The sequence below is a fragment of the Spermophilus citellus genome, assembly GCF_964194105.1.
Source record: "Spermophilus citellus genome assembly, chromosome: 13".
Classification (NCBI taxonomy): domain Eukaryota; kingdom Metazoa; phylum Chordata; class Mammalia; order Rodentia; family Sciuridae; genus Spermophilus; species Spermophilus citellus.
Genome location: NC_138193.1, coordinates 52,466,834 through 52,538,922, shown reverse-complemented (window position 1 = coordinate 52,538,922; position 72,089 = coordinate 52,466,834). Strand labels below are relative to the sequence as shown.

At 39.8% G+C, this 72,089-nt stretch overlaps 2 protein-coding genes across 7 annotated transcripts; both read left to right on the top strand.

The window, feature by feature from the left end:
• Positions 1-7,337: 7,337 nt before the first annotated feature.
• Positions 7,338-29,440, top strand: ACTG2 (actin gamma 2, smooth muscle). The gene is made up of 9 exons (XM_081264980.1): positions 7,338-7,468; positions 15,530-15,691; positions 16,860-16,988; positions 22,247-22,357; positions 22,623-22,707; positions 24,792-24,953; positions 25,739-25,930; positions 27,332-27,513; positions 29,223-29,440. The coding sequence occupies exons 2-9, from the start codon at positions 15,566-15,568 to the stop codon at positions 29,364-29,366; spliced, it is 1,131 nt and encodes a 376-aa protein (XP_081121106.1). The 5' UTR covers positions 7,338-7,468; positions 15,530-15,565; the 3' UTR covers positions 29,367-29,440.
• Positions 29,441-36,156: 6,716 nt separating this feature from the next.
• DGUOK (deoxyguanosine kinase) lies at positions 36,157-71,851 on the top strand. 6 transcript variants are annotated; one of them, XM_081265403.1, is made up of 7 exons: positions 36,157-36,354; positions 46,654-46,766; positions 59,361-59,548; positions 63,162-63,309; positions 70,071-70,186; positions 70,891-70,990; positions 71,606-71,851. In XM_081265403.1, the coding sequence occupies exons 1-7, from the start codon at positions 36,213-36,215 to the stop codon at positions 71,630-71,632; spliced, it is 834 nt and encodes a 277-aa protein (XP_081121529.1). In that variant the 5' UTR covers positions 36,157-36,212; the 3' UTR covers positions 71,633-71,851. The 6 variants fall into 6 exon arrangements, with proteins under 6 accessions (XP_081121529.1, XP_081121534.1, XP_081121530.1 ...); XM_081265408.1 differs by lacking the exon at positions 46,654-46,766 and having other exon boundaries at positions 59,366-59,548; XM_081265404.1 differs by lacking the exon at positions 46,654-46,766 and having other exon boundaries at positions 36,157-36,400; positions 59,366-59,548.
• The last annotated feature ends 238 nt before the right edge of the window (positions 71,852-72,089 follow it).

Here is a 72,089-nt window from a genome sequence, read left to right as displayed (position 1 = left end):
GGGACTGTTTAAAACATGAGGTAGCAATAGTTTATAAATGGTGTTGACTAGTTACTGAGTGATGTTGGGTAGTACCCGTGGGGGACTAGAGGAGCCAAGGGAATTTGAATCTTATCTCATAGTTTACATTAGAATAAAGTTGGGTTAAAGATTTTCATATAATAAAATAAAAAATGAACATGACACAACAAAACACTGTGAGCATTTGCAGGACTATGAGTTAGGGAATGCTTTCCCCAAAACAGCCCCAAAATAGAAACCACAAAGGATAAGACAGTACATCAGGAGTTACAGCATTGTTTACCTAGGGAGGCTGATTGTCTGGAGAGTTTCACGGAAGCCTGATATGGTTATGATAGTGGTTATCAGGGGTTGGAGGGGCAGGAAGGAGGAGAGAAAAGGGGAAGCTGTGTGTCAAAGGACTCACCCTAGCAGATACATAGGGTCAACAAGTAGGAGATCTAACTACATCATGAGGACCATGGCTAATGCAACTGTATTAGGACTTGTAGATTCGCTGATCTGGTCCATCACAAAAAGTAACTATGTGAAATGATGGTACTTCAAAATCCACTGCACTGTAGTAACCATTTTACTATCTACAAGTACCACAAAATATCAAGTTGTAAACCTCAAATATATGCCCTGAAATTTATTTTTAACAATTAGACTCACTGAGCACTGAAAATGGGAATATTTTACTGCATGTATGTTTTCCCTTAAGTGAAAAAGAGGTAAACTAAGAGTTTCTTCAAAATTATTCTAAAATAATTCAGGAAGAATTAACAAAAGTAGGAATATTTGCAATATTAGTGCATACAAAAGACTAATTAATATCTTTAACTGAATAGTCATTATAAATCAATTAGAAGGGATTAAGCAACCTAATAAAACTCAAAACACTCAAACAGGAGATTCCAAAAAAAAGAAGATATACAAATTAACAGCAAATGAGAAAACATGTGTAACTCACTAATAACCAAATAAAGGCAAATTAAAACCTGGAGCAGCATTATTTTTTACCTATCAGGTTGCAAAGATTAAAAGCTTTGATGCTTTCTAGCTAGGTTGTAGAAAATGGAAATGAGCACTCTCATACATGAAGGTCTGGCTTAGTAAAATAATTTACAATTAAAATGTGTATTCTATTTAACAAGAGACTTTCTTTTTCCCCAAAATGTTGCTGGGGATTGAACCCAGGACCTCATGCATGTTAAGTAAATGCTCTACCACTGAGCTATCTCCCCAACCCTGAGACTTCCTTTTTAAAAATAAATAAATAAATAAAATAAAGGTATTGTGTCCAACTACAAACATATATATATATATATATACTTTTAAAGCGCATCATCACACTGTTGTTTATAGTAGTGACAAATTGGAAACCACTTAGCCAATTGGTAAAAGACTGACTCAAAAAATATATGAAACTAATGAAACAGATGGGGGTGAAAATCTTTATTTATGGACACAGAAAAGAGAGATTATGAGACATTCTGTTATGTGATAAAAGTAGGATCTGTTTATTTCTTCATTTAACTGGTATTTACTGAGTGCCTACATATGTCACACTCTCCTTAGTCACAGGGATACAGCCGTGAGTGAGAAAGCAAAGAAATCACTGTCTTCCTGGAGCTCGCATCCTAGTGGCAAGTGAAAGATAATAAAAGCAAAATAAATGATGTGGCATATTAAGCAGTGTTTAGGGTATGGTATCATTTTTCTCAATGTGTGTATGTATTGAAAATGTCAAGGAAGATTTCAGTTCATAGTGGTTATCTGGATGGTGGGGATTTTTCTTTTGTACTTCACACTTTGGTATTGCTGAAATGTTCTGACTATTTACTCATTTTGAATCATAAGAAATAATCCATTTTTACCTTGACAAAGATAAAATGATAAAAAATTATTTTAAAGGGGATTGAAATAAATATTAGCTATTTTCTTCCCTTAAAGATATTGGAAGATTAAGTGGAAGAAACCTTTTCATGTTAAAAAGAAAAATTAGAGCAACAGAAATTCTTGCTTCTCACTGGTGGGAATGTCAAATGGGACATCCACTTTGGAAGACAAATTTGGATGTTTCTTACAAAACTAGCCATATTCTTACCAATAGATCCAGAAATTGCACTTCTTAGTGTTGAGAACTAGAAACCAGAAACCTGCACGGGGATATTTACTGCAGCTTTAATCATAATTATCAAACCTTGGAAGCACCAAGATGTACTCCGGTGGGTGAACTGACAAACCACAGTACATCCAGTCAATGGAATATTATTCAGCATTAAAAAAAAATGAGCTATCAAAGGCAACATAATGCCTATTACTAAAAAAGAAAAATTAACCTGAAAAGGCTACATAATGTGTGATACAACTATTTGACAATCTGGAAAAGGCAGTTCTATGGTTGCTGGGGGTTGGGGATCAGGGGTCAAGAAGGAAAAAATAGGTGAGGATTTTTAGGGCAGTGAAACTACCCTAAAAATTATTATACCATAAGGATGGATGCATATCATTACTCATTTGTCAAAAACAATAGAATGTACACCACCAAGAGCAAACCCTAATGTAAACTAAGGACTCTGGGCGATAATGGGCCAGTGTAAATTCATTGAATGTTAACAAATGTACACTCTAATGTGGGATGTTGATGGGGGACAGGATACCTGTGTTGATTAGGACTATATGGAAAATCTTTGTAGTTTCTTCTCACTGTTTCTGTGAACATGTAGCTACTCTAAAAAAAAAAAAAAACAGTCCTTTTAATTTGCCTGTGAATGTGGGCAAATTGGAACACTTGTTCTCTGTTAGGGGAATATAAAATGGTGTGATGGCTATTTTTAAAAACAAACAGTACAGCAGTTCTTCAAAAACATTAAAAATAGAATGACCATATGATCCAGCAACTCTGTATCTGGGTATAAAGTCAAAGGTAGGGTGAAAGTAAGGTTCAAAGGCTATTTGGATGCACACCTTCAGAACAGCATTATTCACAATACCCAAGAAGGAAGGAACCCCAGTGTCCTCCAATAGATGGATGCATAAAAAGAATGTGGTATATACTGTGAAAGTTGTTAGATTCAAAATGGAGTCACCTTTGTCAACTAGAGCCAGGGAAGGACATTGAGGGGGTGGGTGAGAGCTCTCACACATGATTTGCCTGATAACAGGAAATATTACAAGGACAGCTATCTATTCAAGAACACTTGCCTAACATGCTGTCTCACAAGCCAACAAAACAGCCTCCTATGACTTTTTAAGATTATAAGTTTTACTTAGTGACAACCTGCACCAATGAACTTTCAAAACAATTTACATAGTTTTTCTCTTTCCCAATAACCTTCCTCTGTTCTCTGATCATACCTGAGGCTATCCAGGACAGTGTGTGTCTCTCAAATTGAAATTTCATTTTCATGTTTGATTCCCAAATAAAAGTTTCCTTATTGTAGATTACCCCACCCCTGTTTTTTGAATGTTGATCATACATACAATGACATATGATTCAACCTTAAAAAGGAAAGAAATTCTGATTTAAGCTAGCGCATGGGTAAAGCTTGTGGACATTTTGATACATGAAATAATCCAGTTGCAAAAAAAAAAAATGCTGTATGATTCCATAGATAGGAGGTACTCAGAGTTGTCAGATTTATAGAGGCCAAAAATATAATGGTGATGCCAGGGACTGGTGGGAAGGGAGCAGTATTGTTCAAAAGATCTAGAGTTCAGTTTTGGAAAATGACAATGTTCCGGTGATTGATTCAACAACAATATGAAAATACTTAACACAATGGAACTGTGCATGTAAAAATGGTTAAGATGATAAAATTTTGTTTTCTTATGTGTATTTTACCACAATTAAAGTTTTTTTTATTTAAAAAAAATTGAAAGAAGTACTTAGCCTTCTTAAGGATGTTACGAAGGACAAACTACAACAAGGAAAGACATTTGATTAAACTTCAGTGAGACAAATTTCAGTGGACAATATCAAAAGGCAAATGTCAGCCAGGCACAGTGGTGCACTCCTGTAATCCCAGCAACTTGGGAGGCTGAGGCAGGAGGATAGCAAGTTTAAGGCCTGGGCAGTTAGCAAGGCCCTGTCTCAAAATAAAAATTTTAAAAAGGCCTGAGGGTGGAGCTCAGTGCATAGAAAGCCTCTGCCACCTGGTTTGCCCTCCCCCCTCCTTTCTCTTATCCAATTCCTGGCATACCCCAGCTTCCCTAAGCACTTCCTGAGAGCTCCAGTTTCTTCAGCTCATCCCCCTTTCTGGTCTCTGGGCTGTTTAAACCCTGGGTCAACAGACTTCCCTGTTTTTGTTTTTGTTTTTGTTTTTTTCCTCTTTAATGTGTTGTCTTCTTTTTTATTTTATTTTATTTTTTATTTTTTTAATTAATTTTTTAAAATTGACATATGCTTTTTATTGTTTATTAGCAGATTGTGCCAACATAGGTATGAATATCCACAAAAACAGGTGTCCCTATCTAAACCCTGACCAGGGTGCTGAATGATTTGAAGGAAACCGAGCCAATCCTGACACTGTTTAAACCCTTTAGATCCCTGATCAAGTCAAAGGAGACCCGTGTCTTGTCCCTGCCTTGTGCTCATCCTTGCCTAGGAAGGAAGACTCAGGAGAAGGGGGAGTTTATGGCCCTAGCACTTAGTGTCAAGCCGCCTGCCTCCAGCAGTCAGAAGCCAAGGCACCCTGTCCCTGCTTAGACAGCTCACATCTCACTCAGCCTCTGCTATGCAACAGGCTCCAGGAAGCCCTCTTCCTCCAGGATTCATTCCCTGGGGAAAGCTTCCACAGGGCCTGGAATTTAGACTTAGGCCATTAAGCACTGAGACCAGTGATCAAAAATGAGTTAAGTGGGGCTGGGGTTGTGGCTCAGTGGTAGAGTGCTCACCTAACATGTGTGAGGCACTCGGTTTGATTCTCAGCACCATATAAAAATAAATAAATAAAATAAAGTTATTGTGTCCATTTACAACTAAAAGAAAAATATTTTTTTAAAAAAATGAGTGAAGGGGCTGGGGATGTGGCTCAAGCGGTAGTGTGCTCTCCTGGCATGCGTGCGGCCCGGGTTCGATCCTCAGCACCACATACCAACAAAGATGTTGTGTCCGCAGAGAACTAAAAAATAAATATTAAAAATTCTCTCTCTCTCTCTCTCTCTCTCTCTCTCTCTCTCTCTCTCTCTCTCCTCTCTCTCTCCTCTCTCACTCTCTCTTTAAAAAAAAATGAGTGAAGTATTCCTAATGATGACCAGTGTCCCTAATGATGACTAAAGGCCATCAGGTAAAGCCTCCCCTAATCCTCCTCTGGTCTTTTAGCAGAGGACACTCCTTTTCCACATCACCCTTGCCTGAGTTCTCAGCTAATGGGAAAGCTAGACCTGCACTAGGCCACTACCTAGAACTCCCTGCCCAGGGCCTCCAGTGTGTGCCTCTATCGAAGGGTAGTTTTCCTGGACACCTGTGTTTGGGGATGAGGCTTGTAAAACACAGATGACTGAGCTTCCCACAACTTCTGATTTAATAGGTCTGGGTAAACCCTGAGGAACGGCAGTTTAGACAAATGCCAATGTCATGCTAGTGCTACATGTTGGTGGCTCCACAATTAGGTAACAACTGGGTTTAAAAATGGAGCAGGGTCAGGAAAGCCAATCAAGAAGCTATGGCCTGGGGCTGGGGTAGTAGCTCAGTGGTGGAGCACTTGCCTAGCATGTGTGAGGCACTGGGTACGATTCTCGGCATCACATATAAATAAAATAAAGGTACATTTACAACTAAAAAAAAAAAAAAAAAGCTATGGACTGCTGGGTGCGGTGGTGCATACCTATAATCCCAGTGGCTCAGGAGGCTGAGGCATTAGGATCACAAGTTCAAAGCCAGCCTCAACAATTTAGCAAGACTCTAAGCAACTCACTGAGACCCTGTCTCTAAATTAAAAAAGAAGAAAGAAAGAAAGAAAGAAAGAAAGAAAGAAAGAAAGAAAGAAAGAAAGAAAGAAAGAAAAGAAAAGAAAAGAAAAGAAAAGAAAAATGGTGGTGGTGGTACCAGGGATTGAACCCACTGAGCCACATCCCCAGACCTTTTTGATATTTTATTTAGAGACAGGGTCTCACTGAGCTGCTAAGTGCCTCGCTAAATTTCTGAGTCTGGCTTTGAACTCACGATCCTCCTGCCTCAGCCTTCTGAGCCACTGGGATTACAGGCATGCCCCACTGTGCCTGGCTAAATAAATTTAAAAGGGGCTGGGAATGTGGCTCAGTGATAAGCACCCCTGAGTTCAATCCCCCATACGGAAAAAAAAAAAAAGCTATGGCCCACTTCAGGCCAGACAGGTGCAGAGCCTAAAGAAGGGAGAAAAGGAGGACACCATGGAAACACACTTCAGGACCACCAAGAAAAGTACCCAGGTGATTGTGGGGCATGAGGGAGAAAGAGGCTTCTAGATTGAAGGACTGTGAGGAAGAACTCAGAAGGAGGTAACCTGGGGAGACACAGTGGCTTTGTGGATATGGGAAACTCAGTCAGTTTTGGATAGCTGAGCTTGAAGAGTAGAATCACCAGGATGGAGCTTTCCAATAGGCAGTTGGTGCCTTCCTTCTGGATCAGGTGTGAGGTGTTGGGACTATGGCATCATGGAGTCGGAATTGCTACAGAACTGATAGCTGATGTTGAGGGACATGAAACAACTCCCCAGGGAGAGTACACAAGTTTTTTTTTAAAAAAAAGAGGAGGAAGAACCACAGAATTCTGGAAGTTTCTGAAACTTAGGAGTCTTGTTAGGTATGCCTCAACCCTGAAGCAGGTTCCTTGGCCTGCAATTCTCAGTATTTTGGGGACAAGTAGAGGTAATCCAGCAACGAACAGGAGAGAATGAAAGTCCAGGGCAGCAAGCAAGTAGGGCACATGAGATCCCTTCCCCAGTAAAGATGGTATTTCCTTTTAGCTTTCTGGGCTTGCATTAGATAAGGCACAACAGTGCCCATTTTAGGGACACTGAAAGAGTGTCCTAGGCAGACCCCAGGGCAGTGGGTAGCAGGCCTGAGGAGGGAGGTGTGGACAGAAGAGGCCCACTGCCATTCTTGGTATGGTTCTCTCTCCGGGAGCAGAGCGGCATCTGGCCTTGCTCTGGGCAGCTTATAAGGCCTGGTGTGAGTTTTGTTTATGCAAGTGCAGCCTAAAAGGAACAAATCCACCAGCACTGGGGCTGTTGCCACTCGAATCCTTTTGCATACATTTTTCAAATGATAATTCACTCTACCAACCCCTCCTCTCACCCCCCCAAGGCCAATTTATTGAAAAAACCACCTTATATGGTAATATTGCTAACACACCGTCAGCTGGCCTTTTTAGGGACTCTGTTTAAAGAAGATCCGCCTCTGGGGTTTTATATTGCTCTGGTATTTCTGCCAAAGACACAGCAGCCCTCAGTCACTGGGAGAAGGACCTCTCACACCCTCGGTGAGTACCACACAGCTTCTGCAGCCTCTTCCTTTCTGGGGCTGCCTGGCCTCTGGGTGCAGGAGGAGCCTCCAGATTGGCCTGGCTTCCATGACGCTGGCCCAGGTCACAAACGTCAAGGCTCTTGGTGGCAGCGGTGCCTGCAAGCACATTGCTGCCTGCCAGGAAAGGCCATTTCTGGCCAGGGAGCATCCTGGGGCAGGGGCAGCTTGGAACCATGTTCCCTGCTCTTAGGCCAGGAGGCTGCTGGGATGTGGCGCCTGCAATCTCTACTTGCCCGGCTCACTCAGATGTCCTTTGTCATGGGTCAGAATGTCTGGGAGGGTGTTTTAGGAAAGCAGATATTTTACAGAAAAACAGTATCTTCTCAGGGTATTTGATGATCCTGGTGTCCATCAGATGTCTATGTTGGGAATACAAAGTTATTTTCTTTCGTTCTCCAAGTAAGTCTTTCTGTTCTCTGGTTTGTGCTTGCTTGGCTGATGTAGAGAATTTTCTCAATCTCTGAAAGTTGTAGGTTCATTGTAGATGAGGAAAAGTCAAGGGTAAGGTAGGGACAAGTGTCCTGTGTCCTTGGTTTTAGGGCTGGAAGGCACTTTGAAGCCAATTAATTCATTCTCCTCTAATGAGAACACTGAGGTCCAGAGAAGCTAAGCAACTCATCTGAAAGACTCACACACACTCATCTGCAAAATAACCTGTGAAGGCCGTGGTGCCCCAACACACACACACACACACACACACACACACACACACACACACACACACAGAGAATCAAAAGGAAGTGAGATAGAGAGGCCAGTTCCATTTCTGTGGTCTGAATCCACTAACATCTTTTTTAACAGCTGAGGCAGGTTGGTGTCATGGTACAGGGCCTTGGAGGCAGACTGGTAGCCAAAATTAGTGAGTAACCTCAGTTTTCTTACCTATAAAATGGGGTAATGGTAACAATATACGAATTAGCTCTGTAGTAAGGACTAAATGTATAAAGTGCAGCACTCAGACTAACATGGCCAGGGCCTGGTCGTAAGTCTTCAGACTATAAGAATCCCCTAGAAGGCTTATTAAAACAGATCACCCCACAGTTACCCCAGATTCTGATTTAGTAGGATAGGGGTGGGACTGATGATTTGTATGCCCAAGCAGCTCCTAGATGATGCTAAGACTGCTGGTCTGGGACCATACTTTGCATGGGGAGGCTCTGAGCACTCCATACTTTGCATGGGGAGGCTCTGAGCACTCACTTTTACTATCTAAATGTGGGTTTCACTTTCAGACTAGACCTTGAGCTGGAAAGAGGCAGAGCCTCCCATGATGGAGATGGTTAGGTGCTGGAGAATGTGCCATGAGCAGTGCAATTCTATACAAGGCCTGGGAAACTGAGAAAAAGAGGCTGGAGTCCCACAGTCCCATTCAAGGGCATGACCCAATGACCTCCCACTAGACCCCACTTTCTGAAGGTTCTACCATCTCCCAATATGCCACTCTGGGGAACAAATGTTTAGCACATAGGCCTTTGGGGGATATTCAACATCCAAACTATTGGCCAAATTATATTGTTTCATTGTGTTCATGTATGAATATGTAACAACAAATTTCACCACTCTGTACAACTCTAATGCACCAATAAAAAATGTGTGTGTGGCAGGGGAGAAACTAGCAAGCTATTTTTTTAAAAAATCCAAACTATTGCAGTATTTATATATGTTAGGGGAAGGGCAGACAATAATCATTTGAAGCCCTCACCCCAAATATATACCCAACTATGGTGTGAAATTCCACCATCAAGAAACCTTCCTTTGGAGGCCAAAATTGTCCACTAAAATGAAAATGTATTTTGAAACTGGCTTAAATTCAAACCTTAATCTTTTCCAATATGACAAGCTCCATCCTAGGAATTCTTTTTTTTGTTGGAGCATTATTATATTTAGACAATATTGGGGTTCATTTGACAAAATAATACATGCAAGGAATTTGCCAGGAGTAAATTTTGACAGAGAAGAATAAGAGAAATTAATAAGAATTATTATTTTGTGTGCCCTTTACAATGGGGGTTTATATGCTTTTTATGTAGTATTCCAGATAGTGAATATTTTTAGGCTTTGTGAGCCTGAAGTTCTGTCTTAACTACTCTCAACTCTGCCATTGTAACAGAAGCAGTCATAGATAATATGGAAATGAGTGGGCATTTCTGTGTCCCAATAAAACTTTATTTGTAGACATTGAAATTGAATTTTATGTAAAATGGAACAGTACTCTATTAATCTTTTTCCAGCTGTTCAAAAATATGGAAAAAAAAATTCTTAGCTTGTGGGCTGTACAAAAACAGGCCTGAGTTTGCCTACCTTGGTTTACAATTTATACAGCACTTTCATTTGTGTTAGTTCATTGGATTCATCATCTTGTGAGACAGATGTTATCATTTCCAGAGCAGGAAACTGGAGGCCAGGAGGGACACGTGGACGAGGGTGTTGGGAGGGTGTCCCAGGAGGGAGGATAAGGGCAAAGAAAGAAGATGTGAGAGGAGTTCTGTGGTCAAACTTGTTCCTTCAGAGTGGTAGGGAGGGAGGATTTTCACACCTCTGAGTCAGGGTTGACCAGGGAGATGGGTGAGTGAGCAGATTATTTGCACTCATTAAGTTTGGGTTTTTGGCCACCTTTGGGGGAAAATAATAAATTAAAGCTGCATTTCTAACTCCATGCAAGCCTCAATGAAGTCCAGATGTATCGTGTGCTGAAAGAGCCAGAACAATCCGCTCAGCTTCCCTCGAGCACAAAGTGGTTGTGACCCCAGGAAACCACAGTGACTTTGGCTCTGATTCAGCTGACATGCTAGCCACAGATTACCAGAAAGCAGCTGAGGAAGGGTTAGAATTTCCCTGGCAGAGACAGTCCAGGAGTCTGACTCCAGGGTAGAGCCTTTCTTCCCGGGGTGCTGTGGGGCCCCACAGAGGCTCCGCTCTAGGCCACCAGCCCTCACCCTGCTGTCACCACCCTCACTTCTTCTTTGGTTTAGCAGAAACAGATTTAAAGCACCTGAAGTGCTGCAGAATGGTCCTGTTGACAGTTTTAAGTTGCTTTGTGGTTTGTCTCAGCAGCCACACTGCCTGGAAACAAAGTCGGAGGCTCTGATTCTGTCTGTGTATGTGGAACATCAGGAGGGAGACAAAGGGTTAACTGAAAAGCCAGAGGGACTGGAACTATAAATCACACCCGAGAGAAGGACTGAGGGGACTCTGGAGCAAGACAGTCATAGAGCTACAGCTTTACCTCCCTGCCACCCTTTGGTTTTGGACGCTGTCTTCCCTTCAAGGTGGACCACCCGTTGGAATTGGCCAGCTGGTGAAGAGAAAACTGTGTCCAAGTGGTTTCAAATCTAGTACCTGAAGATCCAAGGGGCAGAGCAGATTAGGTCTGGAATGGGTCCACCAAGTGATGGGATTGTCACCTGACATTTATTGAGCACCTACTCTGCACTAACCTGTGAATTAGGTGCTGGGGCTATAAATGTCAACTCAGATATGGTGCTGGCAGAGGAGGAGCTCAGAGGTTCACAGAGAGGAAAGAACACAGACCCTTTTGTTTTACTGCTTTTGCTGCCAACAGCTCTAGAGGAACAGGCAGGCAGAAGCAAAACACCAAACATGGAGAAGTTAGGACAATTTCACCAAAGTGGTGTGGACAACACACCCTCAGGCTTCAGACCTGTCCTGGGGTGATGCCAGGCCTGGGAGGTCCTGGACAAGTTCTTTAACTTCTGTGCAACGTGGTTTCCAAGTCTATGAGATAGGATTTAAAATTGCTTCTTTCAGGGGCATTGTGTGGGTTAAATAGATGATGCTGTATACATGAAGAATACCACATTTCGTAAACTTAAAACACATTTCACCAAACGTGGAAACACTGAGTACACTGTGGTGTTTCACCTAACAAAGCAACTTGCACCTTTTTCATTGCATTAAATATATTGCTATTGTACATAGGTTCCTGTTAATAAACTTACTTACTTATTCAGTAACTTTTCAACATTAAGGTTGTTTCCAATTTTGACTATTTCAAAAAAACTGTGTGCTGGGGTTGTGGCTCAGTGCTTGACTAGCATGTGCAAAGCCCTGGGTTCAGTCCTTAGAACCAAATAAAAATAAATAAATAAAATAAAGGTATTGTGTTCAACTACAACTAAAAAATAAATATTAAAAAAAAAAGCTGTGATAGGAGACATGTGATGGTTCATAAGAAGGGATTTTTAGAAGTGTTTTTTGTCCAACCAAAATTTATGTATGTTTTTAAGGATTTTCATAAGTATTTTAAAATTCCCCTTCAGAAAATCAGGCCAATAGGACCCTCAATAGCAGTGATTAAAAACCCACTTCTCCATACCCTGACCAGTAAAAGTGGGCCTGAAAAATGGACACAGGGTAGGAGAAATATAGCTCCATGGTAGAGTGCTTGCCCAAACTTGTGCAAGGCCCTAGGTTCCTCAGCAATGTAAAATTAGTCAATTAATCCTGGTCATAGCATTGCTGGCACTCCATAAGACACCAGGTCCTGCTCACAGATGATAAACAAGAGCTTTCATAGTTTGGTCATTGAGACTCACATGTAGAACCTCTTACTTACCCCACTGCATTTCATCTTCTTTGATTAACTCATTTTCTCTGCTTTTTTGAATCTTCTTGGATTTTGATTCTTCCATCCAAACTATTTAATATTACTCTCTCCCCTAGTTCTGTTTTATCCAGAAATTCAATCAGCCGGTACTCTCTGTTTTCATTCAACTCATTTATAAAAATGTCACCTGGGGAAAGATTTAGAGTAAAGCTCTGAGGCATGTTGCCACCTCCAGGTTGATATCCACCATTAACTAACACCTTTCAGTGCCAGAAACTCAGCCAGCTGTAAATTGCCTAATGGTCTTATTGCTTAGCCACATGGCTTTATCAATAGGGCTATTCTCTTCTGGGCCCCATAGGGCTAGAAAGATGAGACTGAGCTCCACTGCCATTTCGGGGTTCTGAGGACCAACAGAGACAGAAGCAAAGCAGATTTTAAAAGGCCTCTCCTATTGGGAGTCCTACCTTAAACAGAATTTTCATCTTAAAATTGCTCTAATAAGCTTCTGCTGCATCCCTCCATATCCTTTCTGACCTTGCATTCACAGGTCTGAGACTCTGTCTCCTCTTTGTTTTAGCCATGGTCTTCACCATCCACTTTCAGCATAAGGCCATTTGGTGCACCTCTCTCTTCCTCTCCCTGTCAGAGCCACCTGTGGTCACACATTCTGCAGCCCTCTCTGCTGGGGTCTTTCCCAGTCCACTGCACCCTACCCCTGTGTCTCAGCTAGAGGGCCATCTGCTCACTGCTCCCTGAGGTCCTGTTGCTTCTTGTTAATCACCAAGTGCCAAGAATTTGTTAGATGCTGTGTTTAATCAAAAAAGGAAGGAAGGCGCTGGGGCATGTGGTGCATGCCCGTAATCCCAGCAGCTCAGGAGGCTGAGACAGAAGGATCAAAGCCAGCCTCAGCAAAAGTGAAGCATTAAGCAACTCAGTGAGACCCTGTCTCTAAATAAAATACAAAAATAGGGCTGGGGATATGGCTTGGTGATCTAGTGTCCCTGAGTTTAATCCCTGGCATACACACACAAAAAAAATAAATAAAATTAAATTAAAAAAAAAAGGAAGGAAGGGAGGGAGGATAAAGGAAAGAAGGAAGAGAGGCAGGAAGGAAGAAAGACTGTCTCCAATGTTGGAAAAATTAATTCCTTCATCAATTCACATCGTACTGATTTAGTCCTCATCATGGAGAAGGGAATTCTGTTTTCTCCATCTGTCGAGGCAGCAGATGGCAAGTCCCATCATGAAGTTCCTTCCCTTCCTCTCTCTCCCTGTCCTCTTTGAGGTCCTTCTACCCTTAGGACTGTAGTCTTCACAGATAGCTACTGCGTCTTTTTTCTTTAATATATTATTGATTTTTGTTTATATAAGCTATATGTGAATGCAGTCTCCTTAAAAAGTTAAATCAGTACAGATATAACCCAGCTCCTCCTTTCCCCATCCCCTTCCCCACCCCCAGAGGCAATCACAATGACCTATTAGGTAGCCTTTCAGAATTTTTGCTATATATTTATATCCACAAGTAGGAAATCATGGAAAATACATAATGCTTTTATGCTTTAAAAAGAAATCACATAAGCCAGGCACAGTGGTGCACACCTGTAATCCCAGCAGCTCAGGAGGCTGAGGCAGGAGGATCGCGAGTTCAAAGGCAGCCTGAGCAATTTAGGGAGGCACTAAGCAACTCAGTGAGACCTTGTTTCTAAATAAAATACAAAAATAGAGCTGGGGATGTGGCTCAGTGGCTAAGTGCCCTTGAGTTCAATTCGTGGTTCCGATAGATAGATAGATGATAGATAGATAGATAGATAGATGATAGATAGATAGATAGATAGATAGATGATAGATAGATAGATAGATAGATGATAGATAGATAGATAAGAAAGGAAGAAAAGAAGAAAGAAAGAAAGAAAGAAAGAAAGAAAGAAAGAAAGAAAGAAAGAAAGAAAGAAAGAAAGAAAGAAATCACATAGCCAGATGCAGTGGCACATGCCTGTAATCCCAGCAGCTCCAGAGGCTGAGGCAGGAAAGGATCACAAGTTCAAAGCCAGCCTCAGCAACTTGAGAGACCCTAGCAACTTAGCAAGACCCTGTCTCAAAATAAAATATATGAAAGGGCTGAGGGGACTGGGGATGTGGCTCAAGCGGTAGCGCGCTCGCCTGGCATGCGTGCGGCCCGGGTTCGATCCTCAGCACCACATACCAACAAAGATGTTGTGTCCGCCGAGAACTAAAAAATAAATATTAAAAATTCTCTCTCTCTCTCTCTCTCTCTCTTTTTTTTAAAAAAAAAAAGGGCTGAGGAAGTTTCTCAGTGGTTATGGGCCCCTGGGTTCAATTCCTAATACCAAAAAAAAAAAAAAGGAAAAGAAAGAAATCACATAAATGGTTTCAGCTTCATGTTCTATTTTACAATTTGCTTTTCAGCAAGAATGGTTTTTAAAGTCTACCCATGTTAGTCCATATAGATATGCCTTGTTAACTACAGTACAGAATAGTACAGTACCCCATTATTTGGATATTTGGGTAGTTTCAAATTGTGCATCCTATGTTTCCTAATTAAAAAGTGCCAACACTTATCATAAAAATTTGAATCTTAACACTATGAGTGGAAAATGTTCTTCTGTAATTTGCATGTTTTCTGGTAAGTAGAGAGGCTAATGCATCTTTTGTTGAGTATTTGCATTTCCTTTTCTGTCAATTATCTATCAGTCTTTATTTTTTGTTTTCAGCTATTTACTTTCTTATTGGTTTGTCGTAGTTCTTTGTATATTGTAAATAATAACCCTTTGTTAGGTATTTGCAATTTTTTTCAACTCTTTTCCTAAACTTCAAGTTTTTTAGTGATTCACTCCATGAGATGAAAGCTGATTTGGGCAGGATGACCATAACAAAGTACCACAGACTGAGTACTTGAACAATACAAATTAATTTTTTCATGTTTCTGGAGACTAGATGTCTGAGGTCAAGATCAAGGTGTCGGCAGGGTGGTTTCTCCTGAGGCCTGTCTCCTTGGCTCGTAGATGGCTGTCTTCTCACCCTTACCTTCATGTAGTCCACCTTCTACATGAATCCATGTCCTAATTTTCTCTTCTTATAAGGGTATACTTTCTGTGGGAGTAGTCATATTGAACACCAGCCATATTAGATTAGTGACCTCATTTCCATTTAATGACCTTTTTAAAAACCCTATCTCCAAATACAGTCACATTCTGAGGTACTGGGGTTAGGACTTTAATAGAGGAATTTGAGAAGGGACACAAATCAGTTCATAACAGCAGGGTAGAGGGAAGAAGCCCAACTGGCAGAGAATGGGAGCCAGGTCCACACCTGCCCTTTCTGGAACTGGACCCTGATTGCACGTGATGCAAGATCCCCAAACCAAGAAGATATTTATAATATGATTTGACACGCAGTTGACGGGTTCTCTTCTCCTACAACCCCAAGGTGCTCCAGGCCTCAGTTCACTCAGCTACCCTCACCATGTGTGAAGAAGAGACTACAGCACTTGTGTGTGACAATGGTTCTGGCCTGTGCAAGGCAGGCTTTGCAGGAGATGATGCCCCCCGGGCTGTCTTCCCCTCCATCGTGGGCCGCCCTCGCCACCAGGTTTGTGCTCATTTGGATCCAAAACTTTGAACCACTACGAGCCACATTGTGGAAACTATGCTGTGTGTGTGTGTGTGTGTGTGTGTGTGTACACACATGTGTGCTAGGGTGGGGTGGGAGGCTGTTTGCTGACCAAAGATAGGGTGCAACTCTTTAAATAGAATTATCCCATGCCAAAACCAATATTTATCAGTCATACATATCATGATGTGTTATGTCTGGGCTTAAGTTTTGGGAGTTGCTAGGTTTGGAGGAATGAAGATACATGAGATTAAATAAGGCTCTTGCTTTTTTAAATTTTTTATTTGTTCTTTTTAGTTATACATGACAGTAGAGCGTATCTTGACATATTACACATATATGGAGTACAACTTCCTATTTTTGTGGTTGTACGTGATGTGGAGTTTCACTGGTCATGTATTCACATAAGAACAGAGGAAAGTTAGGTCCAATTCCTACTACTGTCTTTCTTATTCCCATCCCACTCCCTTCCCTTCATTCCCCTTTGTCTGATCCAATGTACTTCTATCCTCCCCCACCCCTGCTTATTGTGAGTTAGCATATCAGAGAGAACATTTTGCCTTTGGTTTTTGGGGATTGGCTTATTAAGCCTCTTGCTTTTAAGAAATTTGCATTTTGTGAAGATGGCACACAACTAACTTGAGATCATGGGTTGTGAAAGAGGCAAAAATATTTCACCAAAGGGAAATAATAGGCAGAGAGGAATCTGGGAAAGGGAAAGCTTCATAGAAAAAGAGATACCAGAGGCTCAGGAGGATTCCAGCTAGTGGAAAGGAGAGCACAAGCAAGATGTGGAGGTGTGGAGCACAAGCATAGGGCACTTAAGGAGAGCAAGTACATGTCGGGGGCGGGTGTGAGGGGGCCGGGGGAGAAGAGGGAGGAAAAGTGTATGGATGGGCATTGTTTTATCTAAAAAAAAAATGACATTGTCTTAGGAGAGAGAAGAAAAACCAGCCCACAGGAAATCACTTACCTCCTCCTCTTGTCACCTCCACACTCACATGTGTCTGCCCACCCTTACCTTCTGTTGTCCTGTATCTGGGGGGCTCTTTTTCTCATTCTCTTCCTTCTCCAGAGTTAGCCTACTGCCTGAATCCCTCTGTAGGAAGCCTTCAGCAGCTTCACTCTCTTTTCTTGTCTCTTGCAGGGTGTGATGGTGGGAATGGGCCAGAAAGACAGCTACGTTGGGGATGAGGCTCAGAGCAAACGAGGGATCCTGACTCTCAAATACCCCATTGAACACGGCATCATCACCAACTGGGATGACATGGAGAAGGTATCTGGACTGCCCCACAATCCCCCTGTGTTTATTTTAACAATGATCCATCATCATGACCCTAGAATCTCACAACCCACTGTGCCCTGACAACTCTTCCTTGAAAATGTTCTCACCTCCTTCTTTCTTTTCTTTCCATCCCCCATGATAACTTCTCCAACCTACGCTGCCAGCCTCTCTTCCTGGACTGTTGCAATGGCTTCCCACTGCTTTCTTTATCTCCGGCCCTCACTCACCCTATTCTCTACCCTGCTGCAAAGCTCCTCTTTCTAGAAACATCAGCTCAGGTCATTCACATCTTCTAGAATTGTCAGTAGCTCCTCATTAACAACAGTAAGTTCCTAACTATCCTGTCATGGCATCTGAGGACCTGGCCATATCTAATTTCCGGTGTCCTCCTTTCACTACCTTCGCTCCAGTCAATATTCACCTTTGTTAAAATGCTAGCGCTGCTGGGTGCAATGGCGTGCACCTGTAATCTCAGTGACTAGGGCTGGGGGCAGGGGCGGTGAGGCAGGAGGATCATAGGTTCAAGGCCAGCCTTAGCAACTTAGTGAGACCCTGTCTCAAATTTGAAAATAGAAAGGGCTGGGGATGTGGCTCAATTCCTGGTACCTAAAATAAAATGCTGGTGCTACCTCCAGAGATGCAAATAATCCTCTCTCCCTTTTTATTTTCTCTGTTTTGATTTCAGATAGGTGAATTGATGTTATATTATTATCATGATTCTTTAATGAAAATCTTAAGTAGGACTCTGGGGGTTTCAAGAAGTTCTTTTGTGTAAGAAAATGTAAAGAGAGAGCATTTTAAAAATGCTAACATTTGTGACAAACAAACTCATGTGTGCAAAATGCTTACAGAGCCTTTCTAATATTCTCTCTTTGGGGGAGGGGTAACTACAGATTTAACCCAGGGGCAATTTACCACTGAGTCACATCCCCAGCCCTTTTTATTATTCTTTGAAAATATTTTTTAGTTGTCAATTGACCTTTATTTTATTGATTTATATGCAGTGCTGAGGATTGAACCCAGTGCCTCACATACACTAGGCAAGTGCTCTACCATTAAGCCACAACTCCAGCCCCTTTTTTATTTTTTATTCTAAGACAGTCTCATTAAGTTGCTTAGGACCTCATTAAGTAACTGAGGCTGACCTTTAACTTTGGATTCTCCTGCCTCAGCCTCTAAACTGCTGAGATTATAGGTATGCACCACTGTGCCTGGCTCTAATATTCCTTCAATCAATTCCACTGACAGTTGTGTGAGAGTATAAAATGTCTAAGATGATCGTCTTTTGAAAGGTAACAGAGAGCTTATTGAGCAGACTGCCATTAGGAATGAAGAATATTGAGATGAAATCTGTAATTCTCTAAATCCTGGATTTGGTTGCTCTGGATATGAGATAAGCACATAAAATGCAATAGCTTTCACATTACAGTCAAGTGGGGGAGATCATGAACACCAGCATCATCGGAGAGACCTGAGTGCAAATCCCACTCTCTAAGACTTAGTTTCTTCATTGGTAAGTGAAGATAAAAATATTTCCTTCATTAGGTTGCTTTGGAGATTGAATTAGGTGAATATTTAATATAATCCTAGAACACAGATTAGTGCTAAAGAGAAAGTGACATTTGTTATTTATATATATCTCACGATCTCTAACTTGAAAACATAAGAACTAAAATATTTTTTACAGTAGTGATAATGTATGAACCCTTCAAAGAAGCTTCTAGGATAATAATAACACATGCCTTAAAAAGAAAAACTAAATAGGGTAAGGCTGCCAAATTTCCCCCAAATAATTTATACACCATTGCCAGTACAAGAAAAATTATGCAAAATAGTCATAAAGAATGATTAGAGAAATAAATGGGCAAAGATTATGAGAACAAAAGGAGTAAGAAAAATTATTAGTGAGACCAGCCAAATTCTAAAATATAAATATGAGTTATAAAAATTAAAACAATTTGATGCCAACACAAAGGTAAAAAGGGATTATATGATACATGAAACTTCCAACACTAGAGGAAAAAAAAATCATTCAGTGAATTACTCTGGGACAACTGATTAGTTATTTGAGGGGCTGAAGAATCTTATCTCATACCAAATATATATCAACTGAATAGAAAATTAAATATAAAAATTCAAAGAATAGCCAGGCACAATGGCATATACCTGTAATCCCAGAGGCTGGGGAGGCTGAAGCAGGAGGATCACAAGTTCAAGACCAGCCTCAGCAATTTATCAAGGCCAAAAGCAACTTAGCAAGACTCACTCTAAAAATTTAAAAAAGGGCTGAAGATGGGGCTCAGAGGTTAAGCACCCCTGGGTTCAATCCCTGGTATAAAATAAATAAATAAATGATTTTAAAAAGTAAATGTGCATGTTTAATCAGTTTTCTGGTGAAAGTATTCGTAGAGAAAAGACAAATTTGACTTCTTAAAAAAATCATAATTTCTAGTATATCAAGAAAATCAAAATTCAAATGTCAAATTGTAAAAAATACTAAAGTACAATGAAGGATTAATATAAATAGCTAAGGCAAATTGGTAATTAAAACCACAAAATGTCCCTTAGACAAATAAAGGACATAAACAGGTAATTTGTCAAATGGAAATTATAAAAAGTTGCAAATTTGAAAAGATTTAAAACTCATTTTGAAACACTTGAAATTAAAGCAACCAGATATTATTTTTTTTACCTATCAAATTATTTAATATTTTAAGAGTGAAAACATTGAATTTAAGCAAAATAGCCACTTTCTTATTTATTTATTTATTTATTGTTACTGGAAATTGAACCAGGAGTGCTCTACATGTGAGCTCCATCCCCTGACCTTTCCATTTTTTATTTTAAGAAAGAGTCTTGCTAAGTTACTGAGGCTCAAACTTGAGACCCTCCTGCCTCAGTTTCCCAAGTCACTGGGATACAGGTTTATACTGCTATGCTCAGCTGCATTCTTGTTTTATTTTTATTTTTTTTTTTTAGCTTTAGGTGGACACAATATCTTTATTTTATTATTTTATTTTTTTTATGTGGAGCTGAGGATCGAACCCAGTGCCTCACATATGCCCGGCGAGTGTGCTACTACTTGAGCCATATCCCCAGCCCTTTCTTATTCTATTTTTTTAAAAAATTTTTTAGATGTTGATAGACCTTTATTTTATTCATTTATTTATATGCGGTGATGAGATTCAAACCCAGTGCCTCACACATGCTAAGCAAGCGCTCTACCACTGAGCCACAACCCCAGCCCCTACTTATTCTTAAAGAGTTTAACTTTTGTCGGTCACAGAAAATAGTCTCCCAGTTGCCACATCTTTTAGTTCCCTAACTCCACATTTAGGATTCTTCTCTGTAAAACATCTTGAATTCAAAACAGAAAATGTAAAGTGCACAAAGATAATTTTTACAGGATCATTTATAAACAAAAATCAGACACTCTAATAGTAATATGATTAAATATATGACATATATGATAAACTATTGAAGCACTAAAAATGTTTCCTTACTTTACTAAAAATGAATATTTACTATGAAAGAGAAAGTTATTTATGCTATAAAAACAAATTTGAACATAGTATAGTAATAATAATATGAAATAAGTAAATAATAATAACAAATTTTAAAATACATAAAGAAAAGATTCAGAACAAAAAACAAAACGTTAACTGTTATTAGTTGATGGAAATTTGGGATATTTTAATAATTTTTTCTTCTTTTTTTGAATTATAAATATTTTCAACTTTTAGGATACAATACTTTGTTAATAAAATAGAATGAAGTGCAGGTGCTTGGACCCACATGTAAAGATACTAATTTGGTTGGTCTGGAATAGAGCCTAGGAACCTGCACCTGGGACAATGGTCCCAGGTTATGCTGAGAGAGAGCATCCAGGGGCACATTTAAGAAATATCACCTTTTTAAGACCAATTGCTATTTTTCATGATCCTGCTAAACCTTCAAGTCAGGGCCTCTGCTTGTGCCATTTCCTCTGCCTCAGATGCTCTTCCTCACCTCTGGAGACATTCTTTGCTTTCAGACCCATTCAAATCTCCCAGATTTTGATAACTCCTGCCTCTTTCTTAACCTAACAATTTGGTATGTCTTTGCAGTTTGTATTTTTGACTGCCTTTCATCCCTTCAGATTTCAAAAGAACTGGGCACCGTGTCTGATTCACATCTACCTTCATTACACTTAGCATCCTCCTACCAAAGTTCACAAATATACGGGTTCAAGGGAACCAAGTGACCCTATGTCCTACCTCTGAAAGCAACCAAAGCCCCATGTCCCTGACACTAGTACCAAATTTCTCTGAAATAAAGACTATTATTGTATCATCTTTTGCCTCCCAGAGGACATTTAGTAATGTCTGGAAATATTTTTAATTGTCACAAATGGAAAGGTGCTACTAGCATCTAATGAATGGAGACCAAGGATGCTGCTGAACATCCTATACCGTACAGGTCTGCCCACTCAACAGAGAATTATTCAACCTCGAATGTCACAGTGCTGGGTGAGAAATCCTGCACTAAGCACCAATTAGCCTAGTCAGATATCAGTTAGGTTCCCACCAGGAGACAGTATACTCTTTCTTTTAATTGATTAAAAAAAAAAAAAAAAAAGATGTGAGCAGGGTTAAGGTAACCAGAAAGGGATGTTGAAGCACCCAAGTGCCAGAAAGTTTGTGTTTTTGACTGCCTTTCATCCCTTCAGATTTCAAAAGAACTGGGCACCATGTCTGAAACAGTGAGAGCTCTTACACCCCTAAGTCTGAAAGGACAAGGTGGGGGAGGGCAGTGTCCTTGGAGCCCAGTGAGAGCTGAAGTCCTGGAAAAGGAGCTACCCACCAGTTCATGGAGGACCACACCATTGCCAGGAGAAATGCCCTGACCACTTTCCCTCCTCCTACTCTCTAATTCTCTTGCTAGAATCTTCCATTGGCCAAACACAGAATTCAGAAAGTGATGAACAATATGCCCATCTCCTTTGAGGCACAAAGCAAAGGAGATAAAGGAGAAACGGGAAGAAGGAAAGTCCAATGGAAATAATCAACACACAGAGTATATTGGCCCCAGGGCTGGCCTGCCTGGGGCCCTGTTGAGAAAGAATATGTCCTTTAAATGTCAATTAGAAATCCCAAAGCTGACCTTTCTCCTCTCCAGATCCAACCCATCCACTCCCCTCACAGGGGCTTGTTAGAATTTTCCAGCCTGCTGGGAGTCTGCTGGGCTAATCTGGCTTTTGTCTCAACCAGATCTGGCATCACTCCTTCTACAATGAGCTACGGGTAGCACCAGAAGAGCACCCCACCCTGCTCACAGAGGCCCCACTAAATCCCAAGGCCAACAGGGAGAAGATGACCCAGGTAAGAGTTGGCAAGACTTGAGGTCTGGCACAAGAGTGCAACATGGATGCTCAAGTCAGATGCTTTCTCCCCTTCATACATCAGTGCAACAGACTGTTTTGAGGGCCTTCTATATAGCCCAGGGCAAGGCCTATAGGAAGTGGGAATAGTATAAAGTACCAAATTGGCTTAGTTCCTAACCTTAATAAGATTACAAACTGTTCTATAGCCCAAAAGGTGCTGTGATTTTTGACAGATAGTTCTTTATTCTTCACTGTCCTTTCAGATCATGTTTGAAACCTTCAATGTCCCTGCCATGTACGTCGCCATTCAAGCTGTGCTCTCCCTCTATGCCTCTGGCCGCACCACAGGTAAGTAGCCCTGTAATTTCTTTCTTTCTGATTTCAGGGGAAGTAAGGGCAAGCTGACCTCCTGCAGAGGATCCTGCTTGGAACAATTAAAGGAAGAGCCAAAGTCCAGGAGAAAATTATGCTTAGAGATAACAGATAGGAATGCCTATGGGAAATGCTGGGTCTGAGCTTACTTCATAGAGTTGGAAAGAATTTACATGAACAAAGCATAACTATCACACACATTCAGTGAGGGCTGTTCCTTATGGTAGCATTCCAGGAACTTATACACACATCCCATGACCCTGGAATGTTCTACCTCATAAAGTTAGCAAAGGTAGAACCTGTGATGATAGATGTTATATGTATGTGACCTTGCTGTGGAAGGATATTCAGGAAACACAGAACCTCAACACAAAATGACCCTTAATAGGGACTTGACAGCTTTCATCAATATCATTCAAACATTCAGTCATCATGAACTCATTCATTTATCCATTCACTCATCTATCAAATATTTCCCATTACTCTCTAGAATGTGCCAAATTCTGTACTAGGCCATGGACATACACAACAAGTAAAACAGATCCTGCCATTGTGGAGTGAACAGTTTAATGGGGGAGAGATAAAAGTAAAAGATCATTTCACTGCATGTGATAAGGACAGAAAGGAGGAAATACATAGCACACACAGTTTTGTATTCTGGGCTTTGCACTTGATTTTATGATATAAACATCATGTTTACTGGACACATGGTAGCCATGGAATGATAGCTTCATTGTTTATTTATTTAACCACTTCTCTTTTGCTAGACCTTTTGGTTTTCTCTAGTTTTTATTCTAAAATTTTTCATAATAAACTTTTGTGTACAAGAGCAGATTACCAGTTTCTGAATATTTATTTTGCATCTGGCCCTTGTCAAACCATCTTATTATGGTCTAATGATTTCTTAGTTGGTACATTTAGTCTCCTAAACATAAAACCATGTCATATGTAAATAATGACAATCCTGTTTATTTTTGGTAATAATATTTTGTATTTACATTTTCTGTCTTACTACATCGACTAGAACATCCAGGACAATATTAAAAAATAATGGTGACCAATCAGGTGCCGTGGCGCATGCCTATAACCCCAGCAGCTCTGGAGGCTGAGACAAGAGGATCATGAGTTCAAAGCCAGCCTCAGCAAAAAGTGGGGCACTAAGCAACTTAGTGAGACCCTGTCTCTAAATAAAATACAAAAAGTAGTACTGAGGATGTGGCTCAGTGGTTGAGTCCCCTGAGTTAAATCCCTAGCACCCCAAAAAATAATAATAATGATAATGATGACCAACACAAAAATATGAAGAAAAGAAATAAAACATCATGCTAAGTGAAAAATAAAATAAAATGTTTTTTAAAATGTTGATCTAGCAGTGTTTCCCCATCAATTAGAATATTGCTGTTGGATCAAGAGGGATTTCTTGTAGAGAAATTTTATTTCCTTTCATGGTTTAATAAAAGTTTCATTAGTAGAGAATGTTAATCCCTTTCAAATTGATTGGTTTTCATAATTCCTTCCAGATTTAACATTGTGATTGTAGGTACATATGTATTAATTTGACTCCTGTAGGATGTCCACTCTCACTTCAAGAACATGTAGCCTAGATTGAATGCAAATCAACAAGTGTGCATTACCCTGAATGTATTTCAAAGAATCCAAGAAAAAGAGAGATTTCACTTGCCTTCTAGAGGCCTATAGTCTCATTTGGGAGAAAAAAACCTGATATATACACACACAAATATGAATGATGATTCTCATAGTGGGTGAGTTTTTTTTTTTTTTCTTAAGAGAGAGTGAGAGAGGAGAGAGAGAATTTTTTAATATTTATTTTTTAGTTCTCTGCGGACACAACATCTTTGTTGGTATGTGGTGCTGAGGATCGAACCTGGGCCGCACGCATGCTAGACGAGCACACTACCACCTGAGCCACATCCCCAGCCCGAGTTTTCTTAGTTACTAAAGGGATATATGTTAGCTTGAGATCATTTGGTAACAGATCTCAGAAAAAATAGATGAAAGACAGAATGAGATTTTCATTTGCCCATCCTCTCTGTCCACAGGCATTGTCCTAGATTCAGGGGATGGCGTCACCCACAATGTTCCCATCTATGAGGGCTATGCCCTACCCCACGCCATCATGCGCCTTGACCTGGCTGGCCGCGACCTCACGGACTACCTCATGAAGATTCTCACAGAGAGAGGCTATTCCTTTGTGACCACAGGTATCCAGCCCCTTTCCTGATCCTGACTTGAACTCAGAACCAAATCTAATGTAGGACTGCAAGTTCTTAGGACTAAGAGGAATTCTATGGTCCAGTGTCTTCTAATTCTCTTGGGGCAGACTCACCCTAAACTGAGGCTATGCCTCTGGTCAAGACCAGGTAATCAAGGCAGGCTTATTGAAGGAGAAAAATTCCTAATAAAGATAGCCTGGGGACAAGGCTTGGGCCCAATTGTTCTAAGAGTCATTCATCTAACCCCTCCATTACAGTTTTTCCACCATTCCCTCCTTCATCAGGGACCTGCTTCTTCTGTTTGTGTCACCCTGGGACCTGTGGTTTTGACAAGGCTGAATGGTAGTGAAGTTATGATGGTGCATTTCATAACCTAGGGGTGCTAGGGTTTGTCTGAAGAAAATTGTAACTAAAGAGATTTGAATTTCTAAGAAGAGAGCACCACACAGCCCTACTGGGCAAATGAGTCTAGATTGGAAGTGTGCCCTGTAGGGCCCTCAGGAAGGCCGTGGCTTTATCAGGATGGTGATAAGAACAAGGAGGAAATCCCATGTGAAGTGTTGCTTGGGAATAAAGCTTTTGTATTCCCTTTTTAGAAAAAAGTGGACAATTTTACATGGGATGAAGAGACCATTGACCTTCTTTGGGGGTAATCCGGGTATCATCCTAAGACTGAATTCAAAATAGATATAAGGAGGTTTTCAAGGTGATCACAGTGGCACAACAAGCTAGCAAACAGAATACCCACTTTCGGTCTTTTCTGTTCTTCCCAGCTGAGCGAGAAATCGTGAGAGACATCAAGGAGAAACTGTGCTATGTGGCCCTGGATTTTGAGAATGAGATGGCCACAGCAGCCTCATCTTCCTCCCTGGAGAAGAGTTATGAGCTGCCAGATGGGCAGGTCATCACCATTGGCAATGAGCGCTTCCGCTGCCCTGAGACTCTCTTCCAGCCTTCCTTCATTGGTGAGGACTTTCAGTCCCTGCTCACTGATCTAGAGGGCTGGGTGGAGGGGTTCAAGGTGAAGGGTGGGCGAGGTATGAAAAGAGAAATACCAGGAAGTCATGGACATTTTGTTTGATCCCCAACACCACATAAAAATCCCCAACACCACATAAAAATAAAAAAATAAATAAAGGTATTGTGTCTAGCTACAACTAAAGAAAAAAAAATTTAAAAAGATAAAGGAGGACTGGGGTTGTGGCTCAGGGGTAGAGCACTTGCATAGCATGCATGAGGCATTGGGTTCCATCCCCAGCACCACATAAAAATAAACAAATAAAATAAAGGTATTGTGGGGCTGGGGATGTGGCTCAAGGGGTAGCACGCTCGCCTGGCATGTGTGCGGCCCGGGTTCGATCCTCAGCACCACATGCAAAACAAAGATGTTGTGTCCGCCAAAAACTAAAAAAATAAATATTAAAATTCTCTCTCTCCCTCTCTCTCTTCCTCTCCCTCCCTCTCTCTCTCTCACTCTATCTAAAAAAAATAAAATAAAATAAAGGTATTGTGTTCATCTACAACTTAGAAAAAGTTTAAAAAAAAAGATAAAGGAAAAACAGGTTAGAGAATATAAAATGAAACTAAGAATGAGATTAATACACTACACATGTCAGGACATTTTCCAATCACTTTAACATTTAGGTCATTGGGACATATCTACAGTAGGAAAGAGATCAGACTTGGTTTTAAGTCCCAACTCTGCCCCTCCAAATCCTGTAACCTTGGAACTTAACTCCCTTCTTCAAGTTCTAATTTTCTCATCTATAAATTGGAAATAATGATAGAACCTATCAGATGGTATTAAGACAAGGATTATAAAGTAATATTTAACACAAGGGCAATTACTTTCCTTAGGGATGTATAAGAGGAAGATAAGTGTAGAGGGTTTCTTTAGGGGGCATTAAAAATGTGTCCCCCAAGAGAATATTAAATTTGATTTAATTTTAATCAAATTAAAATTGTATTGTGATGGCTTCACACTAAAAATATTGAACAATATATTCTTCCACATCGTTATTGGTGCACTATAGTTGTACAAATTGATGGGTTTTATTGTGAACAATATACTATAATAGGGAATTTTTATGCTATGTGAATTTATCACAATAAAACTGTTTTATAAAAAGATGGTATGTAAGAGGAAATATCCCTTTAGAAATATGCCGTGGTCAACAGTGTGAAAGATCAGTTAGAACAGGGGGAAGCTAAAAGCAGGGTTCAAGACCAGCTGGGAGTCTGCTCTTGTAATCCAGGTGGGAAGTTGACTAAGGGTCTGAACTAGAGCAGTTGTAATAGCAGCAGAAGGATCATATGAGGAGTTGGAACTGTGTTTATGAAACAATGGGTGTTGTAATCGCCACTAGGCATGGAGTCTGCCGGAATTCATGAGACAACCTACAATTCCATCATGAAGTGTGACATTGACATCCGTAAGGATTTGTATGCCAACAATGTCCTTTCTGGGGGCACAACCATGTACCCTGGCATTGCTGACAGGATGCAGAAGGAGATCACAGCCCTGGCCCCCAGTACCATGAAGATCAAGGTGAGTCTTGCCCTAGATACCTTTTCCTGTTCTTTGCACGGAGACCTGCCTACCTGGGAAGTGCTGCCAGGCACAGGAACCTGGTGTTCTCTTGGGTTCAGCAGCAGCCTGGTCTGGAGCAAATTTCATCTTGGCAGATTATGTTTCTTGAGACCTGATAGGCTAGAGACATGTTTAGCATGGATGAACTCTTGTCATATGGATGTCATACAAGAATAAATTGAAAGAATTTGAGATAAAGAGAATATTGAGCTGGGTATGGTGGCACATACCTGTAATCCCAGCAACTCAGGAGACTGATGTAAGAGGATCACAAATTTAAGGTCAGCCTCAGAGAATTAGTGAGACCCTGTCTCAAATAAAGAATAAGAAAGAACTGAGGATGTAGCTCAGTGGTAAAGTACCCCTGTGTTTGGTCCCCAGTACCAAGAAAAAAACAAACAAAAAAGAATATTGGGTCAGTGTAGGAAGAAGTTGGGAGGAGGGAAATAGAAGGAGAGAAGAAGAAAGTAGGCAAAGTTAAAATGTCTTTAAAGTTTTACAAGGATTTGGATGTTACCCTAGAGGATGTCAAAATTTAAAAAGGGAATGTTTGCTCATGGGGCTGGCTGCCACTAAAAACTCTCAGGGACATTCCTGAATTTTTTTTTTTTTTTTTTTTTTGGTACTGGGGATTGAACTCAGGGGCACTCAACCACTGAGCCACATCCCCAGCACTATTTTGTATTTTATTTAGAGACAGAGTCTCACTGAGTTGCTAAGTGCCCCACCATTGCTGAGGCTGGCTTTGAACTCATGTCTCAGCCTCCCAAGCCACTGGGATTACTGGCATGAGCCACTGTGCCCAGCTGACATTCCTGATTTCTTGGCTAAGCTGCTCTGATCCACTGTTCATCCTGCCTCTGGACTTCTACACTGCTTCTCCCCAGGGTGCATTTCTAAGTCTTGAGCCTCAGCAGGATGGAAGCCCACCTGTTTACCACTTCTCCCTAGCCTCTGGTCTCCAAGCAATCATACCTACCTTCCCAGGGCTTCTGGGAACTTTCCTGCTAACAGGTTTAGAGAAAGAGTTGGGAATAGGAAGAAACTGCTGGAAAGTTACTCTCACAATAAAGGTGGTCTTGGGGGAGTAGGCCTGATGGAGATGTGTTCTCTGTCACAATTCTAAGAATTTTCCTCAGAAAGGAAGGCTGCTGGGGCCTTCCCTGGCCTGGTGGAGGTGCTCATCACAGGGTAGCAGAGCAGGTCACCAGAAAACTGCCAAGAAACTAAAGGCTCTTCCCACCCAGAACTTCAGGAGAAATGTACTTACTTTGCCTGCCACATGGAGGGCATCATGCCAGGATGCCACACCCAGCCTCACCCCAGATTCTGGTTCAACAGGTCTGAGGTGCCCGCTTCATCTACATTGAGAAACAGCCACCAGGGTACAGCAAGCATTTTTACCATGAGGATGGGAGGAGGGGTGGGGAAGTAGACATATCTAGTCTACCACAATGTCTATCCTGTTCATTTCTGATCATGGAGGCCGCCCTTTCCCAGGGCAGTCTAGAAGCATGGTGAGAAGATTTCTGGTCCTCCTTTCCAGTTCTTTTCTTTTGTTGCCTAAGGTCTGGGGCGGGGGAACTACAGGTATGTGCTACCATTCTCAACTTCCTTCCCTGTTGCTCTTGGGGGCTGATCATGATTCAAACATTTACTTTTTGCAGATTATTGCTCCCCCTGAACGGAAGTACTCAGTCTGGATCGGAGGCTCCATCCTGGCCTCTCTTTCCACCTTCCAGCAGATGTGGATCAGCAAGCCTGAGTACGATGAGGCAGGACCCTCCATTGTCCACAGGAAGTGCTTCTAAAGTCACAACAGGTTCTCAGGATTCTCTTGAGACTGTTGATACCAGTTACTGAAACATTAAACCTGCAAGCCTTACTTCTCTATGTGGACTCTTTTTTTTTTCCTGGGCTGTGTCTCATATACAATGCTAAGGGCTTTTCTCAAATTATTTCTAGTCTACACAGTGCTGCTTTGGTACTTTAGATACTATTCTTATCCCTGTGCTATAGAAGACAAAAATGAGACTCAGAGAAGTGAAGTCTTGCTGAGGATTACACAGAACCAAGATTAAAATTCAAGTATATCTGACTCCAAAGCTGTACCATCTTTTCTCCTCTTCTTTGAACATAAGTAAGAATATGAGCTAGATGACTTTGGGGCATTAAGAAACCTGGGCTTTCAGAGGTGTAAATCCTCATACGTAAGGGCAATACACTAGAGCACACAAACCCAAGTCATATAGGATGTGACATAAGTGGCTCAAACACATGGTTATTTGTACTTAGAAAAGGAAACTCACAATGGGACTAAGATCTCTCAGGTCCTTTGTCATTGAAGACTGGGTTGCATTTGGCTCCAAAATTAATCAAGAAAGGAACAGCACCCTTGGGAAGAATTTTTATTTTTCTTCATTCAATCTCTTTGTCCCTTCTCTTTTTTCTCTCCCATCTGCTTCTTATTATATTTCTCTCTGTCCCCTGCCCTTGGTCAATTCTCTACTTTTATAAGTAGTTGCTGAATTTTGGGCATGTAGAGTTCCTGGGTAAGACCACATGTGATTTATGTTTCTCACAAAGACAGTTCCTTCCTATCAAGATATCACTGCATAAAAGGGGAGACAAACATGTGAACATGTATCACAATGACATGAGGGCAAACAGAAGCATCCAGAAAGTGCTATGAGAGGGGCTGGGGCTGTAGCTCAGTGGTAGAGTACTCGCCTCGCACATGTGAGGCACTGGGTTTGAGCCTCAGCACCACATAAAAATAAATATTTTTTAAAAGGCCACATATTATATTTTTTAAAGAGAGTGCTCTGAGAAAATAAAGCTAAATGTTAAAGTACTCACTAAATGTTAGTTGTACTTATAACATGCTAGGCACTGTGTCGAGAGCCTCACATGACTGCCTCCTCTTTTTCTTTAATGTATACAGTTCCTTTATTCAATTTAATTCTTATGTGGTGCTGAGGATCAACCCCCCCCCCCCACAGTGCTTCATACATGTCAGGCAAGCACTCTACCACTGAGCCACAACCCCAGCTCCACGATTGCCTCCTTTAATCTTCAACATAACCATATAAAGCAGGTACTGGTGTTATCTTCCTTTTACAGCTATTTACTAGTTACCAGGCCACCCAGCTACTCAGTAGCAGGACAAGGTCCTCAGCTCTGCCTGGTGCCTCTTCCTTCTCTCCCTGTAGCCAAGTTCCATGTTCCTGATCACATCCTGTCTAAGCCACCCCAGACACACCCACTTGGAGACAGTGGGGCTCCGTAGTTAAATGCAGGGACCTCAGTGTAAGATGTTTTTCTATCGCCATCCTTGCCCTTGCCTTCTGGAGATAGGTGGAGTGGAGGAGCATGTTTTCAAAAACTCTTAGAGGACTTCAGCCCAGAAGCAGATCCTGAAATGAAGATTCAAATGCAAGTGACTTACTAAGGAAGTGCTCTCAGGGAAACCTGGTAAATAGACTAGGAGAGGCACAAGAGGAAAGAGGAAGCCTAGCAAGGGGATGATCTCAGGCAAAGTGCCCCAGCAGGCAGCTTCAGCCTGCAATTCTAGAGTCTAAGCTGAGCCTGACTGGAGGCAGGGAGGCTGGGTTTCACAGTCCCACACCTGCCAGCAATTAGTGAGGATATATACTCCAGGAGGATGTGAAGAAAAGGCTAGCTGTTGGAAGAGAAAGCACAAGGAGGAGGCTAGAGGACAGACACACACACACACCAGGACAGATAGCACTAACATGATCTGCTTTAGAGGGGTGTGTTGGAATCACAGCATGGGGGAAAGATAAGTAGACTTACCATCTGATCCCCCATACCCATCTGACTTCCCTCACCACTTCCTCCTCCCGCTCCTCCCTCTTTTCCCCTACTTTCCCCTTCTCCTACCACATTCTTTTTTCAAGAAAAAAAGTACTGCTGGGCATGTTGGTTCAAGCCTGTAATGCCAGCATTCAGGAGGCTGAGGCAGGAGGATAGATAGCAAATTCAAGGCCAGACTCAGCAATATAGTGAGGCTCTAAATAACTTAGTGAGATCCTGTCTCAAATAAATAAATTAATTTAAAAATTAAATAAATAAAAAATTAAGAGGGCTGGGGATGTAGCTCAGTGGTAAAGTACCCTGCATTCAATCCCCAGTACTTCAGTGGATATTGAGTTATCTAGAAGAATAGTGTCTTGAGGAACATGAAAGACAGGTACTGCTAGTGGATTCTCCCTCCTAATCCTCACCCAGGTCATTTATTTTATTTTACTTGATTTTATTTCGTGGTGCTGGGGATGGAGATCAGGCAAGCTAGGCAAGCACTCTACCACTGAGCTATACTTCCAGCCCGAGGCCACATTCTTAAACACCTCCCTATATGCCTCCCTTTATAATTAGGTATAGCTGTTGGAATGCCTTCAGGGGAGCAGAGTCACCAGTGAGTATTTTGGGAGTAAGGAATTTATTACAGGAATGAGGCTTTACCCAAAGGTAGGAGGAGTTAGGGAAGTGAAGGTCTGCAAAAGAATTGTAGGATAATTAGAGAGGGCTCCCTACTGCATGGGGAGGTAGCTGAGATCTATCTACTGGGCATGTTTGTCTGTCATAGTATCTGACAGTGATGATCTCCCCAGAGGAGTGGCTGTGATCTCATTCTGCCTTCCAAATCTCACATCAGGTCTTCATATGGCTAGCTCAAGTAAGAGCCCTGTTGGCAGGGCATTCCGGAAACTTGCTTTTCAACAAGGACAAATGAGTTTAGCACGTTAGAAAATTATTGATGCAGATGAGATGTAGCTGACCACAAATCCAGGCAGCAAAAGAAAGTCACAATTTTGTATGCTTATCTCCAATTTTTAATGGCTGCATAGCATTTTCTATAATATGTATCAGCATTTTATTTATCACAGTAGCATTTACAATCATTTGGAAAATAGTACATCTTTCAGAGCTATACTCCAAGACCAAGCAATGTGTCTGACATCTAGTAGATGCTCAGCAAATATTGGATTCAATGAATGGATGCGACATGACTAGAGTCCCCTGAAGTACCACCACATTAGCTCTTGTTCATAAACTCCAGCAGATCTCTGACAATCACCCAGGAGAAGAACGTGCCTCATTTTTCCAGGCAAGTGGGAGGTAATTCTGTTCACCAATATGCCACTACTTTCTGCAAAATACCCTGTTTACCACTGCCAGTAGGAACTAATCACCACCCTTTTGGGGTCTTCTTTTCTCATGCATAGAGATAGGATCCCAACATCTATGTTTATTCCGTGAGCTACAGATAATTGGACCAATACAGCTTTAGGAATTCCTGCCTGGAACTCAGGTGTCTTCTAAGCTTCCAAATGCACCTTCCTTTTGGTCTGATGACAGTTGGGCTGATCTAATTCTCTCTCCTAGGAATTTATAATTAGAACCAAGAAAGATACTGACTTTTTATTTATGGTATAATAATCAAACAAGCATAAATAAATAAAGGGGGATAGGAAGATCGTTACTAATGACAGTATTGGGTAACTAAACACTCTATTATGTATAAGATATTTTGGTTTATTAATTTATACTAAATACCAAACATAAAAAATAAGAACCCTTTTAGAAACAAACCACAGAGTGGGAGAGAAAATGTTTGCAAAGGACTCATACCCAGATTATATAAAGAACAAGACAAATAAAAGACAACCAATAGAAAAATGAGCACAATACTTGAACAGATCCTTCACAACAAAAGATATTCAAACAGTCAATAAACATTTGAAAAGCTATTCAACTTCATTAATCAGCAGGAAAATGCAAACTAAAACTATAGCAAGGCACCATCACACACAGAATAATAAAGTGTAAAAAAGGTGGTCATACCAGTTGTTGGTAAGAATGTGGAACAACCAGAACTATCTCTCATTGATGGTGGCCGTGTCAACTGGGATAATCAGACATTATGGAATTATTTGCTATTTAGGAATATCTACTAAGGCTGAGTATACACATAACTTATAACCTAATAGTTCCACACCCAAGAGAAATACATACTTTTGTTTACCAAAAGACATGTACAAGAATATTCATAGCAACGTTATTTGTTATGGCTCCAATCTAGCAACTCTCAAATGTTCATCAATAGTAGAATGGCTAAAATACATTCGTATAGTGACATGGTGGAATACTATGTAGCAGTGAAAATGAATGAACTACAACTACTGCACATGACATGAATAACTCTCACAGATATTATGTCAAATGAAATAAGTACTTCTTAAATGATCTCATTTATATAAAGAACAGGCAAAACTAATTCCTGCTGTTAAAAGTCAATCTAGTGGTTACCCTTGAGGGAGAGTAACTGGCAGGGGACATGGGGCTTTCTGGGGATGCTGGTAATGCCTTTCTTCATCTGAATCCAGGTAACATGGGAGTATACAGTTTGTGAACATTTAACTGAACTGTACACTTACAATATATGCTCTTTTCCTCATACATATTATGCTTCATTATAAAGTTTTTTAAAAAATTTTTTTAGTTGTAGATGGACACAATACTTTTATTTTATTTATTTTTTATTTTTTTTATTGGTTGTTCACAACATTACAAAGCTCTTGACATATCATATTTCATACATTAGATTGAAGTGGGTTATGAACTCCCAATTTTACCCCAAATGCAGATTGCAGAATCACGTCGGTTACACATCCACAATTTTACATAATGCCCTATAATACTTTTATTTTATTTATTTTTATGTGGCTCTGAGGATTCAACCCAGTGCCTCACACATGCTAGGCGAGCTCTCTACCACTGAGTCACAACCCCAGCCCAAATTTTTTAAAAATAACTTTTAGGGGCAGATTAGTTGCCTGCATGAATATAAACCTGAATAAGGCTTCATTTAACTTTCTCATGGGCCCAGACTCTAAGGATGCAGACAGTCTGTCAAACTTTTTTGGATGAATATTTTCTGAGTTTACACAGCCAAAGAAATTTTTGTTTGTTTGTTTGATTTGAGTACTGGGAATTGACTCCAGGGGAATTCTACCACTGAGCTACTTCTTCAGCCCTTTTTATGTTTGTTTGTTTGTTTTGGGGGGGGGATACAGTGAGTTAAATTGCTCAGGCTGGCCTTGACTTGAGATTCTTCTGCCTCAGCCTCCCCCTAAACCCTGCCAGTTGCTGGGATAACAGGCAGGTGCCACCATGCCCCACTTAATCAAAGATAAGTAAAAAGGGGCTGGGTTGTGGCTCAGTGGTAGTACGCTTCCCACACATGTGTGAGGCACTGGGTTTGATTCTCAGCGCTGCAAATAAATAAATAAAGTTCCATCAACAACTAAAAAAACAAATGTAAACAGTATTTTTACACAGAGGCGGTTGCAGAAGTGGGGAAGGAAAAGGACAGACTTCAGAACTCCATTAGCGCCACCCAGGTTATCCTAAACAAATCTTCAACCTGTTTTTTTAAAATAACAGTGCTTAAAATACAAACATGATTTCAGTCATCCAGTATAAACATCAACATAAGAAAAAGGGCCTGTAATTTCTGTGCCAACAGCTTCAAACCAGTTGTCCCATTCACCACTCTGAGACAGTCTCCCCATTCACATTGTAATCAGTCAGATCCTCCTAAAAACCTCCCACATCAAATCCTGCCATAATGAATGCCAGCTTGGCCTGTCTACTCCAGGTTTGACTCGTGTTTTAAGCGATAGGGCCTGGGAGCGTCCTCTGACACCTGAGTAATTACTTCGGAGGTTCTGGTGACCACGGGGTGTGGCAGGTCAAAACCAGTCAGACCTCACTGGTGGCAGCAGCTCAGAACTCCGCAGGGCACTTTCTCCACTGACTGCAGAACTTGGGTTTAGTGCACCAGCAAGTCTCTACCATGTCTCTTGTCAGCCTTTTACAAACCCGATTCTGAATCCTCTTACCACTTGCCCCGCACCTCACCCCTGCCCCCGCCTAGTTCACACACCTATCAGGTTCACATCCTTGGGCCTCCGCCTCTTTATCATGATGGGGTTCTTTGGTTATTAATCAAATTAATTGAGCGAACATTTATTTATTTATTCAAGAGGCAAAATAAAAGATGGAGTGTAACTAATGAACTAATTTGTTCATTTATTCAATAATGTTCCAGCATTGTGCTGGGAGTTCCTGGGAACAGGAAAAATTAATTCGTGTAAGATTGTCATTTTCTTACTTAAAATCTTCCAGTTTTTTTCCCATATTAAGTAAAAAATAGACAACAAACACCTGGGGCGGGGTGTTTAAATTAAAATTACCATTATTTCGAAGTCTATAAAAATACAAAAGTGATAGGATTGTACACTTGTGTCTTTTTTTAAGGGCTTTTTTTTTCCTTTTCAAATGTTACTTGTCCATTACACAAAAACGTAGGGGCTCTTCGCACAGTCGCAACTCCAGGGTTCTGCAAACTCTACCGCACCACTACACAAGACTTTCCCAGCTTTCAACACTTTACCAACAGCGCGAAAACACAGGGGTCCCTTGGGCCCCGCCCTCTCAGCCAGCTTAACCCCACCCACTTCCTGCCTGGAGTTCGTCTGACGTCAGTAACGCGCCAAGGCGCGTAAACAGCGGTACCTTGGGCGGAAGTGCTCTCTGCGGAAGTGAGCACCGCTCTGAGCGTGGGTGGGATGGCTGTGGGCCGTCTCTTTTTAAGTGGGCTGCGCACACTCTTCGGTACCATGGCCCAGAACCTTCTCGAGGGTGCGCCCTCCTCCAGGGGCCTGCACGCGGGGCACGGACCCCGAAGGCTCTCCATCGAAGGAAACATTGGTAAGGGCCAGAAAGTGGCTGCTAAGCCGTGGCCTCCTCCAAGCAGGTGACTGAGGCTGGGAAAGGAAGCTGGGCCCAGAACCCCACCCCCACTCCGCCCCCGTCTAATGCGACTTACCGACCTGCTTGTTCTGTGTTGCCTTGGCCTTTCTTCTCTCAAAGTGCACTGTGGGTGTTTCCCTCTTAGGTTTAAGATTTGGGGCTTCAGTAACCGCCCACAAGGACACATTTGTTGGGGCGCAAAAGCTACGCAGACTGTAGATAGGACAAAAATTCTACTAGATTGCTATCTTAGATCGAAATGGAAGCAACAAACAGGGTGCAGTTTGTTTGCCTAAGATGGGTTGCCAGATTTAGTAAAAAAAAAAAAAAAAAAGCACAGTTCATAGAGAATTTAAGATAAGCCAGGAATAAATTTTAGTGTGTCACTTGCAGTATTCAGAATACTAAAAAAAAAAAAAAGGATTATTCATTGTTTGTCTAAGACTCAAATTTAACTGGTTGTTTTGTTTTTATCTACTTCAAGAAAGTTGCTAAACTTCAGGCATTCAAATACCACTTTCACTCTTTTTGCCATGTCCCTGTGCTAGTTGCACTATAAATTTCCTAAGGTTTTCTTGGAAGAACCTCACTTCTTAAATTTAAAAATAGATATTAAGTTTAAAATAATTTTTTAAAAGAATAGTAACCCAGTATGTTAAGTAAAAAGTAATGAAAAAGTAAAATGAAAGCAATTAAAAACTTTGACTTGCTTCCTTGACCAGCAAAGGCCATAAAAAGGGGATTAGCAAGTGTTGAGTACTGAAGACATTAATTATAGCAGCAAACTGAGAATTTCTCATATAATTATTCAACAAATCACCTTTTGTGCTACTTCCATATGTTACTACTGATCTTCGCTATAGAACTCTTTTGAACTCTAATAGAGAGAGTAGACAATAAACAACATAAGCACAGTAAAGTGTGTTAAAGTAACTAATGTCATGGCAGAAAAACCAGGGAAAGGTCTCACTGTAGTGTCATTTATCCAAATACGTTAAAAATGTGAGAGAATCAACCATCTGGATAAGTGGGAGAGGAATCTTCCAGGCTGAGTGAGGTGCATGTAGAAAACCTGTGAGGTTGGATAGCATGTTGAGGGAATAAAAGGGAACCTATTGTGGCTGGAGTTGAATGGAACAAGATGAGATCAGATGGGTAAGGGATGGATGGACATTATAAACTTCATAGTCCATCATGGTTTTTTAATCTGAGATGGGAAGCCATTAGATGGTTTGAGGTCTCAGGTGACAAAAGATCACCTCTCTAATATGTTGAAAGTAGGTGTTAGGAGGCCATTGCAATAATAGTTACAATGAAAGTTACATTTTAGGGTAGGGCCAGTTGAAGTTGATGACAGATTGAATGTGTAGTGTGAGATAAAGAGAGGGCTCAGTGGTGGTCCCAATTATTTTGGCTTGAACAATGTGAAAAATGGACTTTGGATTTTCTTAAATAGAGAAGGCTGGAAAGAACAGGTTGGAAGAATAGTTTCAAGATTTTGGTTTTTAGTCAGGTGTGGTGGCACACACCTATAATCCTAAAAATTCTGGAGGTTGAGGCAGGACTCTGTCCAGTAGGCTGCCTCTAGCCTCTGTAACTTAGCAATATCCTGTCTCAAAAAAAAAAAAAAAGCACTGGGAATATATGTAGCACCCCAGGTGGTAAAGCACCCTGGGTCCAGTCCCCCAGTACTTAAAAAAAATATGTGTGTGTGTGAGTGATTTGAGCATACCTGGTTTTTATGTGCCTGTTAGATATTCAAAAGGACGTGTTAGGCAGTTGGATATATGAGTCTAGAATTCAGAGACTCTCTGGAATGGAACTATCAATGTAGATTGTATTTAAAGCCAGGAGATCGTATTGATGGAGAGGACTGAGCCCTAGGGTAGACAGATGGAAGAAATGGGAAAGAACAAGCAGAGGAGACTGAGAAGTAAGGACCTCTAAGATAAGAGAACAAGCAGGGGCTGGGGTTGTGGCTCAGGGGTAGAGCACTCGCCTAGTGTGTGGGAGGCCCTGGGTTCCATCCTCAGCACTACATAAAAATAAATAAATAAAAGCAGAGGCATTAAAAAAAAAAGGATTTATTTAAAAAAAAAAAAAGAACAAGCAAAAGAGAATGATATCCTAGAAGCCAAGTGAGGAAACTCTACAGCAGTTAGGAATGTGTTTTACTATTTAAGTAAATGAAGGTCTTAGGTGAACTTGAAAGGAATAGTGTTAGGAATGGTAGGAGCAAAAATCTTATTGGCATAGATGAAAAGAGAATAGGAGGTAAGGAATTGGAGACAGTTGGTTAAGACAGCTGTTTGGAACAGTTTCTAGAAAGAGGAGCCATGGCGTGGGAGCTGAAATTAGAAGGGGATTTGAGAGTTTTTAAATTCTGTTTTTATTTTTAGGAGGGAGTAGAGAATGTTTATAAGTTGATGGAAATGGCTAGTGAGGGTGGGGGGGACTGATGAATCAGGAGAAAAGTTAGAATTAACTGGAGTGCTTAAGTAAACAAGAAAGAATGGGATCTGTTGCCTAAGTGGAAAGTGTTTACCTTAGCTCAAAGCACAATTTTCCCTAGTCACAAGAAAGACGCAAAATATATGAGGTGTGGTGGGAACTTGGGGAAGGTCTTTTGATTGTATCCTCTTTCTTAGTGAAACAGGAAAGATTATGAGAGACTTTGGGGAGAGAGAAAACATGAAACAATTTAGTGAGTGAGAGAAGTGTCCCATTGCAGGGCTGCAGTAAGGATCCACCTGGAGTTAGTGCTTTTGAAGGGAAAGTAAGACCAGTTACCACAGCTGTACCACAGTTGTTTTTCCCCAACCAAATCAGAAACTTGGAAGAAAAACGAGAATGGAAGGTCCTGCTACCTACATGCTGTTTTAAAGGTGGTCTTTCTGTATTTGAGAAACACACCCCTAAAGGGAACACTGTCCTTGGACACCAGAGTATTTGTTCACAAATAAGTTCTTTGAACAGGTCATTAGGTGAAGATTGAGCTCCTAACTCTCCTGACCTTTGCTTCCTCACCTAGCCACATTCTGTGCTGCTTCCTTGCTTTCTCCTGCAAGAAAGAGTGAGTGACTGCTATAAGTTCACCCACACACAGAGCACAGCAGTGAATGTGGTACTGCTCCTTTCCTTCAACAGGCTGACAATCAAGTGGGAGAAGCACACTTCTGAACATAATTTCCATGCTGAGTGATGTGATCCATGATTAAGTATAGAAACTCAAAATCTCTACAATAGGAATTCCCAGTATTCCTACAAAGAGGAAAAAGTGTTACAAACATAGGAAGTAACATTTGCCAAAGTGGTAAAGGCTGAAAATGCACATGCCGTTTAAATAAAGGAAAGTTGCTGGTTGTTTCTGGAGTTTAAAGGACCTGTGAGAGGGTGGCAAAACAAGAGGTGGGACCATGCTAGGAATTTATCCTGTTGGTAGTGGAAGGCTATTAAGTCTTGAAGTTAGTGTGTGCGATGAGCAGATTAACTTAAAAAAGGAATTTGGGCCAGAACTTCTGGTGCACACCTGTAATCCTGGCCACTTGGGAGGCTGAGGCAAGAGGGTTGCAAGTTTGAGGCCAGCCTGTCTCAAAATAAAAAATAAAAAGCTGGGGATATAGCTCAGAAGTAGAGTGCTCCTGGTTCAATCTCCAGTACTGCCCAAAGAAAACAATTGACTATGAATGAATAGAAAGTTTCATTAAAAAGATAATTTTGTTTGTAAGTCTTATTTGCTGCAGTATCCCGTGGTGCCTTGCATTCAGTTGAATGAATGAATGGATAAATTGGAATAGCTTGGAGTAGAGAGACTAGTTTGTGAATTTGGAAGGAAAACTGATGCAAGCCAGAACAGAAGGAATGAAGAGACAATGAAATGATTGTTTGAAACATTTTGAGAGTTAAATTGACAGGTCTTAGTGGCTACTTAAAGTTGAGGGATAGAGAGAAATAAAAGAAGATGACACTGAGTTTCATAATTTGGATACTGACTCAATGCAGAAGATGAAATAAAGGAAGAGGTGGTCTGGGGGAGGTACCTGGACATAGAAGAGACTGGAGATGGAAGCTAGAATTTCATATCGGGAAGTTGTTGACTGATGGGGGTAGTTGTTAAGCCTTGGGAGTGGACTGGGGGACTTAATCTGACTCTTTTTACTTTCATCTTGCATTACTCTCCATTACTCCACATGCCCAGATGACTCTCCCAGACAGAATTAGTCACTCGTCCTCTGTGGGCTGTCATAACATTTTGTACCCACAACTGTGTCAGCACTTGAGTTCTGTTGAAGTTGTTTACATATTTAACACCTTCCCTTGGTCACAGCCACCTAGTGTCCTGTATCACCATCATATAAACCCCCTAATTGATCCATTGTACTCATTTATTGTAGATTCTTGAATCCTTTTCTGTGATATCCCTATGGAAGTTGGTCATTGGTACTTAAAGAGGGAATATACAGAACTCTTTTTTGGATTGGAGGTTTTGTTTGGGGGGGGTTGTTTGGTTGGGTTTTGTTTGTTTTTAAACAGGGTCTTGCTGTGTTGCCAAACTGGTCTTGAACTCCTGGGATCAAGTGATCCTCCTCCTCAGCTTCTTGAGTATCTGGGACTATAGGTACACACCACCATACTCGGCTCTTGAATGCTCAACTCTTTTTGAATCAAGAGTTACATTTTTCTCTGATCACAGGTGGCATTCTGAAACAAATCAGAATGAGAATACCCATTTGGGAAACTTGAACAGGGGTGAACCCTGGTTCCAAATGAAGTTAGATATATTTAAAGGGACTTTTCTTAGAGTTCTGCCATTCTAACTCCTATTCATCTGATCCTGAAATTACAGACAGCACCATGCAAGGAAAATGGATCAGTGAAGTAGCAACAAATGGCATTTAGCACGACTTATGAGTTCATATGCAGTGTATAATTGAAAGTCAAAAGGTTGGTACCTAGAATCCCTGAACATCCAAAAAATGTAGTACCTAACCTGTCTTTTAATACTCATCATCACTGAAGTGTATTATCTTCAAAGTCAGTTATTTTATGAACACAAACCTAAACTGAAGTAAGGATTGCTGTCTGAAATATAATTATCAATGAGTCATCTGAGACCATTCTTACTTTTTATTTTCAAAGATCTCAAGAGAAGGAAACTTTTTTTTTTAATTTTCAGTGTAGACATTTGTACAGAAAGCAGCAGAAGCCTTCTCTAATAGCATTTCCTCCACATTCAAAATTAGACATTATCATCACTACTTTGTCTTTTACTTTTATTGAATATAAAAATTGAGCAAAGAATCCTGGCAGGGAAAGCACCTATTTATTTCAGATATTGAGTATTGATTCTCTGTTTCTGTGATTCACTTCATTCATTCCATCCATCTCTATTCTTAGTACCTAACTGGATACTCATGATGCAGAGGGAGGAAGGTATAGTCTGTGTCTTCAAAAAGTGAGCTCCTAGGCTAGCCGGAGAGAGTGATGAGTGAACAAATAATTACAGTGTAATACCTTGGTAAGCCAAGGCAGGCAGTAATTAACTCTTCCTAGGGATGAAGTAGAGCTGGAGAGAGTTCAAGGAGGCTTCACAGACAAAGTGACAGTGGAAGAATGAATCATTGGGTAGGCAGAGTGGGGGAGGAAGATATGCCAGATCAGTGAGGCTCTTTTGTGCTCAACAGGATGAGTTCACATCATAGTCTGGAAGCTGTGAGGAACCTCCCCCCACCACCTCCTGGTTAATGGTTTCCCATGAAAATAAAATAAAGGAATCAAGGTAAAAATGTATTAAGTTTCTGTTAAGACTGCTGACTGATTATTAATTTTGCCCAGAATGCTTTAGTTTATATGATCCTGGGTACCTAGTCTTAGGATTGGAATAGAATAGTTCTTTAAGGGCAAAATCTCAGTCTTTTCATCATTTTAGCACTACTTACTACTTGGTAACTCCTCCATAAACATCTGTTGATTGAATGAATGCAGTATCAAATGTGGTTCCTAACATAAAGACTACCAACTTTATTTGGGAGAAAATGTTTAAGTTATTAGATGATTTTATATTTACTGCCTTTGACTTTTGTAAAGGTCTTAGAATTGTATGGGGCTGGGTAGAGCGCTCACCTAGCATGTGCCAGGTCCTGGGTTCAGTCCTAAGTACCACGTAAAAATAAATAAATAAAATAAAGATATTGTGTCCAACTACAGCTAAAAAATAAATATTTAAAAAATTTTTCAGAATTTTTTTCATGTTTTTCATCTTGTTTCAAGAAAATAAAATACCTTAAGTATATTAAGTAGGGCTGAGGTTTTACTTAAGTATATTAAGTAGGGCTGAGGTTGTGGCTCAATGGTAGAGTGCTCACCTAGCACTTGCAAGGCCCTGGGTTCGATCCTCAGCACCACATAAAAATAAATTAAAACAAAAATAAATAAATAAAATTTTTAAAGTATATTAGGTAAAATATACTTTTTAAGTATATTATTTGGGGTATTATAACAGATACCGTTTTACTACTAGGTTTTAGCATAATTAGCTGTAGCTATAGCATTATAGTTCTTAGAAAAATTTGTGGAGAAAGAAAGTCATGTTTTAGGAAAAGATAAACATTAACAACAGAACACTCTGGTTTAGCTTGTGAAATGACAATCCTGGAGCCAATAAAAAATCAATATGTTGAAGTAATATATTCTAAGAAAGTATCTCCCACCTTTTTTTAGAGTCATGGCATATATAAAGTACAGCGATAACCAAGACCCTAAACGGAGGTTTGATGCTGCTTGTAGGCTCAAATACCTCCCAAATGTTAAGGTAGTAATAGTATATTGAAAGATAACAATCTGGAGCTAGATTGTGCTAAGTCTGAGGTAATGGTATAAAAGGCCAGTATTGCTGGAAGAAGTGGGGCTTTCTTTAGATGGTTATTCTGGTCACTAGGAGGCTTCTGTGGCAGTGCAGAACCAAACTACCGCTCTTATGAAGCCCTTGGGAACACTTTATAAGACATTTAAGAATGCCCAAGCCAAAAACAAAAAACAGTATCATCAGATATCACCATGCCAGCAAAGTTATGCTATCTTTTTAATATATAACTTTGAATTTTTAAAGTAATTATTACACATCTGTGGGTGGAGCTTGGCACAGCTTAGTTCCAGTGCAATTAGTTTAGTAAATATTGCCTTGTGGTGAATTACCTAGGGTGGCACAACTCTTAGGACTTTCCACCACCATTTATTGTCATTCTGTGCTAAGGCTGACTTATGATTACTAACTGGCTTTCCAGAAACCTTAGAAGGGGGAGTGGCATGCAGGGTGCCCTGGATATCAGAAGTGATTATTCCAGTAATTGGAACTGTATATTTCCCATTGTATCTAATTTGATGTTCTGTGTTTTGTATGTTTAAATGGCATTAATTGGATTCTTAGTTCATATTGCCTTTAGATGAACTAATAGGGTCTGATGTCAAAGGTAAAGTTGGTTCTCCCTAACCCTCAGAGCTCTTCCCTTCTATCTCCAACAGTTTTTTAGGTGTTTTTTAACTTTTAAAAAATGCTAGTAATTCAACTGGACACAGAAGCATATACCTATAATCCCAGCTACTTGGGAGGCTGAGGCAGAACAGTCTCAAGTTTGAGGCCTGCCTAGTCAATTAAGACCCTGTCTCAAAATAAAAAAATAAAAAGGGCTAAAGATGTAGCTAAGTGGTAAATGCCCCTGGGTTCAGTTCCCAGTACTACAAATATATATGTGTATGTATGTGTGTGTATATGTGTGGGTGTGTGTATATGTACACACACATATATGTATATATTATTATTACCTTAAAAATAATAAACATGTCAGTAATACTAACACTCATTCAATCCTAACAAACAAGTCAGCTACCTTTATCTTTCCATATTATTTAAAGTAGCTTTTCAGCCCATAACTTTTCAGCTGAACAAGGACCATGTTTTAAAGGTATTGAACAACTTGCAATCTAAATATTGACCACTGGGCTTGTATTTTAAGGTAAGGCTGACTCAGGGCAGGCAGATACCTGAAAATACATGGACACAACCAGTTGGTAGCTGATCAGTGTAGTAGGACTTTGGTGTGAGCTAGAGAAGTCCTGAACTTCATGAAGGAAGTGGGACCTTAGGCTTGGTAGGGGAAAGGATTTTGACACAGGCCTGGAAGAGCAGAGGAAAGCATTTATTCACTGATGTGTGGGAAGAGCAGAGGCTGAACAAAATGAAGAGACAAACATTGAGTGGAGGTGGGGACTGAGAAGAGCGTGACTGTACAGAATTCACAAATTCATGTTGTTTGTTCTTATCCTGTGTTTTCAGAAAGGAGTTGGAGTGGTGTGTAATAAATGTCACATATTGGATGTGTGGGCTCTTGTGCTGAGACATAGCACTCCTGATAAGTAACCACAATGGCTGATAGAATTGACTGGAATGGTGCCCCCTTCTTTCCCTTGGCTCCCTTTGGTGGAACTCACTTGAGAAAGACCATTTCCAAAAGAGGAGATGAAGCTCTAAATATATTCTGAAGTTTATATGTTTTGAGTTCAAATGCAGGTATCAGAGGGAACCACAATTATTATTTTGTGTGTTTTATTCATTAGTCAAGACATTAGGTGGACTTTGCTTTCTACCCTGGAAGAACCCCATCTTTAACTTGAAGCACAATTTTAATTGCAGTGATGGAGTCTCACCTAGAGTATACAGCCAAGCACAGAGGAGGATTAACTAATCCATTTTAGAGGTGTCAGGGCCCAGAAGAGTCTTCACAGAAGGTATATCTGAGCAGAACCTTATAGATGGAGTAGGAGTTGGCCATGTAAAGAGAGGGGGTGCTCCAGAAAATGAGAAGGCAATGCAAAATTGCATTTGCCGGAGAGAATATGGCGTGATTGGAATTGTAAGGAGTATGGTCCAGCACGAGTGCAGGAAAGCTGAGGCTAGGGAATATATGTAGGGGCCAAACCCTGTTGTTTCTCATAGACTAGGTTAACAGGTTTGATTTTATTCTGAGGACAACAGGAATCTGTTGCATGTGCAATATGACTGCAGCATAGAAATTGGGTTGAAAAGAACAGGGCTGGAGGTGGAGGGGCAAGTGATAATGAGAACCCGATCTTGTGCATGGAGGTACAAATGAACAGAAAAAGCATGGGGGAAAGTTAGGAGCAAATGAAGAAGGATTCAGTGGCCACTTGAAGTTTGGCAGAAGAAGCAGTTCTGACAGTGAGTGGATGATGTTGTTACATCCTGAGATATGGGATACAGAAGGAAGTTCAGTTTAGTGGGAAAGGTGATGACTTCATTTGGGGAATATATTGACTTTGAGGTTTTCCTGGGATGTCCAAATGAAGATGTCTGGAAGGCTTTGCCTCTCTGGAGCACAGGAGAAGTATGGGCCAGATATGGATGTAAATGGAAAAGATCACTTGGGTATTGTGGTACTAGATTGGATTTATCTTCAAATATTTCTCAAAGCAACCGATACCTTTCCATATCCTTGCTATTACTCTGATCAGGCTACTGTCATCATCTGATTGATCTGCCTACTTTCACTTCAGCCCATTTTAACACACCTGATGGAGTGGATTTTTAGAAGAAATGTAATTTTACTGCTTAAAACCCATTGTCACTGACTTCCCTTTGCCTTTAGAAGTCAAATTTCTTACCATGGCTTCAAGGCCCTGGTTGACTTTGGCCCTGGACTGCCTGCTCAGCCACCTGCATCTTGAGCCAGTTTTCTCCCTCATTTGCCCATACTGTAGCCATGCTGACTTTAGAGCCTCATTCTTCTCTTTTCCTGTGTCATGTGCCAAGTTTTTTTTTTCTCTCTCTCTTCCAGGCTTTCATTCATACTTCTCCCTCTGCATGGGTTATCCTTCCCCCACCCTTGGCCTGTCATAGAGCAAATAAGACTGTGACTGAAGCTTTACAATTTGTGTAGCTGATTTCATCTATTTATGATGGATCTGTTAAATTTTCAGCTATTACTAAATAGTCATTACCTCTGGGAGATTGAGACATTAAAATTACAGATCAAACCTTGAGGGGATTTTTTCCTTCCTGTTATTTCTGTTCATTATGATGACTCTGGCCTTGCCCATTATCAATTCAAAGACAAGGGTATGGCTGCCGAGTTTTGAAATTGGTAAAACTTATTCCCTTGAGGTGGGCATTTGTGATAGAACATAGCAGCCTTCTTCAACCTGATTTAGAAAGCATCCCAATACATGCTGTTTGCATTGCAGCTGTGGGAAAGTCCACCTTTGTGAAGTTACTCACCAAAACATACCCAGAGTGGCACGTAGCTACAGAACCTGTAGCAACATGGCAGGATATCCAGGCTGCTGGCACCCAAAAAGTAAGTTTTCAGTTGTGGGTAGTTGGCAGGCATGGGTGAGTAATTTAATTGTAATAATTTAATTTGCTCTGAGGGGCTAAAATAGCCCAGTTTGAGTCTCCTTTTTTAAAGTAGTTTCATTCCAGAAAGCAGACCACATACACCAAGAGGATATGACTTGTTTAAATATGTTTAGTTTTGATTTTTGTGGCTTTTATATGTCTGTATCAATGCCTGCCTCTGTTCTTTGTGGTTTCCCAAAGCATGTCCAACCATCTTGGCTTTGAAGATGAATTTTGTCATTCCTACCCTTAAGTATTTATATTATTATTACTGAAACTGACCATCAGAATTAATAGTTGATGATAGTGGCTTTAACTTTTTTATTTTTAATTAAGTTTTAAAAGTTGGACTTTTTAAAAGAGAACTTAACAGAGCATCCTATCACGGTGTTTTGTTTGTTTTGTTTTGGAAACAGGAATTGAAACCATGAGCACTTAACCACTGAACCACATCCCCAGCCCTATTCATATTTTTAAATTTTGAGACAGGGTCTCACTAAGTTGCTGGGGGCCTTACTAAGTTGTTGAGGCTGGCTTTGAACTTGTGATCCTCCTGCCTCATCTTCACAAGCTCCTTGAGATTACAGGCATATACCACCATGTTCAGCTCCTGTTACTTTTTAAGTCAACCCAGAGTTTATAGCTTACATTTATGTATGCCAGGCATTGTACCATGCCAAACACCATGTATTTCACTTACATCTCATAGCTTAAGTTAGGTATGCTGCATTGGCAAAGGCTGTAGGATTGCTTTCAACACCAGCCACGTCAGTGTGAATAGGGAGGGACTTGTTTGGAAATGAACTTTAGAGTGGTTCAGGGAGCGGCAGCACAGTGCTCCCTGAACAACTCCTATAGCCACCTGAGTGTCTCATGTAGGTTTCTACCAACTCTTGTTAGATAGTTCTCCTTATATTGACCCACATTGAATCCGTATGACTCTGACTCGTTGGTTTAGTTTTGACTCTTAAGTCTTTTCCATGTAACAACCCTGTATACAGTTGAAAGTTATGATGTGCCTACTTTCTTTCAAGCTGTGAACACCTTTAGTTTTCCTCATTCTGAAGTAATTTTTTCTAAGTTGTAAGCTCCAGTGTGCATTTTCTACTTAAAAACAACTAAGTGTGGTACTCAGAGCTGAACAGGACATGACGGATGTTGTCTTGGTGGTACAGAGTATCTCAGAACTTGTTCCAGGTGCCATTTTTCTGTTATTCCAGCTTAGAATTTGTTACAGTTTGTCATAAGCACATAATGTTTATTGAAGATTTTTATTTTTTCTAAGTTGTCTCTTTATGTCCGTATGTATGTGTTTACATATGTATTTGTGAAATTAATGTTTCTACTTATTTGTATATGTATTTGGAAATTATCGTTTGTATTTGCATATGCCACAGGCTACCTGTTGGGATTTCAAAATAGTCCACAAATTGATACTCCTTCCTTCATGAAATAGAGCTTAATTCTCCTCCCCTTGATTGGACTTAGTGACTTGTTTTTAAAATGTAGAACTTAGCAGATAACAGTGTGGCTTTCTAAGGTAGGTCCTAAAAGATATTGTATCTTTCTCTGGGGGAAGCCAGCTACTGTCTCATGAAGTAGCCCTGTCAGGAGGCCCATACAGCAAGGAACTCAGGCCTCTTGTCCACAGATACGTGAGGGGCTCCTTGGAAACAGGTCCCTCAGCTCGATGTAGCCTATCAACAATGGAAACCTTAGCCAACATCTTGATGGACACTTGAGGCAAAACTACCAGCTTATCTGCTTTCCAAATTCCTGCCTCATAGAATGGAGATAGTGAATATTTTTTTAATGCCAAATAATGTTGGCGTTATTTGTTGGGTAATATATCCAATTATATAATCCCATTTTCCAGAGATAAAATGATTAACATTTTTGTTCTTTTACACTTTTTTCTACAGAGGAGAAAAATGTATATATTTACATGTAAAATATATATAATTTGCCTTTTTAAGACAAAAATTGTGATTGCCACCTCCATGTCACTTAATAGACAAGGTCTTCCTTTCATAGTAATGTAATTTTAATGGCTACAGTATACTACATAGTAAGAAATTATTATTTAGTTGGGCATCCTTCATTTTGAATAGTTTCTCAAATCTCCCTATTACAAACAATGTTTCGATGATAAATATCCTTGTAGTGAAATTCACCTCTACTTCAGTACTGAGGATTGAACCCAGGAGTGCTCTATCAATGAGCTATATCACCAGCCCTTTTTATTTTCTATTTTGAAATAGGGTCTTATTAAGTTGCTGAGGTTGACCTCAAACTTGTGTTTCCCCTCTTTCAGCCTCCTGAGTCACTGGGGTTATAGGCATGTGCCACCACACTTGACCAAAGTCTTTTTCTAATAACCAAATTTTATGTGTCTCTGTATTTTAAGATAAGCAAATTCAAATTTTGATGTCCAAAAATGATCTATATTTTTGATATTTTTGTTGTGTTTTACACAGTTTCCCTTCAGAAAAGGGAAGTATTCTCATACTCTCAGCAGTACTATTCCTTTTTATCCTTGCCAATGTGGGAGGTAAGAAAATGTTATATGTCTTTGATTGCCAGTGAGTTGATATTTTTTCCTCTTATCCTTTTATAATTGTTCTTTTTAGTGTCACTCCTTGCTTTTAAGCTCTTCATCTTTTTATTTAATTTTTTTTTTTTAGTTTTGGGTGGACACAATATCTTTATTTGTTTATGTGGTGATGAGGATCAAACCCAGTGCCTCACGCACGCTAGGTGAGCGCTCTACCTCTGAAAGGCAACCCCAGCCCCCTCTTCATCTTTTTGTAATGGCTTCATAAAGGCTCCAAGTTCTTTTTTGTTCTTTCTTTCTTTTTTTTTTTTTTTTTTTTTTTGGTGGTGGTGGGGATTGAACCCAGGGCCTCACACATGCTAGAAAAGTTTTGCCACTGAGCCACATCCTCGGCCCCATCATAAAAGCAATTTGTATGCAAAGTGTATTAACTCTGTCGTGTATTACTGATATCTTCTTCTCCTGTTTGTCATTTTTCCTTTATATGTGATATATTTTGCAATTCTTTTTTTAAATATTTATTTATTTATTTATTTTTAGTTTTTTTAGGTGGATACAATATCTTTATTTTTATGTGGGTGCTAAGGATCGAACTCAGTGCCTCATGCATGCCAGGCGAGCGCGCTACCACTTGAGCCATATCCCCAACCCCTGCAAGTCTTAATACAGTTCAGTTTTTATATAGTCACATCTATCTTTTTATTCATAGTTACTGCCTTTGATGTTAAAGTTTTAGAAACCTCCTTATAGCCCAAGATTTAAAAAATATCCACATCTATTTCTTTTTGTTGCTTTTTTTGCTTTTATGCTTTAAGTTATATGACTCAGATTTTATGTTTTCACAAGTGGGTATCTACTTGTCCCAGTAATATTTTTGTTTAGTTTATTCCCAGTTAGCATATTAATTTTATTGTTATTGTGACTAGTATCTTTTTCCCAGTTTTTTCAAACTGGTTATTGCTGTTTTGAAGGAAAGTAGTTGGTTGGATTTGACTTGTATAACTGATGATGATGATGATGATGATGATGATGATTTATTTATTTATTTTTATGTGGTGCTGAGGATCGAATCCAGTGCCTTGCACATGCTAGGTGAGCACTCGACCACTGAGCCACAACCCCAGCCCGTCATTTCTATTTTCTTCCTTTGAATAGAATTTCAAGAACAATATTAAATAATAGCAATAAAGAGAATCACCTTTATCTTTTTTTCTCCTTAATGAACTTCCTCTAATATGTCAGTTTTAAGTTCTATTACTCATTTCAGTAGATGTGGAGGAGGTACCCTTCCATTACTAGGATATTAACTTTTTATCAGGATCAAATGTTGAATTTCCATCAAAAGAATTTTTAGTATCTAGTGAGGTAACCATGGTTTTTTTAATCTCTTAGTATTAGTCATAGATTGATTATGATACCATTCTGACATTTCCAGAAGAACTTATTTTTGGTAATAGTGTAGTATTTTCCATTAATTTACTAATATGTTATTTGGAATTTTGCGTGCATGTTGGTGAAATTAATTGGTATTACTATTTGTATAGACAGCTTTGGACAGATACCACCTGAGTTATGAAAATAAACTGAGAAACTGTGCGTCTTTCTTACCATAAAAAAAAGTCTATTCCTCAAAGGTATAATATCATCTTTAAAATGATACACATTTGGTGCTGTTTGAGGGGGATAGTTACTAGACAACTGTTTTCTTCCTTAGTTATTATTCAGGATTTTTAATTTTTTTTAACACCTAGATTCAATTTTGATAATTTCATTTTCCTGAAACATTATCCTTTTGAGATTTTCAAATTTAGTAGTGTACAATTAGTGCTTTTTGAAATATTTTAAACTTGGGCTGGGAGTGTGGCCCAGTGTGATTTAATCCCCAGCACTGCTTAAAAACTACACACACACCACCTGCACCTCAAAGCGTTAATCTCTGAAATATACAAAGAAAACAAAAACAAATAACCCAATCAATAAATGGGGAAAGGAACTGAACAGGCACTTCACAGAAGAAGAAATATAGTCAAACATATGAAAAGATGTTCAAAATCTGTAGCTATGAGAGAAATGCAAATTAAAACTACACTGAGATTCCATCTCACTCCAATCAGAATGGCAATTATTAAAAATACAAATAACAATAAATACTGGCAAGGATTTGGGGGAAAAGGTACACTCATACATTGCTGGTGGGACTGCAAATTGGCGCAATCACTCTGGAAAGCAATGTGGAGATTCCTTGGAAAATTCGGACTGGAACCACCATTTGACCCAGTTATCCCACTCCTTGTTATATACCCAAAGGACTTAAAAATCATCATATTACAGTGACACAGCCATATCATTTTCTTATACCAGCTCCGTTCACAATAGCTAAACTATGGAACCAACCTCGGTGCCCTTCAACAGATGAATGGATAAAGAAAATGTGATATAATATACACATACATATATATGTATGTGTGTGTGTATATGTATATACATATACACACACAATGGAATATTACTCAGCCATTAAGAAGAGTAAAATTATGGCATTTGCTGGTAAATGGATGGAACTGGAGACTATCAAGCTAAGTGAAATAAGCCAACCCAAAAACCAAAGGCCGAATGTTCTCTCTGATATGTGAATGCTAACACAACAAGGGAAGAAGAGGAGAAGAATAAAAGTTCATGGATTAGACAAAGGGGAGTAAAGGGAAGGGAGAAAGGATGGGAATAGGAAAGACTGTAGAAAGATTCAGACATAATTTTCCTATGTTCACATAGGAATACATGACCAGTGAAATTCCCCATCATGTACAACCGCAAGAATGGGATGCTAATTAGAATAAGTTATACTCTGTATATGTATAATATGTCAAAATATACTCTACTTTCATGTGTATCTAAAAAGAACAGTAAAAAATGCACTATATGAGATTATATAATATATATGTATGAAAACTCAATTAGTGAATTTTTTTTTACATTCTATGGTGACTTACATTCTAATTTATTAATTTTGACCTGAATTTATTCATTTCTTTGGCAGACTTTCTTTGCATTTTATAAAGCTCTTGAGATCAAGTGATTCATTTGTGATTTTTCTTTTTTTTTCTGTCTTAATAAAAATATACAATTGGAAATTTTATTGATCAGATAATCTTTGTCAAAGTTTTGAGATTTTGATATACAAAGTTTTTACTGAAATTTCCAAAAAGTTTATACTTGCAGTTTTTATTTATTCTATGCCCAAGTGCTAAATTACTTAACATTTTTATTAAATTTTTTGTGTGCAGAATTATTCAGTTTTTTATTTCTAGTTTGATTTTGTTATAGTTAGACAATGTAGCTTTTATGTTTCTAACTTGGAAAAATTTAGATTTTTTTCATAGTTAATGTATGATTACTTTTTGGTAAATGTGCTGTGAACTTTTAAGGAGAATACAATGTGAATTGTGAAGTTTGATGTGATTTTTCAGAGTTAATATGTTGTTTATATGACACAGAATGAATTTATTAACACTTCTAAGAATAAGATGTGTGTTAAGTTTAATAATCATTGAAGAAATATTCTAGTTTCAGATGTGTAGAAAAGTAATGAATTTAGTTCTGTAAAGTTTTGGGGGGTTTTTTGTGATGGGGAGGGTACCAGGGATTGAACTTAGGGGCACTCAACCACTGAGCCACATCCCCAGCCCAATTTTGTATGTTATTAGAGAGAGGGTCTCACCTATTCCTTATCACCTCGCCGTTGCTGAGGCTGGCTTTAAACTGGCAATCCTCCTGTCTCAGCCTCCTGAGCTCCCAGGATTACAGGCATGCACCACTGTGCTTGGCCAAATTCTCATTTTTGGCGTTTACTTTTTCTTTTAATACTGAGATGGTGAATACCTGTAATTACAGCAACTCTGGAGGCAAAAGTAGGAGGATCCCAAGTTCAAGTCCAGCCTCAGCAATTTAGTGAACCCTTAGCAGTTTAGATGCTGTCTCAAAGGAAAAAGGATGGGGTTGTAACTCAGTGGTGGAGCACTCCTAGTTTAATCCTCGGTACCAAAAATAAATAAATAAATTCTAAGAGAAGTATGCTAAAATGTGTACTCATATTTTGTCTGTCTCTTTATATTTTTCAATTTAAATTTTTAATTCTTATTCTTAATTGGCTTTGCATTGTATTTATGTATTTCAGTGCTCTTTTATTCCCTTTGAAAAGGTTCAAGACTTCCTTGTGGGGTCTTTAATTTTAGTTTATTGGTAGTTATTAAAAGTGTTCTTACAGCACTTAATGTTTTTTTCTTGATACAATATAGCCGCATTCACTTTCTTTTTATTTGTATCAGTAGATTTTGCTTTCCCCTATTTTTCAGTCAGTTCCCTTAGTTTTCAGCCAAACTGTTGTTTTAGATGTTACTCTTAGGAACAGGAATTTTTAGTTTTTTTCCCAATCCTTTCTTGGGAAGTTTTTTCTTTATTATGATCATGTCTATCACCTTACTTTGTGTTTTCATCTTTATTTCTGTTCTATTTAATTTTTTCTTTCACTTTCCTTTATTTATTCAGACAATTAATTATTTTTATTCTACCAGTGGTGCAGAGAAATTAAAATATACATATTGAAACCTATCTATCAATGTTAATGGAGTCTGTGAATGGAGAAAAATTAGTGCTTTTTTTTATTATCTCTTTTTTTACAGACTCCATCCCAGGTTTGGTTTTGGTTTTTGTTGTTTTGTTTTTGGTTCCTGGTATTGAACCCAGGAATACTTAACCACCGAGCTTTGTCCCCAGCCTTTTTTGTTTTTTGAGACAGAGCCTTGCTAAATTGCTTAGGGCCTCTCTAAATTGCTGAGGCTGGCTTTGAAGTTGGATCCTCCTGCCTCAGCCTCCCTAGTCACTGGGATTACAGATGTGCATCACCATACCCGGCCAACCCAAGTATATTGAAATCATGAAATTTTGTAGATACAGAATGTTTTTTTAAATATTTATTTTTTAGTTTTAGGTGGACACAATATCTTTATTTTATTTTTATGTAGTGCTGAGAATTGAACCCAGTGCTTCACTATGCTAGGTGAGCACACTACCACTTGAGCCACATCCCCAACCCCTACAGAATGTTTTTTGAAGTATGAAACTTCTCTCTTAATAGTGATTCTTAAATTTGCAATGTCACACAACCACATTAATAATAGTCACTTTATACTAAACTCTTTTCTGGTTTATTACCACTATTTTCTCTTTACAGCATCTTCCCATTTCTTAATTCTTTATTTTGATTCATTTTCCAGTTAACTGAATTACATTCTAGATAAATTTTTTTTAGAAAGAATAAGGGGGTGGCATAATTTCTGAGTGGTTGCTTGTCTGAAACCATCTTTCTTTTGCCCTGGAATATAAAAGGTATTCTATTATAGGAAAGTGCTTTATGCTTTGGACCATTTGTCTTTCTAAATAATTGTGTCATTTCCCTCTTCATGGGGTATTTTTGTAGTTGCTTTTGTTATATTTTTAAAGAACTGTTGGCATTTTGCCAGGATAGGTCCAGGTCCACAATTCCTTTTGTTGTGTCTGTGTGTACACACGCACACGTGCACATAAATGACTATATAAGTAAATACACACACACACACACACAACCTTAGTTCTGATACTCAGTGAATTTCTCTGCTGGTGTCTTTTATTTTATTCTCCACTTGATTCTAACTTGTTTTTCATTTGATCACTTTAAACTCCTAGTAGTATCATGAAACTTTTTTTCTACACCAAAATACCTAGAGCTATCACATTTCTATTAGGTCTTCTTCAGTGATGAAGAAGATGTATACCTCATGAATGTCTTCCTCTGCTCCTTTTTCATTGGGAACTCTGAATTCTTGTTTCCTTAGAGTAAAAATGTTTCTTTGGGAAGCTTTATCTTAGTTAAGGGTCCAGTTGTTCCTTGGTATCTGCAGTGGATTGGTTCCAGGACATCCTCTGTTATTATACTCTTCAGTCATCTCTATCTTATTTGTAATACATAATACAATGTAAATACTATGTAACTACTTTTATACAGTATTATTTAAGGAAAAAGGACTAGAAAAGAGTCTATGTGTTCCTTATAGATGTAATTTTTTGTGTTTGGAATATTTTCAATCCACAATTGGTTGAATCCGTAGTTGTGGAACCCACAGATATGGAGGACTTAGCTGTACATTGAAGTTGCTGGAGATCATATTGACTCCTGTGTGTAAAGTTGTTTGATACAAAATTGTCTTAGTTGTTGGGAAGTGGAACCCAGGTGACATTACATCTTGGTGTACCTTTTTATAGGTAAGAAAAGAAAAAGCAAAAATACCCTACAACTACATTACCATGTATATCAAATCTCCTCCTAATATGTCTTTTTATTTATTTTTTTCATAATTTTCTCTTTTTTCTTAGTTTAGGGGAAATTTCTTAAGCTGACACTCAGTATGGATTTTCTGATTCACTAATTGAGTTTGTCTCAGTACACAATCTGCTAGTTACTGTCTTTATATTTCTTTTGGAAATTGCTTTTTTTTTTCCTCCTTTAAGAATGTTCTTTTTTGGGCTGGGGTTGTAGCTCAATGGAAGAGCATTCGCCTAGCACGTGTGAGGCCCTGTGTTCAATCCTTAGTACCACATAAAAATAAATAAATAAATAAAATAAAGGTATTGTATCCATCTACAACTACAAAAAGATTTTTTTAAGAAAACAAATGTTCTTTTTCTTTTTTAATGAATGTTCTTTTCCTAGTCAGGTGTGGTGACATAAGCCTGCCATCCTAGCAAGGAGGCTAAAGCAGGAGGATCACAAGTGTGAGGCCAGCAACTTAACAAGGTTCTAAGCAATTTAGTGAGGTCCTTAGCAAGATCCTATATCAAAATAAAAAATAAAAACGGCTGGGGATGTGGATCAGTGGTTAAGCACCCCAAGTTCAATCCTGGGGACCCCTTCCCCCCAACAAAGAAAAGAATGTTCTTTTCACTTTCTTTCCTTTCTCTTTCTCTCTCTTTTTTTTTTTTTTTGGTACCGGGGATTGAACTCAGAGGCACTGGACCACTGAGCCATGTCCCCAGACCTATTTTGTGTTTTATTTAGAGACAGGGTCTCACTGAGTTGCTTAGCACCTCACTTTTGCTAAAGCTGGTTTTGAACTCCTGCCTCAGATTCCAGATCATTTCAGCTTTTATTATGACAGCCTCTTCTTTAAAAATTTCATTTTTGTAGGTGGACTTTATTTTATTTTGTTATATGGTGCTATGGATTGAACCCAGTGCCTCACACATGCTAGGCAAGCATTCTGCCACTGATCCGCACCATAGCCTCCCAACAACCTCTTTTTATTTTATCAATGATATAATCTCAAATCTCATTGAGATATTTCTGTTTTCTCCTGGTTTGTACAACAGCTTTATCTGAGCACACAAGTTGATCCTCTCTCCTTTTGGGTTGCAGAATATTTTTATATCCAATTATTGTCTCTTTATTCGTTTATACAACTTAGAAGGATGTTTCCATTTGTTCTTTAACAAAGGTGGCTCTTTCACAAATCATATAGGCCCTTGTATAGTGTTTGTTCCAGAACAGTGTCCCTTTGGTAGTCCAGAGCTTACTGGTGCAGTAGCCCATACTTAGTCCACCTGCTACATCTGCCTGCCCAGTGCCCTACTCCATCATGGGGTCTCCAAACTGTGCAGCAGACCATGGCTGCTCCTACAGTCTCTAATGATTTTTTTTTTTTAAGGTGTAGATGGACACAACGCAATGCCTTTATTTTTATGGTGCTGAGGATGGAACCCAGGTCCCGCCCATGCCGCTGAACCATAATCCCAGCCCTCTAATGATATTATCAGAGACTCAAGGAGATTCAAATTTGTGCCCTTGCTGTTTCTATTAGGGGCCATTTGTGAGGCTAATGTGTGTTTGTGCATTGGGGGATTATTAGAAGGAGAGAATTCCTGAACACATCTCTGAGTGAATGACTTTCTGATCCATTCAGTTCAGTATACATTGCTTCTTTTAAAGCCTTTCAAAGAGCTGTGATCCTTTTTTATAATCTAAGAGTACTGCCCCCTCCCCAACTTCTGTCTTTGTTTCTACCTGAAATGCTTTCTTCTTCCTCTTCCTCTTCCTTTTTTTTTTTTTTTTTTTTTGACTGGGGGAGACTGGGGATTGAACCTAGGAGTGCGCTACCACTGAGCCACACATCCCCAGTCTTTTTTTTTTTTTTTTTTAGAGAGAGAAAGAGAGAATTTTTTAATATTTATTTTTTAGTTTTCGGCAGACACAACATCTTTGTTTGTATGTGGTGCAGAGGATCGAACCCGGGCTGCACACATGCCAGGCGAGCGTGCTACTGCTTGAGCCACATCCTCAGCCCTCAGCCCCAGTCTTTTATTTTTATTTTGGGACAGGTCTCACTGAGTTGCTGAGGCTGGCCTCAAACTTGGAATCCTCCTGCCTCAGCTCCCCAAGTTTCTGAAGTTATAGAAATGCTTTCTTCTTAATCCCATTTCCATTTCTGAAAATTCCATCTGTCACTCACTTCCCAGCTTAATGTCACTTTTTCCCAGAAACTTACTAATGTGATTGACCATCACATTTTGCCTATATTCTAGCTCTGTGTATCCTAGTATTCTTCTTCCATTTGCATTGTGAGTTTCTCTGGTTCACCTTCATAAGAGGCATTAGAATGAAGAGGTTAGAGGAGGCTAGGTTTTACTCCTCACTCAATTTTTATTCCCCATGAGACCTCAAACAAATAAATTACTTTAACCTCAGACTAAGTGGACATAACATTACCTACCTCACAAAACTATTTTGAAAATAAAATGAGATAACATCATAGTAAACATTGAAATATTTCCTTTTTCTTTATCATTATAGCACCTAGTCTATGTAGCACCTCATCCATGCTACAGGCCTTCAATTAATGGTGATTGAATGAATGAATCCAGATCCAAAGTGGTTTCCACAAAACTCACCTTTGATTTAAATCAATGGCAGAACCCAGAATAGAATCCAGGGCTCCCAAGTATCCCACACTTGTTCCCACCTACACATGTCAAATTAATGAAACTCCTCAAATTGCTTTTCATAAAGTCTCTAGAAAGGAAGAGGGTTTTGTTTTGTTTAATAAATTGTAACCCTTCTGTAAAATATATAGAATTCTGTTTGTTTGCTTGAACTTACAAATAAGCAATTGCTTTCTTACCTGCCTTGACATTTTAGAAAGAGCCACAGATGGAATCTTAAAAAAGAGTCAACATAGTGTTACAATGGAAAGATTTGATTCAGATTAGAATTTTAGAAAGCTGTTGGTTGTTAACTCTTAATACTCCACAAATCCTTCAATTAGTGAAATGTGTTTTGTTTTGTTTATTTGTTTTGGGGTTATTGGAGATTGAACCCAGGCATGCTCAACCACTGAGCTACATCCTCAATCCTTTAAAAAAAAATTTTTTTTTGAGACAGGGTCTTGCTAAGTAGCCCAGGCTGGCCTCAAACTTGCAAACCTCCTGCCTCAGACTTTTCAATCACTAGGTATGCACCACTGTACCCAACTGTGAATGTGTTAATTCTGTATGGTTTTTCTCCACTCTTTTCTTTTTTTTAAATGTTTATTTTTTAGTTGTAGTTGGACACAAAGATATTATACCTTTATTTTTTTTATTTATTTTTATGTGGTGCCAAGGATCGAACCCAGGACCTTGCACGTGCTAGGCTGCTAGCACTGTATCCCTGAACCATGACCCCAGCCCCTCCACTCTTTATTTATATTGAAGGTGGTATATCATCTCCTGTATTCTTGTCTAATAAAGATAGGAAAATCTCTTTACTGATTATGTCATTTCAACTAAGCTGGAGGATCTGATTGTACTTTTTAGTGAAAGGAAACTTGTAATTTCTTGGATTGAGTGTTAAACCTTGGGGAAGGGTGAGGAGGTATCGTATTATGGAATAAATACACCTTCTAGGAAATTCTCCTCTTTTGTATTTCCCTTTAGAACAGTACTACTCAAAGTCTGGGAAACTTGCTAGACATGATGTACCAGGAGCCAGCACGATGGTCCTATACATTTCAAACATTTTCATTTCTGAGCCGCCTAAAAGTACAGCTGGAGTCCTTCCCTGAGAAACACATACAGGCCAAGAAGCCCATGCAGATCTTTGAGAGGTCTGTGTACAGTGACAGGTAAGATACCAAGCCCTTTGCCAGTTACAAGCCCCCTCAGTTCTGTGTGTTTGTTCTTCTTGCATGGACTCTGCACTGGTCTAATCAATTAAAATGGTACTTAAAAAAAAAAAAAAGCTTCCTTGTAAAGACAATTTTACAGATTTCTCCATAGTTGTAATTCTGCTGAATTACATGTCAGAAAAGGAAGTTGTGTTTTTCATAAACTGTATGCATTGAATTTCCCACAGTGCTCTTGACTACCTTATGTTTCCTTACTTTATGGCATAGAGGCAAACTTGTACTTATCTAGTATAACTTAAATACTTAAAGTACAGAATAGACACTTAGGTAGCAGTATATGTTCCAGGGAACCAAATAAATCCGTGATTGATTATCACCTAATTGAACACTATAGACAATTAAAATTTATGTTGCCTAAATGACTACAGGAGCTCTATTCACTCTTTTTATTCTTCAGAAAAGGATGTCTAGGCAGAAATAGCACATTTGCAAAATTGGCACCTGTGTTCTATTTATCCTTTTTTTGATCCCTTCCTATGTATTAGGGCTTATTGCTGGCCAGAGTCTAGAGTAAACACAAAATACTTATGTACTTCAGGGGCAGGTCTTCATCGTGAAGAAAAGAGATGTATGGTTACTTTAAGTGTAGGCTAGCAGACAGCCTGGGAGGTGAGCCCATCTATTCCAAAAGAATTACCCCATCCAGGCACCAGATTTCCTGCATCTGTTTTGCCACAGAGACGAGGCTATAAACTTGGGGTTCGGCTACCTAGAGATGAAGTTAGGGTGGCTTGATCTGAATACTGCTGAGGTTTTTCATTTGTGAACTTTGTAAAATGGTAAGCAGACTTATTTATTAAGCCCTTTTGATCTATCAAAATGGAACTTTTTCATTGTCCACTCACTTCTAAAGATATTCATGATTCCAAATTAGATAAACTAGTTCTTAAGTGCTCACATAAAGCCTCCTGGAAGAAAAAAAATAAAGATTTATTTGTAAATGGCATGTGATTATCTGACTTTACCTCGAACTCATGCAAGACATGTGAAACAAACCCTGCAAGCTACACATTCCTTCTTTCTAGGCCCCAAGAGGAGTGTATTCTAAAAAATGGGTGGATTACAAATGGTTGGGCTCTGAGTTTTAGTTCTTTTTCTACTATGTACTGGACTTCTCTCTGTTTTTCTCTCTTCTTTCAAGGCATGCCTCTTGAGACTAGGAAGTTGAGTTACATATAATCTTCTGGATTGCTTGGAAACATTCACAGTTGGTCTTTTGACTTCTGGCCCTTAGTGAGAGACCTCCCAGAGGAAAACAGAAAAATAGAAATACTACATTTATTAGAAATGCTTTGTTAAGCTACCTGGATGTTAACATTTACTTGTAAAGGAAGAGATAAAAATTGATCCCACTATGGGAGCTACATCATTCCAGGTACCTTCATCAGAAGGGGCTTTTTTTTAAGGATAACTAATTACAAATTCTAATCCTGAGTATAATTTTATACCCTTTTAAAAATTCATCCCAGGGCTGGGGGTCTGGCTAGCTCAATGGTAGAATATGATGTTTAGCTTGCACAGGGCCCTGAGTTTCATTCTCAGTTTACACACATGCATGTGCATGCACACACACACGCACACACACACACACGCACACACACACACACAAAATCATTCCTTTATTTGTTGGCTCAATACAGAATGGCTCTTCTGTTGAGGCCTCAGCGTGCTCCTGGGGCTGTATCAGAGAAGGCAGTCCCAGTCACTGCCTGTATGAGAGAATTCTAGTCTAATAGGGACTGTACACATGCGTGTTCTGAAAGAGGAATATGGGTTTTCTGGGAGAGTAGAGAATAGGGAGAAAGAAATTTAAGTCTATTCTGATTGAGTTAAAGGAAACACTAGCGTGTGGTTTTAGAACAGAGACCCTGACTGCTAGGCCTTAAGCCCTGTTCTTCTCCACAGCCCCTACATTCAGTCTGCAGTAGAGGTCTCCTCTTAGTGCCCAAAACCTTATCTTCTACTCCCTCTCACCTATCACTACTAGCTTTGGAAAAATAAGGGATGTGCTCATCCTCAGGGCCCATTTTATAGAACTTCTGAATTTTTCTTTATAGCATCTGAATTTCTTCTTCTAGTTTTCTGTGGAAAAGCTAACAACATTTTTCAGAACTTGATTTATAAAAGACACCTTTTTCCTTTTGCCTTCAGCTAAGCTATAGCAAAATCATTCTAGACTAAGAAAGTTTACTTTTGGTATTTTCACATTAGCTTCTTTATAGCTAGCAAAAAGCAGTGCAGTAATAACAAAGATATTTTAAATAATCCACCAGTCACTTTTCTAAGCACTTTATGAGTATTATGTGCAATCATCACAATAATGGATTGAGAGAGTTCAGGTGACTTTCCAATGTGTCATGGCTAGTGAGCATTACAGCCAGGATCAGACCCTGCAGAGTTACTCTGGAAACTATTCTCTTAAAGGCACACTCACTGCCTTCCCCAAGTCATTCATACACAAGGATTCTGAATTTCATTTTCCCAGAAGTAGCCAGTTGCTGAGCGTTGCCTTAGAAACTGGAGTTCATTCATTGTTGAGGATGTAAATTGTGTTTTGTATCAAAATGCCTGTGATTTGAAAACGGAATTGACCCCTCCAAAGCCATGATTTCTGTTTAGCTCTGACTTCCTATTTACCAGAGCCTCCTTTAGTTGTGGAAGTAAGCAAGAAGCAAAGCTAGTTTGATTTGCAGCTTTAGAGTCTTTAATCTGACTTAGAAGTTCAGCAACAGAGGAAGCAAGCCAGTAGGAGCTCATACGTACTTTGGCAGAGAGTCTACTTTCTTGTTAATACTGAAGTTAGTAAGAAATGTATTTCCTGCTTCATAGATGACACTACATAAAGGTAGTTCCCTCTTCATTTCTCAGCTAGTCAAAAGGGTAGCTTAGCAGGCAGAGGACTCAGAGGCTTTCAGTCCTTAAATATAATATGCTGAGTGGCTTTATGCTGGATTCACTTGTTTTTGTTTTTTTGGGGGGTAGGTACTAGGCATTGAACTCGGATACTCAACCACTGAGCCACATTCCCAGCCTTATTTTGTATTTTACTTAGATACAGGGTCTCACTGACCTCATTGGGTCTCACTGACTCTCTGTTGCTGAGGCCAGCTTTAAATTCATGATCCTCCTTTCTCAGCCTCCTGAGCTGAGAAAGATTATAGGTTTTGTTTGGGGCCTTGCTATCCCAGGAAATCTCAAAAGTTGCACCTTTGCTATGTGTCTCAGCTGGTTGAAAAATTGTCCTGGACCAATGAGTTACTCTTCTGGTATCCCTTTTCTTGCAGTGACTTATTGCATCTGGAAAGCTGTGGTCTCAGCCTTTAAGTTGAGGTACTATTTTCCACCATAGTGTTGAACAGGGAGGGAGCTGTGGGTTAAGAATTCAGATTTCTTAAGGATTGATGAGGAGCTAGAAAGGTTAAGTGCTTTGTTTGAACAGACATGGAACAAGTTGGTTATTGATTTTTGTGCTTGTCTCTCTCTTGTGCTTTTCATTCCATTTCCCATTTTTCCTCCATCCCCACCCCATCCCACTTACATTTCTAACCAGGTATATCTTTGCGAAGAATCTTTTTGAAAATGGTTCCCTCAGTGACATCGAATGGCACATCTATCAGGACTGGCATACTTTTCTCCTGCAGGAGTTTGCCAGTCGACTGTCATTACATGGCTTCATCTACCTCCAGGCTACTCCCCAGGTAACTCTGAACCTAAAACCTTCATTTTCAGGGCTTTATGAAACTAAGAGGGTGACTTTCAGATTTTCTTGTTGGAGAAGTTAGATCACAGGCATTATCCAGGGCTGAGAGAGCAGTAGTGCACACCTCCTAATCTAGTGTTGAGCAACCCATTTCCCACAGGTTTTGTGCAGCAGTGTGCTCAAGCAATTAAGTATGCATCAAAAGGTCCTGCTTAATGAAGCCACAAAGCAAGAATAAATTGGGCACTATCCCTGTCACTCTAGGTTTATGGCATGGACACTCTGAACTGTAGCCAGTGGCCTCAGTGCTTCCTTCCAGTGGCAGGGTCATATGAGGTTGTAATGATCTCATTGGTTTTCTGAATAGGATGTGGAGAGGTGCCGCAGTCTGGCTGGGCACCAAATCACGAGCCACCACACCTTGTAGATTCAAACAGCAACTCTTTATTCTCGAACTGTCACCGGCACTCTATACACACGCTCTCCACCGGGCTCCGAATCCCAAATACTCTCTCAATCCCGTGAGAACTCAATGGGAACTCAAGGAGCAGGCGCCTGGAGCAGGCGCCTGGAGGCATCAGGATACATCTTAAACCTGGAACCGCCCTAAACCCAAGGAGCTCCTTAAACCCTGATCCGCCCTAAATCCGGATTCACCCTGGTCCTTGAGCAAGGTCACTTTACATGCAGTGTCACTGCAAAAGACCTGGGTCATGCCATGCGTCATTCCTACTTGGCAATGGCTCTCAGCAGAGAGGGAGAGAAAGAGGATTTTTCTCACCTCATCCTGATATTGCCCTAATTTATTGCCTCTTTTGGAATGTTGAGGAGGCCATGGGTATGGTAGGATGGACTATAGAAGTTCATTCTATGGCTTTCTGACTTGCACTTTGAAGCCAGCCAACATACAGGATGACATCATGGCAGGAGACTGAAGTCTGTGGAGACAGCATGGTCTTTGGTTTCTGCTGACTGGCAGTGAGAGTAGGCAGCCCCAGGGAAAACTTTGCACTGGAGGGGTCCTTGTCTATAAAATCCATAACTGAGACAAGATATCTCTAAAGACTTCTGGAGTGGGATTTCAAGTCAAGGTGAGAGGAACTTGCTGAGAGATGCATTGCTCTCAGCTTTTGAGAAAAACTTAAATGCCAACTATACCACGTAATCTTAGAAGGAAGGAAAGCTGTCTGCATGCTAAAGGCTGTGTTTTTCAGAGCTAGGGCTAAGCCTCATGGCAAAAGTGAGCCTGAGAGCAGATTGAATAGGGTCAGAAAACAAGTAGGAGAGTCCCTGTCTCAGAGACTCACAGGCCATGGAGCAGAGGACTGGAAAGAAGGATCTTACCTTGGGAAAGGAGCATCCAAACAAGAAACCTTTGAATATGACGAGATCCAGATACTGGGGATCTTTGTTTTGAGGGTTTCTAGAAATTATAAGGCAGAAGCTAAATTAGGAGGGAATAAGAGAGTACACAGAAATAAAGAGTCTAAGGTTTAAAATGAAAATGAACAAGAGGTTCTTGAGGACAGAGGGCTGAGAACCTTTTATGAAGCTGCTGCTTCTTTTTTGTTTTAAATATATTTATTTTTTAGTTGTAGTTGGACACAATAATCTTTATTTTATTTTTATGTGGTGCTGAGGATTGAACCTAGGACCTTGCGCATGTTAGGCAAGTGCTCTACTGCTGAGCCACAATCCCAGTCCTGTGAAGCTTCTTTTTATGACAAGAACCACTCTAGCCTGTGCAGTGGTACACATCTATAATCCCAGCAGCTTGGAAGGTTGAGGCAGGAGGATCACAAATTCTAAGCCAGTTTCAGCAATTTAGCAAGACCCTGTCTCAGATAAAAAGGGCTAGAAATATGGCTCGATGATTAAGCACTCCTGGGTTTAATCCCTGGCACCACAAAAAAGAGAACCAGGCTAAAGTTAGGTGCATTAATGCCATTTGACATTTCTGACACTTCTTTCAGTGGTTTTCATTGCTTGGGAGCAGGTATATAAGAGGCAAATTAATGAAAGTGATTATTTTAGAGGTAGGTATCAGTGAATAGGGAAAGAGAAATCCCTTGCCAAAGAGGATAGCTTGAAGTAGCTGGGGGTCGGGTTTAAGGTGAGAGAAGGCTTGCTCCCAGGAGGGCTCACTAGTGATAGTACTATGTTGTTGGGTTGAGTGAAGATTGTGGTTGGCATTTAAAAAGGTGACAAGTTTTCCATGGGAGTCATGGGATGACTGGATTCAAGGAAGCAGAAGCTTGAGAGGTTGGGCATTAGAAGGGAGAGTTCTGACCCAACTTGTTCCAAGGGAGACAAAAGTTCAGCACAGCAGCTTAGTATCATGAAGACAGTGTTGGGAGGAACAAAGGAGGAGGTGGGCTGATCTGTTCCTAAGAGTAAAACAGTGCTGCCTGGCCAACTCACAGGCCCCTTTTTCTGGGGAGTGGAGGTTGGACTTAGATACTGGGACCCACAAGAAAGCAAGCAAGTCTCTTTCACTTTTTTGTATGTGCTCTGAGGAAATGACCTATGAGAGGGATAGGTGCAGTGATGGTGATGATGATTATCTCTGGAGGGTCTTGATATATTCTTTTGAGGAGATTAACTAAAGTACTTTAGCTGGTATAGGATGAACTGGTATAGGATGAAGTGAGTCAAAGGATTATTGCAACTTAATGGCAGAGAAGGAAAAAAGCTTGTTGGGGATTAGATGGTGTTGTTTTTGTTGTTTGTTTGTTTTTTAATTCTAGGGTTTTTTTGTTTTGTTTGTTTGTTTGTTTGTTTTTGTAGATGGACACAGTACCTTTATTTTAATCATTTATTTTTATTGTGGTGCTTAGGATCAAACCCAGTGCCTCACATGTACTAGGCAAGTGCTCTCTCTACCACTGAACTACAACCCTCGCCTGTACATGGGGATTTCAGTTCTTTTTTGATGGCATTAGACCCAGGGATTCAGAAATGCCCACATCCTTCCTTGTTGCCCAAGGGAACAGCAGAACAGAAGTTAAAATATCTTTGTGTAAAAACTGTACCAGTGCTCAATACTCAGCACAGAGTGCTGTCAATTCTGTTTAGAGCATGTGAGATGGATTGACCTCAGTAGGGCCTTCAGCTCCTTTTCACCTGTTTTCCCTTAAATTCTAAAAAACAAACAAGCTTGTAATTTTAAAAAATCAGAAGAGAAATGGCTGGATCTTGGTGTTTCCTCGGTACCTTGGAATTAGGTAGAGTGTGCAGCCAGCCAGGGTGCCTCAAAGCCTTGCCTGGGACAGTGAAGCATGGAGACTGGCATGCAGTAGATGTGTGAGAACAAATGGTACCTGGGTTTGCGGATTGGGAGGTACAGTGAACAGACCCAGTGGTGGTCACCATCCAGTTCCTGTCTCTGACCCTGAGCGGTCATACTAGCTCTTCTCCCTGTTGTTTAGGAGGTTAGCTAAAGGATCCCTCCCTGCAGTACACACCTACATTGTCTTTCCTGTTCTCATTCAAGTGTATATTCCCTAGGAGGACTGTGATGAGTGGAGCCAGGCAAAAGCACTATTTGAACTTTTTTTTAAAAAAAGAATTTGTTATAACCATGTTAGTAAAGCAAGAATTATGCCACATGTTCAAAATAGGAGTATACCTAGGCTTCTGGGGTGGGGGGGCGGATGTTTGCTTTGTTTAGTAAATTAATAGTAAAAAGGACAATATTAGCCTATTTTAATAAATCAGTGTTCACATCAGCATCTGCAAGCAATGAATTCTAAGTAGCTTTTGTAAGAATTGCAGTGTTCTAATATTTAAAAAATATTCACTAATTCAGATAATATTTTTTCTCTCAGAGAAGTAGAAAATCAGTAGTAGTTTAGGAAATCCCAAACTACTTCCTGATGGGAATATAAATTGGTTGACTTCCAAGGAGGTAGTTTGGCAGTAAGCTCATACTTTTTGGCCTATTAATCAGTTGCTTGGAATTTACTCCGTAGATATGCTCACACATGGGCAGAGTGGCCTGTGTATCAGGCAGCATTGTTTGCCGTAGCAAATTATTGGAAATGACCCAGTGGTCATCAATAGAGACTGTTAGAATTTATTGTGGTCTGGCTATACATTAGAAAACTTTAAGGCCATAAAAAAGAATGAGAAAGTTCTTTATATACTAATGTGTTAAGATTTATGCTTAGTGAAGTAAAACAGGTACCAAGTATATGGTGGAACACCTTTAATATGCTTTTTAAAAAAAAGTGAAAGTATGTGTATAAATTATTTCTGAAAGTACACAGAAAGTTAATAACATAGGTTGTGGGTAAAGAAAACTAGGTAGCTGGATGTCAGGGATACACTAAAAAGCTGGGATTGGGGAAGGAGAGGAAGGGGAGGTCTTAGAGCTGTCACCATTGAGGGTGGGGACACAGAGGTAGAAAGGTAGAAGGAAAGAAAAAGAGGCAGGTTCCAAGTGATGGAAAGTAGAAAAGAAAGTAAGCCAGGCATGGTGGCACACACTGGTAATTCCAGCAACTCAGGAGGCTGAGGCAGGAGGATCACAATTTCAAAGCCAGCCTCAGCAATTTAGTGAGACCTCTGCCTCAAAATAAAATAAAAATAGCTGGGGTTATAGCTCAGAGGTAGAGTGCCCCTGAGTTCAATCCCCAGTATCCCCACCACCACCCTACACTCAAAGCAAATCAAAATAGGAGAAAAAGATAGATGGAAAAACTAGAGTAGAAAGTAATTTTTTTTCCCTCAGTACTGGATATTGAACCTAGGGCACATTACCACTTAGCTACATCCCTTGCCCTTTGTATTTTTTATTTTGAGACAGGATCTCACTAAGTTGCCCATGCTGGCCTCAAACTTGGCATGCTCCTCTGTCTGCTTCCCAAATCAATAGGGATTATAAGTGTGTGCCACTGTGCCCAGCTGAAAACAGTAAATGAATACATGCAATGAATATTTTTTGGCCACCTACTCAGCCATATCCCGTGCTTAGCCCTAAGCAGGACAGAGTCTAACCCTGCCTCCTGGGTGTCCCCCAGTCACTGTGTGCCCTCCTAAGTGTCCTGTGCAGACCTCACTCTAAACTCTGATTCATCTGAAAAACAGTAGTCTGTGTTTGCCCAGAGCCTTGCCAGCATTCAGTTCTCAGAGTGGAGCTCTGAGGGTGGGTCACAGGTAAAGGGGGACCTCCATAGAAAGTAGGAATTTGAGGCACCCTGCCTTTCCATGAGTCCATGCTGCCTCCTCCCTTATGTCCAAATTGCTAACAGCAAATCAAATTCCAAGGACAGTGCTATATTTAAGTTAGGGGCAATTATTATTAATTGATTAGGGGGAAAGCATAGAAGATATAATAACTAAAAGTGTTAATCTTTGAGACCTGTGTCTTCTCATTAGTTTGGACAGCCGGACATAAAGTCCTAAGTGAAATTTGCTTAGTAGAAAGATAAGAGGGAAACAGCAAAGACCCCAAGTTTTTGAGAATATTGTCTACTACATTTGGGGATAATGCTCACATTTTTTAAGTATTTGAGAGAGGAGGTCCCAAATTAGTGGGTTAATCCATCTATACTTCTAGTTTACTTCCAGGACAGATGACATTCAATAATAAAACATTTTCCTGGCAGACAGAAAAACAGGGGCAGTTCAGGCAAAACAAACATTTGGAGCAAAAGTTTTGAGAAATGAAGGAGCTTGACCTGTCTCAGAGGAAGAAGGTCAAATCTGGCTGAAGCAACAAGGTCAGGGGAGGAGCTAAGGAAGTTGAGGAGAAATAAGAGGTGTAAGAAGTATTTGTGTGACAAGTAACGAAGGAGACATCTGCTTTCTCTGAGCCAGTGTGCTTCAGACTTTCTACCAGATGCAGAATAAATATTGTTCAACACACAGTTAATGCGGGAGGTGGGTTGGTGTCTAGCCTCCCGTTTTTGTTTTGTTTTTTCTTTTCATTTCCTTGTTTTATCTTTGACCTATGCAGATTTTGCATCCTACTCTAGAGAGAGTGTTTGGTATAACATGAAAGAGATGTTTCAAATTACTTACATTTTATAAATAAAAGGCCACTCATACTTCCTTGAACCTTGTGGTTATGGCTATAGGCAGTAAGAAGCGTGTAAACTATTTTAAGCAAAGAAAGTAATGTCATTATCCATTGCAGTGCTATGGAAGACTGGACTAAGGGGACAGACTTTCAGGGGAGAACAGCTTTTGCCAGGGGCTTGATATGCCTTAACATCAGTGAATTCTGGGGGATATGTGGGGTGGGTGGAAGATGGGCAAATGCACCAAGATGACACCATTGTGCATGATGGAGACAGATTAACTCCAGACTTCATGGCCTTTGCTCTTTTCAAATACTTCTTTAGAAGGCAGAGAGGCAAAAGACTTGCTATAGTCCAGGTAAGAGTCAGTGAGCACCTGATTAAGGCAGCAAGAGATAACCAATTAGAGATATTACAGAGAATTTTCTGACTTCCTCATTGATTGGCAGGTGGAGAAAGAAAGGTACTACCAGGTTCCTGGCTTAGCTGACTGGGTGAATGATGTTTGCCATTAACTAGCTAAGTATACTCCAGAGGAGGAGCAGGTGGAGGTAGAAAGGATGGTATAGATCATCTGATGGAATAAAATTCCGGAACAAGGCAACAGAAGCAAGACTATGACTTGTGTTGCCCAGGATGGACACATAGATATTATATTGGTCTCAGTGCTCCCAAGATGGCATTGCAACAGACACAACAGCAGATGAACTCAATAGACCTGGGGATTGTCTTTTAGGTTTGTTTGAAGAGACTGCATCGGAGGGCCAGGGAGGAAGAGAAAGGAATTGAGCTGGCTTATCTCGAGCAGCTTCATGGTCAGCACGAAGCCTGGCTTATTCACAAGACAACCAAGTGAGTTGGGGAAAAGAGCAATATCAGACAGAGATCTATTTTTCTACAGTTGATTGTTCAAAGCAAGAGTTCAACCAGACATGTGATGGCTCACACCTATAATCCCAATGACTCTGAAGGCTGAGGCAGGAGAATCTCAAGTTTGAAGCCAGCCTCAGCAACTTTGCAAGACCTTGTCTCAAAATTAAAAATAAAAAGGTCTGGGAATGTAGCTCAATGGTAAAATGTCTCTGGGTTCCATCCCCAGTACACCCCCCCCCCCAAAAAAAAAAAGTTGTTGATCCACTTTTTATTAGATACTATTGCTTCAGCTTTTTGTTTCTTTTCTCTCTTGTACATTTCTCTAGATTAAACATTGTAATTGATAGTGGTGACACTTGGCTCAGGATGGAGAATTTAAAAATTTGGAAAAATGTCAGTTTTACTTAGTTTCTGGACTGCCCCCCCCCTTTAGGTTTAATGTGTTATCCACTTAAAATGTTTAAGAGCTCTGACCTTCAGAATCAGTCTCAGGAATAAAAAGAAATCTTAGCCATTTTCTTTCTAGTCAGCTTTATTGAGGTTTCTGTTGTTATTTTAATGCTGTTGATGTGCTATTTCATTGAGAAGCTATGTGAATTGAGATCTGTTCTCTGAACTATTAAAATTTAATGAGTATATGAAGCTTGGTTCAGATTTCTTTTTTGTGTTCATGCTTCCTATAGGCTCCATTTTGAAGCTCTGTCAAACATTCCGGTTCTGGTATTGGATGTCAATGATGATTTCTCTGAAGAAGTAACCAAACAAGAAGAACTCATGAAGAAGGTGGGAAGGACTTTTTTTTTTTTTAACTTTTAAGTTGTAGATGGACACAATCCCCTTATTTTATTTATTTATTTTTATGTGGTACTGAGGATCAAACCCAGTGCCTCACCCACGCTAGGCAAGCATTATACCACTGAGCCACAATTCCAGCCCTATGAAAAGGATCTTAACTTCTAATTTCTAGTAGTTTTCTTCTTGTTGTATTTTTATCTTCTGGTCTTTGCTTCAAAGTTTAATACATTGGACTTTGGGGTTTGCGTCTCAAATTGCAGTTCACACTCTGAAAGCCAATGGGATCTTGTACACGCTATAAATATAATTCCTATTCTCTGAAGTATGTAGGGTAATAATTATTGAATAATTGATTGTAATATATGCTTGCCAGCTGACTTCCTCCTCTAAGGTATTCTAAAACTGGGGAAATGAGACTTCTGGATTTTATTCCCAGCTCTGCCACTTGCCGCTATACAACCCTGGGTAGCTCACATTTCTTCTTCAGGCCTATTTTCTCTTTCTCACAAAAACTCATGGGACTGCATACATACACATTGTGGATAACCATTGAATAGTCTGCTGAAAATGTGAAATTTAACTCGGATTTTCTCTTTCCCACAGGTAAACACCTTTGTAAAGAATCTGTAACCCATACTAAGATGTTTTGGCTGTGATCTGGGCTCTCTGACTTTCTGAAGCTAGAAAATATTAAACCTCCCACCCACCTTTTCATCCCCTTTCCCTTTTGCCCCTCAAGCACTCTTGACAACAGGGGTGTGGTTTGTGCTGTCTTTAGATTTTGCCATTATCTTTCTTTATATGTATGTATGTATCAAGGACTTTGAAAATAAAGTTGATTGACATTTCTTTATTTTTCTAATCAATTTATTCATTTTATTTCAGGATGTCTCTATTGGTGCCTGCTCTGAACTCCCCCATATCAGTTTTCTTTTTCTTTCTTTCTTTCTCACCCCCCACCCTCCCAACCTTTCTATGTTGAGGATTTAACCCAGAGGCTGTATCACTGAGTTATATCTTCAGACCTCCTGGTCAAAAGAAAGAAAAGGAGAGAACATCAAGAGCCCAAAGTTCGGCATCTAACATT

Bases quoted from the DNA above. Each gene is read 5' to 3' on its own strand.
- ACTG2 (XM_081264980.1), top strand. From the start codon at position 15,566: ATGTGTGAAGAAGAGACTACAGCACTTGTGTGTGACAATGGTTCTGGC. The intron at 24,954-25,738 runs GTATCCAGCCCC...TGTTCTTCCCAG, and splicing joins CTATTCCTTTGTGACCACAG to CTGAGCGAGAAATCGTGAGA. The intron at 25,931-27,331 runs GTGAGGACTTTC...AATCGCCACTAG, and splicing joins CTTCCAGCCTTCCTTCATTG to GCATGGAGTCTGCCGGAATT.
- DGUOK (XM_081265403.1), top strand. From the start codon at position 36,213: ATGGCTGTGGGCCGTCTCTTTTTAAGTGGGCTGCGCACACTCTTCGGT. The intron at 63,310-70,070 runs GTAACTCTGAAC...ATTGTCTTTTAG, and splicing joins ACCTCCAGGCTACTCCCCAG to GTTTGTTTGAAGAGACTGCA. The intron at 70,187-70,890 runs GTGAGTTGGGGA...TGCTTCCTATAG, and splicing joins CTTATTCACAAGACAACCAA to GCTCCATTTTGAAGCTCTGT.